Source organism: Triticum aestivum, chromosome 4B, assembly GCF_018294505.1.
Source record: "Triticum aestivum cultivar Chinese Spring chromosome 4B, IWGSC CS RefSeq v2.1, whole genome shotgun sequence".
NCBI classification, from domain to species: Eukaryota; Viridiplantae; Streptophyta; class Magnoliopsida; order Poales; family Poaceae; genus Triticum; species Triticum aestivum.
Window position 1 is genome coordinate 528,331,190 of NC_057804.1, and position 72,089 is coordinate 528,403,278.

Consider the following 72,089-nt stretch of genomic DNA (forward strand, 5'->3'; position numbering starts at 1 on the left):
GTTCCAGGTCGGCAGCCTGGGCTAGCAGGGTGGATGTCGTTTGAGTTTCTGTTTATGTTTCATCCATAGTCGGATGTTGATCTTATTTAAGATGATGTTGTATTCGTGTGGCATTGTATGCCTCTTGTATGTATCCCCATCTATTATGTAATGTTGATGTAATGATATCCACCTTGCAAAAGCGTTTCAATATGCGGGTCTATCCTTGGTGGGACCTTCGAGTTCCTTTTGGATAGGGTCGCATATTGGGCGTGACACCTGGCTCTGGTCCTTTGTTAGTGGTATGTTCCTACAAGGTGGTTAGAATGCAAATGCTCTACGTCCTCAGGTCCCGGCCCTCGAGCGAGCTCAGCCGCCGCTGGTATGACAGGTCGCGATGCCATGGGTCAAGGCCAGGTGGTGAGGGCTGGAGAGCCAGTAAGAGCTCCTGAGTCGTGATGCTTAGGCGCCCCCCTTTTAATGTGCAAGCTCTTTGCATGAGAGAGGAGAGGCCCGTGGTAGGCAGCGGACGACAATTATGAGTAGGTCAAGCATGAAGGAGCAAATCAACTTAGATAGATGCAGAGAAAGCAAACACCACTGGGTCAGGCCCAAGCGGCTTGGGGATGATGCAGCCCGAGGGGCGCCCCCAACAAGGTAAGATGAAGACATAAGCAAAAACGGATACATGCCGCAGGGACAGACCCACGCGACCTGGGAATGATGCAGCCCTGAGGGCGCTCCCAACTGAAACGAAAATTGAAAGAAGTCACCTGATACCATTGTAGAGCGAGTGTCAGAGCAGCTAACGGTGCGAGGTGAAGAAGCCAATCCTTACGAGCCCTTGGGGCTCCAAGCCTCAGGAGACTCAGGAGGTCCGAGTGGCTCGGTGAGGTCCATCTCCATCTCCTCCAGGAACGCACGGTGCTTGGCCACCTGAGCTTCCAGAATGCTTCTCATCATGCGCTGGTGAGCAGCAGCCGCGTTCGGCAAGCTGAAGGGTATGCGAACGTAGATGTGCGGGGGACCCTCGCAACGCCCCGCGTGCAAAGACGGGAAGCACTCATGAGACGCAACTCGCTTGAGCCCTAGGTAGTTGATGCAGACGCGTAGCCCGCCATCCTCGCCTGGATGGGGAGCTACACCGGGCAGGCGGCGGTTGCCGCACATGACTCTTGATTCCTGCAACTCTTGAGCGACCTTGGTGATGAACTCCTGTGGGTTGGGACCTCCTTTCCTTACGCCTTCCCGAGGGAAACGTGCCGCGAAGCACGCCTCCAAGTGGTGCCCAAGCGCCTCCCTCGTGATCTTGGAAAAGTCTGTGGCTCCCCAGGGGAGAGCCCCCGAGCCCTGCCCGAGGAAGGCGCCGGGCGCGCCTTCCTATGCGAGGGAGGGTGGAACCCCTTGGACGGGCGCAGATCCTGATGTGACGCCTCCGGAGGTGCCTGCCTCCTTAGGCCCCGAGCCAGGTGATGTATTCTTCTTCTTGGGAGCCGCTCCAGTAGGGTTTCCATTCTTGTTGTCCGGGTCCTCAACTGACGTGGCTTGGAAGGCGCGCTTGAGGGAGCACACCGCATCCTTCTCTTCACAGGGGACCGTGATGACCCCGCCACTTCCTGGCATCTTGAGGACATTGTAACCATGGTGAGTCACTGCCATGAACTTGGCCAGGGCTGGGTACCCGAGGATGGCATTGTATGGCAGGCGAATGTGGGCGACGTCGAAGTCGATGAGCTCGGTATGGTAGTTCTTGTGCTGCCCAAAGGTGACAGGGAGTCGGACCTGCCCTATCGGGACAGTGGAACCATCAATGACTCTTGAGAAGGGCTTGGTTGGTTGAAGCTGATCGTATGGCACTTGGAGATTGTTGAACGTTTCGAAGGACAGAACATTGAGTCCTGCGCCGCCATTGATGAGGGTCCTGGTGACCTGCACATTGCTGATGACTGGGGAGCAGAGCATCGGGAGGACACTAGCCGTTGTCGCGCACTTGAGCTGATCCGCTAAGCTGAATGTGATGGCGCACACTGACCACCTGAGGGGACGCGTGGCCTCAAGCTTGGGGAGGACTGCATTCACTTCGTGAGCAAACTGCTTGAAGATGCGCTGAGAGGCTGGGGCCTGGGCTCCGCCCAAGATGCAAGCGATAGCACATGGCTCCTGGAAGCCCCCAGTCCCCTTGTCCTGATGGTGGTCTTCATTCCTCCTGGGTGGTGGTGGCAGAGGAGGAAGGCCTGCGTTGCCTTGTTGGCGATCCTCGCGAGGCTGATCTCTCCAAGCCCCATCGCGAGGCTGGTCCTACCAGCGGTCCTCATGAGGCCGGTCACGCCACCCTTGGCGAGGGCCACGGTCGTCCCAGCGTCCTCCACCTCTTGCTCCGCCTCGGCCGTAGCCCCGATCGTTGCGCTCGGGACGTTGACCGAAGCGGCCTTCCCGCACGGCCCTGAGCTCTTGACATTCGTTGGTGTTATGGGTGTGGAGATCGTGGTACACACAGTACCGGCTGCCCTTGGACGACTCCGGCTGTTCCTTGTCGCGCTTCATGTCCGGCTCTGCCGCGAGCACAGCTGCTCCCTTGCGCTTCACATCCTTGGCATTGCCTTTCTTCTCTTCTGGGTCTGCTGCTAGGAGCTCGAGAAGGGAGAGGCGTCCCTCCTCAGCCCTTGCACACTTGGTCCCCAGGTTGAACAACTCTAGAGACGTACACAGATCTTCGTGGATCGCCAGCTCCTCCTTCATCTTGATGTTGCGGACGCCATCAGAAAACGCCGAGATGATGGCCTCCTCGGTCACCCTGAGAATCTTGAGGCGAGCGTTGTTGAAGCCCTGGATGTACTCCTGCAAGGTCTCCCCGGGATGCAGCTTGATGCAGCGCAGGTCACCCACGTCCGGTGGACGGTCGCGAGTGCCCTGGAAGTTGGCGATGAAGCGAGTGCGCATCTCATCCCAGGAGGAGATCGTGCCAGGAGGCAGGTCCAGGAGCCAGGTGCGGGCGCCGTCCTTGAGTGCCATAGGAAACCAGTTCGCCATGACTTTTTCGTCCCCATTGGTGGCTTCGATGCCCAGCTCATGGAGCTGCAGGAACTCTGTGGGGTCGGCAGTGCCGTCATAGCGAGGGGGCAGGTCAGGCTTGAACTTGACCGGCCAGGCGACACTGCATAGCTCGGCGGTGAAGGCGCGGCAGCCTGCGGTGGCCACCGGAGCCCTCTGCTGATGCGGAGCTTGCTCCTGGGGATTCCCGCATGCCGCTACCTGGAGCAGCGCGGGGTCTTGACGTGGTGGCGCAGGGATGCGTTCATGGCGCACCGGTGCCAAGAGCACACGGGCACCTTCTTGGGGACGAGGGATTTCTTGGCAGCTCCTTTCTTGTCGCGCGGGCGCCGGACGCGGTGGATCTCGTCCTGGGGCCGCGCACCTTGGAGCCTAGGCGCCTTCTTGGGGAGGAGGTGGCGGAGGCACCTCCTAATTTGCGCCTCCTGCGCAGGACGGAGGGCGAGGTAGCGAGAGGGACGGCATAGGGGAGCCCCCTGCGGCGCTGACGAGCTCGGTGATGCGGGCGAGCCAGTCCTCGTAGAGGTCGTCGATGGGACGGTAATGCAGGAGCTCACGTGCCAGGAGCAATGCGGCGTGCGCGTCCGGCGGGGCGCGACGGGCGTGGGACGACGAACCAGTTGGAGTCAGCGATGGGGTAGCGGTGCGACCTTCCCGCTGCACCGAAGGATGCAGCAACGAGGCCTGCTGCTCGTTCCCCGTCGGGCCAGTGGCGGCGTTGGCGGTAGGCGACGGGGAACGACGGGGACACCCACCGATGGGGGCCGTCTGGGCGACGCGGGCGGCGAGAGCAGCCTGACGCTCGGCGTGAGCCCAGCGAGCATCGGCCATGGGCACGACGGAAGGTCGAACGCGAAACAGCGGAAGAAAGATTCCAGCGCACCCCTACCTGGCACGCCAAATGTCAGATGTTGGGTTCCGGCAGACCCTTAAGGTTTGAACTCTGGGGTGCGCACGAAGATCTCTCCCCTACCTATCTGTGTCCGATCGTCTCACAAGAATCTAGGCTAAAACCATGAACGACTTGAAGGACACAAGATTTATACTGGTTCGGCCCACCGTTGTGGTGTAATACCCTACTCCAGTGTGTGGTGTGGTGGATTGCCTCAGGGGCTAATGATGAACAGTACAAAGGACGAACAGCCTCGCGAGAGGTGTTCTTGGGCTGGTGCGATGAACTGCTTGGGTGAGTTCGATCGCCTCTAGGTCTAGTGAGTACTTGTTTCGTCTCTCCCCTTCTGTGGTGGCTAGTCCTATTTATAGAGGCCCTGGACCTCTTCCCAAATATTGAGCGGGAAGGGCGCCAAAAACAGCCATTTTGAAGGGGAACATCTAGTACAAGTTATCCTGACTAAAGTTGGTCTTCGGCTGCCGAAAGCACTGGAGATGACGCCGTCTTGGGCTCCACGGTGACCTCCATCCTGCCGCTCCGGTGGCCTTGGTCTCGTTGCACTGAAATGGCAACCTTTGCCTAATGCCTCGGTACTCCATGCCTGTGATTGCCCCCTTTGCACCAAAGAGGAAACAAGGACACTACGCAGGCCGGCACCCACCTGGCGCCCGCATGGCCTCGATCGTCATGGCTTGCGTCACGAGCACCTCGCGAGGTACCCTACCTTGATCTCTCCACCTCCTCGCGAGCCTGCCTGGCGAGGCTGTTCCTGAGGAAGTTGGTTCGTCGTCTGCCCCTCGAGGCTTGGCCCCTCGCGAGTGTCTTGAGTCTTGTGCTGATGAAGATGGGTCGTACTCGGCCACCACTTGAGCCACGCCGCAGGCCACAGGCAGGGAAGTCTGGGGATCCCCGCTCCCAGAACGCCGACAGAAATGACCGAGACACTTTCATGGTCTGAGGAAGTAAAACACATGCTAACCCTCCGTGTTATAACGGATGATTTCAGATGATATGATCACAAAGTATAACAGACAAGTATTGGGTCGATTCAACATGATCGTTCTTCTAACGTCATACCCTCAATGTTGTTTTAGAACTATCATTACACTTAACGATATTCTAAGATCTGGAAAACGTGATCAACAACAACACTTGAGTCGGTCTTAGAGGCGAGACCAGGAACCTATTGTTTAACATTTATCATTCCACATGTGCATATGAGTTTTCCACTAACTCGCATATTCCAGGATCATATATAGCAGTTATAGCATGAAATATAAACTCTTAATTATGAATAACGGAAATATACTAATACAATATATTGCCTCTAGGGCATATTTCCAATAGTTTCCCACTTGCGCTAGAGTCAATACTCTAGTTTACATTGTCTCTTTAACACCTATGGCTACCCGGTGTTGCTCACATTTTGCTCGTCGTAGAGCCTTTGTCATTGGATCTGACACATTCAAATCCGTGTGAACCTTGAGAACCTTCACAAAACCCTTCCCGACATAATGTTGGATAATGTGATATTTACGCTCGATATGTCTGGTCTTCATGTGGGATCTCGGTGCCTTTGCTTGAGCAAGAACACCACAATTATCACAATATACTGCCATTGGCTTCATTGCACTTGGGACCACACCAACTTCTTCAAGAAACTTCATGATCTAGACTGCCTCCTTCGAAGCTTTTGAAGCCGCAATGTATTTTGCTTCTGTTGTAGAATCCGCAACAGTGTTTTGTTTGAAACTTTCCCAAACAACGGCACTGCCATTATGGGTGAAAACATAACATGATTGAGATTTATAGTCATCTATATCAGTCATGAAACTTGCATTGGTGTAACCATTTACAACAAGTTCTTCATCTCCTCCATATACTAGGAGCATATCCTTTGTCCTTCTGAGGTGCTTAAGAATATTTTTAACAGCTGCCCAGTAAGCCAATCCAGGATCACCTTGGTACCTACTACTAACACTTAGTTCATAAGAAACATCTGGTCTAGCACATATCATAGCATACATGATGGATCCAATTGCCGAGGCATATGGGACTCCACTCATCTGCACTCGCTCATCAACTATCTTCGGACATTGATTCTTGCTGAGTGTTGTGACATGTGACATTGGGAGAAAACCTTTCTTTGCATTCTCCATTTTAAATCTCTTTAAAACCTTGTCAATGTACGTGCTTTGGCTTAGCGCAATTAGACGTATTGATCTATCTCTATAGATCACTATGCCTAGTATATATGCAGCTTCGCCTAAATCTTTCATTGAAAACACACTCTTCAAATAATCTTTTATTGTGCTAAGAAACTCAGTATCATTTCCAATGAATAATATGTCATCTACATATAAGATTAAAAATGTTACAGAGCTCTTACTAAACTTCTTGTATACACAAGCTTCTCCATCATTTTTGATAAAGCCAAACTCTTTTACCACTTCATTAAAACGTTGATTCCAGCTCCTTGATGCTTTCTTCAAACCATAGATAGATTTTTGAAGCTCGCACACCTTTCTGGCACCCATTGGATCGACAAAACCTTCTGATTGTATCATGAATACATCCTCTTTCGAAAACCCATTTAGGAAAGCAGTTTTGACATCCATCTGCCATATCTCATAATTAAAATATGCACTAATTATCATCATAATTCGTACAGACTTTAACATTGCTACTAGTGAGAAAGTTTTGCCATAATCAACTCCCTCAACTTGCGAAAACCCTTTCGCTACTAGCCTTGCTTTATAGATGGTAGGATTACCATCTGCATCAGTTTTTCTTTTGAAGATCCATTTGCATTGTATGGGTTTCACACCCTCTGGAGGATCAACCAAGTTCCAAACTTGATTTTCATGCATGGACCCCATTTCGGATTGCATGGCTTTATGCCATTCTTTTGAGCTTGGCGTCGCCATCGCTTACTTGTAGTGCGCAGGTTCATCTTCTTCCAAGATAAATATTTCATTGTGAAACCATTCAGGAGGTTCAATAACTCTTCCTAATGTGATGATGACAACTAATGGAGATAGAGTTCATATATAATGCCTCGACAATATAGATGTGTTGTTGAGTACAGGGATGGGGACTCCACCCCCACCCACCCACCCACCCCAACTCCGGCGATCTCCTGCCCCATCCACTAATTTGTTGATCCTCTCCAATGACAAGACCAGGCGGCGCTTCTAGATCACGCCAATACCCGTCTTCCATGGGTTCTAGCGGTGGATCAACCCTGGACATGGACTTTTCCAAGGGTTTAGCTTTTGTATACGATATATATACCACTGGCCTCACGGTGCCTCCGATGGAGGACATGGGCTCTTTCACCCTAGTGGTCTCTTTCAGCCGTCATGATTTCCGTCTCTCCGAAGATTCCGTGATGGTGGCCCTAGAATCATCCCTTGGGGGCTCTGCAATTGATCTTATGGTTTCTCACGTCAAAGATAAGGTTTTTTTCATTCCATGTCTCATGCAAGCAAGTTGGGTTTTATATTGGTGATCTCCAATCTTATGCATGCATGCAATTCAAGTGTTATTTTAATCTATGGGGAAATGGGGGTCCTAACTGGATTAGAGAACTAATGATCTGGAGGAAGGAATGTGACGCAGAATGGATTTTAGTGAGTCCTTCTAAATGTCGTTTGGCCTTAGGGCTTTTGGCTATGCATAAGCCACCAGCTTGATCCGCACTCAAAACTACAAATGCTCCTAGAAAGAAACTTTCATTTGCAACCTTTCAGAGGTATGATGTTTGCCGTGGATATAGATACCCGGCGACGCAAGTGTGCATTGACACGGCTAAGGATGTGGGCTATGAGGTTTTGGCTAATGAAAGGGTTGTCATTTGCCCTCCTCCTCCGGCTGAACTACAATGGACGGTGGCTAGGCCACCCATCACCTTTGGCACGGTTCAGACCTCGTCGGTGGGTCCTCCTCCGGTGAGATGCAGTTAGCTCAATCCCATGCATCACTCTACTCCAACCGTGATTCACGCGGGAGAATCGGAATTTCCAGCTATTCGAGCTAACACTCTGGAGCATGGCCCAATTGCTGGCCCAAGTACTTCTGGCCCTATGGCTCCTATTGGCCCATTACAGAGCCCTAGCCACAGGCCCGTAGTGGAATCCCCACAAATTCCTAGCTCGCAGGAAGCGGCTAACCAGTTTGATAGTAGGCTCAATGACATGGTGGCCCGAATTATGACATGTTCAGTTTGCAATGAGTAGGACCACCTGTCATGGTCTTGTGGAAGGCGATTGGTCTGCTCGGCTTGCTCTCGGGTAGGTCACTATAGGAAAGATTGTTTTGATTACGCGCGAGCTAACAAACTGGTATGGAGGTCAATTAATTGCAAGCATAGCTCGGATTTCTCATGCTTGCATACCGGCTTGGGAAACTGTGCCCCTGCCGACGAGATGTATGCCCGGTCACCTCAGCTCTACCCAATACTCAGCAATCACAATCTTCCTCCTCTGCTCCAACTTCAGATCTTCCCTCCCTGGCCATGGCGGTTTTTGAGATTGATCCTGAGCGCTTGATTCCGACTGGCCACCACATCATCGATGGTGGTCAGTTTCATCTTCCATGCACCTACATCACGCCATCTTCAAGGCCGCCGTGCCGCCATGAGGTTTACATGGTAGCAGAGGTGATGCCCCGCCCAAAGGGGACATTGGGGCTGGTCAGAGAGGAAGTGGTCGAGTTTATGCAAAACAGAGGTATTGTGGTCCGCTCTGCTCAACCTTGGTTCCATGGAGTTGGTCTGTTTCAAGTCAGAGATCTAGTAGTTCGTTATGGTTTGATTTAGCATGATCCTTTCGATATTGGGAATGATCGCTTTGTCCGATTTATGAAGCATGACGAGGGAGAGGGTTTTAGGGGAGCACATGGGTTCAAAGATGGCTGGCTTATGTTTATTGGTATTCCTTTGGATTACTGCACCACAGAGTTCATTGCACAGGCAGTCAGTACCTTTGGCAAGTTTCAATCTTAGGACAGTGAAGATCCCTATCTGGTTTGTACTTTGGTCCTGGCCTCTTTTCCCGATACACCGTTGGTCCCGCGCAGTGTGGTCTTTGGGGATTATGCTAAATGGGGAGGGGCGAGGGCTTCTTGTACTGCGGCTTGCCACGTGCTTGGAGCATATTTTGTAGATCAGATGCCCAATGATGAGGACCCAATACCATTGGACGGCAATCCTCACCCTCTTCCTGGCCAATTCGTGCCTAACAACATTCCAATCGTCTTGCCTCCTTACCCGCAGCTCGGATGGAATGAAGCTCTGATGGAACCTAAGCCCCAAGTGCAGGCAATTGATGCTGAGGGTTGGGGTAATGCAGTCTGGGAGCAGCTGCCTGCACCACAGCAGGAACAGCCACTTCAAGACCAATAGTCCATTGTCATCGATCAACTTGAAGCTTCGGTCTCTATTGACTAGATAGTGCTGGAGGTGCAATACAATGCAGCATACCCTTTTGAGCAGCACAATGCAGCAAACCCAGTTGAGCAGCTTGCAATTGTTCCCTACCAGCCACCTATCATTCAGCCCCAGCAAGTGTTCATTGGCATGGTGCGTGGGGTGGAGGGCCCAGCGCTTCCCCCTGAGATGATTTGGAGAAGGACTTTTCTCAATCTTCTGCCAGAGTTTGATGTTTTGGAAGTACCTCATCCTATTTTCTGCAAGCCAATGGGCCCGGTGATCTACTCCAAGTGAGCATGGAGTGTTTCCTTTGATGTGGATCTATTGGTTTCTAAACTGGCCCGACCTATTGATTCCTCCTTAGTGACTCGTGAAGTGATCACACTCGCCAGGTGGCCTGTGGCACGAGCCTTATTTATTGATCAAACTCCCACTGTCGATGAAGGCGCTAAGGATAGCCCGACTATTTTCTCTAGTGAGAGAGTGAAGTCTCTGAAGAATAAGATCAGAAAGAAGGCGATTGTACCAATTGTGGAAACTTTAGTTAGACGCTGCACCATGAGCTATGCTCGACGGGATGGTTTCAAACAGGTTTTTGAAGAGTTGCCCCAGCAGCCCAGGAAGAAGAGGCCAAGTGTTAAGCCTGTTGCAGTCTCTCCCAAGGCCCAGCAAAACAGCCCAATGGACACCATGGCCCAGCGAAGCGAACAGCTCATGGTTCCACCTGAAACGCCCATCGAAGTCTTGCAGAATGCAGGGAAAGATATGGAGATGTGTTGGAAATATGCCCTAGAGGCAATAATAAAAGGGTTATTATTATATTTCCTTGTTCATGATAATTGTCTTTTATTCATGTTGTAACTGTATTATCCGGAAATCGTAATACACGTGTGAATACATAGACCATAACATGTCCCTAGTGAGCCTCTAGTTGACTAGCTCGTTGGTCGACAGATAGTCATGGTTTCCTGACTATGGACATTAGATGTCATTGACAACGGGATCACATCATTAGGAGAATGATGTGATGGACAAGACCCAATCCTAAGCATAGCACAAGATCGTGTAGTCCGTTTTGCTAGAGCTTTTCCAATGTCAAGTATCTCTTCCTTAGACTATGAGATCGTGTAACTCCCGGATACCGTAGGAGTGCTTTGGGTGTACCAAACGTCACAACGTAACTGGGTGACTATAAAGGTGCACTACAGGTATCTCCGAAAGTGTCTGTTGGGTTGACACGGATCGAGACTGGGATTTGTCACTCCGTATGACGGAGAGGTATCTCTGGGCCCACTCGGTAATGCATCATCACAACGAGCTCAAAGTGACCAAGTGTTTGGTCACGGGATCATGCATTACGATACGAGTAAAGTGACTTGCCGGTAACGAGACTGAACGAGGTATTGGGATACCGACGATCGAGTCTCGGGCATGTAACGTACCGAATGACATAGGGAATTATATACGGGGTTGTTCGAATCCTCGACATCGTGGTTCATCAGATGAGATCATCGAGGAGCATGTGGGAGCTAACATGGGTATCCAGATCCCGCTGTTGGTTATTGCCCGTGAGCCGTCTCGGTCATGTCTACGTGTCTCCCGAACCCGTAGGGTCTACACACTTAAGGTTCGGTGACGCTAGGGTTGTATGAATATGAGTATGCAGTATACCGAATGTTGTTCGGAGTCCTGGATGAGATCCCGGACGTCACGAGGAGTTTCGGAATGGTCCGAAGGTAAAGAATTATATATAGGAAGTGGTATTTCGGCCATCGGGGAAGTTTCGGGGTCACCCGGTATTGTACCGGGACCACCGGAAGGGTCCCGGGGGTCCACCAGGTGGGGCCACCCATCCCGGAGGGCCCCATGGGCTGAAGTGGGAGGGGAGCCAGCCCATAGTGGGCTGGTGCGCCCCCCTAGGCCCACCCCCTGCGCCTAGGGTTGAAACCCTAGGGTGGGGGGGCGCATCACATGCCTTGGGGGGCACACCTCCCCCCTTGGCCGCCGCCCCCTTGGGAGATTGAATCTCCCAGGGCCGCCCCCCCTGGGGGCCTATATAAAGGGAGCGGGGAGAGGGGCAGCCGCACCCTGAAGTCCTGGTGCCCCCTCCCCGTGCTACACCTCTTCCTCCTCCGTCATGTGCTTGGCGAAGCCCTACCGGAGTGCTGCTGTTCCACCACCACCACGCCGTTGTGCTGCTACTGGAGCCATCATCATCAACCTCTCCTTCCCCCTTTCTGGATCAAGAAGGAGGAGACGTCACACACACCGTACATGTGTTGAACGCGGAGGTGCCGTCCGTTCGGCGCTAGGATCTCCGGTGATCTGAATCACGGCGAGTACGACTCCATCATCACCGCTCCATCTAACGCTTCCGTACGCGATCTACAAGTGGTATGTAGATGCAAACTCACTCCCTTGACTCGTTGCTTAGATGAACTCATAGATGGATCTTGGTGAAACCGTAGGAACATTTTTTATTTTCTGCAACGTTCCCCAACAGTGGCATCATGAGCTAGGTCTATGCGTAGTTCTCTATTGCACGAGTAGAACACAATTTTGTTGTGGGCGTAGATCTTGTCAACTTGCTTGCCGCTACTAGTCTTATCTTGCTTTAGCGGTATTGTGGGATGAAGCGGCCTGGACCAACCTTACACGTACGCTTACGTGAGACCGGTTCCACCGACTAACATGCACTAGTTGCATAAGGGGGCTGGCGGGTGTCTGTCTCTCCCACTTCAGTTGGAGCGGATTCGATGAAAAGGGTCCTTATGAAGGGTAAATAGAAGTTGACAAAATCAAGTTGTGGTTATTCGTAGGTAAGAAAACGTTCTTGCTAGAATCCCATTGCAGCCACGTAAAAGATGCAACAACAATTAGAGGACGTCTAACTTGTTTTTGCAGCAATTGTCATGTGATGTGATATGGCCAGAAGTTGTGATGAATGATGAATGATATATTGTGATGTATGAGATCATGTTCTTGTAATAGGAATCACGACTTGCATGTAAATGAGTATGACAACCGGCAGGAGCCATAGGAGTTGTCTTTATTTTTTGTATGACCTGCGTGTCATTGAAGAACGCCATGTAAACTACTTTACTTTATTACTAAATGCGTTAGTCATAGAAGTAGAAGTAGTCGTTGGCGTGACAACTTCATGGAGACACGATGGAGATCATGATGATGGAGATCATGGTGTCATCCCGGTGATAAGATGATCATGGAGCCCCGAAGATGAAGATCAAAGGAGCTATATGATATTGGCCATATCATGTCACTACTTTATATAATTGCATGTGATGTTTAATATGTTTTATGCATCTTGTTTACTTAGAACGACGGTAGTAAATAAGATGATCCCTTACAAAAATTTCAAGAAGTGTTCCCCCCTAACTGTGCACCGTTGCTAAAGTTCGTCGTTTCGAAGCACCACGTGATGATCTGGTGTGATAGATCCTTACGTTCACATACAACGGGTGTAAGACAGTTTTACACATGCAAAACACTTAGGGTCAACTTGACGAGCCTAGCATGTGCAGACATGGCCTCGGAACACGCAGACCGAAAGGTCGAACACGAGTCGTATGGAAGATACGATCAACATGAGAATGTTCACCGACGATGACTAGTCCGTCTCACGTGATGATCGGACACGGCCTAGTCGACTCGGATCGTGTAACACTTAGATGACTAAGGGGATGTCAAATCTAAGTGGGAGTTCATTAAAATAATTTGATTAGATGAACTTAATTATCATGAACTTAGTCTAAAACTTTTTGCAAAATATGTCTTGTAGATCAAATGGCCAACGCTCATGTCAACATGAACTTCAACGCGTTCCTAGAGAAAACCAAGCTGAAAGATGATGGCAGCAACTATACGGACTGGGTCCGGAACCTGAGGATCATCCTCATAGCTGCCAAGAAAGCATATGTCCTCGAAGCACCGTTAGGTGACCCACCTGCTCTCCCAGCACTGCAAGACGATTTGAACGTATGGCAGACACGTGCTGATGATTACTCCCTCGTTCAGTGCGGCATGCTTTACAGCTTAGAACTGGGGCTCCAAAAGCGTTTTGAGCAACACGGAGCATATGAGATGTTTGAGGAGCTGAAACTAGTTTTCCAAGCTCATGCCCGGGTCGAGAGATATGAAGTCTCCGACAAGTTCTATAGTTGTAAGATGGAGGAAAACAGTTCTGTCAGTGAGCATATACTCAAAATGTCTGGGTTGCACAGCCGCCTGTCCCAGCTGGACATTAACCTCCCGGAGGAGGCGGTCATTGACAGAATCCTTCAGTCGCTCCCACCAAGCTACAAGAGCTTTGTGATGAACTATAATATGCAGGGGATGGTGAAGACCATTCCTGAAGTATTTTCAATGCTGAAGTCGGCAGAGGTTGAAATCAAGAAAGAACATCAAGTGTTGATGATCAATAAGACCACTAAGTTCAAGAAAGGCAAGGGTAAGAAGAACTTCAATAAGGACGGCAAAGATGTTGCCGCGCCCGGTAAGCCAGTTGCCGGGAAGAAGTCAAAGAATGAACCCAAGCCTGAGACTGAGTGCTTTTATTGCAAGGGGAAGGGTCACTGGAAGCGGAACTGCCCCAAATACTTAGGGAATAAGAAGGCCGGCAACACTAAAGGTATATTTGATATACATGTAATTGATGTGTACCTTACCAGTACTCGTAGTAACTCCTGGGTATTTGATACCGGTGCCGTTGCTCATATTTGTAACTCACAGCAGGAGCTGCGGAATAAGCGGAGACTGGCGAAGGACGAGGTGACGATGCGCGTCGGGAATGGTTCCAAGGTCGATGTGATCGCCGTCGGCACGCTACCTCTACATTTACCTACGGGATTAGTTATAAACCTTAATAATTGTTATTTGGTGCCAAGTTTGAGCATGAACATTGTATCTGGATCTCGTTTGATACAAGATGGCTACTCATTTAAATCCGAGAATAATGGTTGTTCTATTTATATGAGAGATATGTTTTATGGTCATGCCCCTATGGTCAATGGTTTATTCTTAATGAATCTCGAGCGTAATGTTACACATATTCATAGCGTGAATACCAAAAGATGTAAAGTTGATAACGATAGTCCCACATACTTGTGGCACTGCCGCCTTGGTCACATTGGTGTCAAGCGCATGAAGAAGCTCCATGCTGATGGACTTTTGGAGTCTCTCGATTATGAATCATTTGACACATGCGAACCATGCCTCATGGGCAAGATGACCAAGACTCCGTTCTCCGGAACAATGGAGCGAGCAACCAACTTGTTGGAAATCATACATACCAATGTGTGCGGTCCAATGAGCGTTGAGGCTCGCGGAGGATATCGTTATGTTCTCACTGTCACTGATGACTTGAGTAGATATGGGTATGTCTACTTGATGAAACACAAGTCTGAGACCTTTGAAAAGTTCAAGGAATTTCAGAATGAAGTAGAGAATCAACGTGACAGAAAGATAAAATTCTTACAATCGGATCGTGGAGGAGAATATTTAAGTCACGAATTTGGTACACACTTAAGAAAATGTGGAATCATTTCACAACTCACGCCGCCTGGAACACCTCAGCGAAACGGTGTGTCCGAACGTCGTAATCGCACTCTATTAAATATGGTGCGGTCTATGATGTCTCTCACCGATTTACCGCTATCATTTTGGGGATACACTCTAGAGACAGCTACATTCACTTTAAATAGGGCACCGTCTGAATTCGTTGAGACGACACCGTATGAATTATGGTTTGGAAAGAAACCTAAGCTGTCGTTTCTAAAAGTTTGGGGATGTGATGCTTATGTCAAGAAACTTCAACCTGAAAAGCTCGAACCCAAGTCGGAAAAATGCGTCTTCATAGGATACCCTAAAGAAACCATTGGGTATACCTTCTACTTAAGATCCGAGGGCAAGATCTTTGTTGCCAAGAATGGATCCTTTCTGGAAAAAGAGTTTCTCTCGAAAGAACTAAGTGGGAGGAAAGTAGAACTCGATGAAGTACTACCTCTTGAACAGGACAGCAGTGCAGCTCAGGAAAATGTTCCTGTGATGCCTACACCAACTGAAGAGGAAATTAATGATGATGATCAAGGTACTTCGGATCAAGTTGATATTGAACTTCGTAGGTCCACAAGGACACGTTCCGCACCAGAATGGTACGGCAACCCTGTCCTGGAAATCATGTTGTTAGACAACGGTGAACCTTCGAACTATGAAGAAGCAATGGCGGGCCCAGATTCCAACAAATGTCTAGAAGCCATGAAATCTGAGATAGAATCCATGTATGAAAACAAAGTATGGACTTTGACTGAGTTGCCCGATGATCGGCGAGCGATAGAAAGCAAATGGATCTTTAAGAAGAAGACGGACGCTGGATGGTAATGTCACCATCTATAAAGCTCGACTTGTCGCTAAGGGTTATCGGCAAGTTCAAGGGATTGACTACGATGAGACTTTCTCTCCCGTAGCGAAGCTTAAGTCCGTCCCTATCATGTTAGCAATTGCCGCATACTATGATTATGAGATATGGCAGATGGACGTCAAAACGGCATTCCTTAACGGGCATCTTAAGGAAGAACTGTATATGATGCAGCCGGAAGGTTTTGTCGATCCTAAGAACGCTAACAAAGTATGCAAGCTCCAGCGATCCATTTATGGGCTGGTGCAAGCATCTCGGAGTTGGAACATTCGCTTTGATGAGATGATCAAAGCGTTTGGGTTTATGCAGACTTATGGAGAAGCCTGCGTTTACAAGAAAGTGAGTGGGAGCTCTGTAGCATTTCTCATATTATATGTAGATGACATACTTTTGATGGGAAATGATATAGAATTCTTGGACAGCATTAAGGCCTACTTGAATAAGTGTTTTTCAATGAAGGACCTTGGAGAAGCTGCTTACATATTAGGCATCAAGATCTATAGGGATAGATCGAGACGCCTCATAGGTCTTTCACAAAGCACATACCTTGATAAGATTTTGAAGAAGTTCAAAATGGATCAGTCCAAGAAAGGGTTCTTGCCTGTACTGCAAGGTGTGAGATTGAGCTCGGCTCAATGCCCGACCACGGCAAAAGATAAAGAAGAGATGAGCGTCATCCCCTATGCCTCAGCCATAGGATCTATTATGTATGCCATGCTGTGTACCAGACCTGATGTAAACCTTGCCGTAAGTTTGGTAGGAAGGTACCAAAGTAATCCCGGCAAGGAACACTGGACAGCGGTCAAGAATATCCTGAAGTACCTGAAAAGGACAAAGGACATGTTTCTCGTTTATGGAGGTGACGAAGAGCTCGTCGTAAAGGGTTACGTCGACGCTAGCTTCGACACAGATCTGGATGACTCTAAGTCACAAACCGGATACGTGTATATGTTGAATGGTGGAGCAGTAAGCTGGTGCAGCTGCAAGCAGAGCGTCGTGGCGGGATCTACATGTGAAGCGGAGTACATGGCAGCCTCGGAGGCAGCGCATGAAGCAATTTGGGTGAAGGAGTTCATCACCGACCTAGGAGTCATACCCAATGCGTCGGGGCCGATCAAACTCTTCTGTGACAACACTGGAGCTATTGCCCTTGCCAAGGAGCCCAGGTTTCACAAGAAGACCAGGCACATCAAGCGTCGTTTCAACTCCATCCGCGAAAATGTTCAAGATGGAGACATAGATATTTGCAAAGTACATACGGATCTGAATGTCGCAGATCCGTTGACTAAACCTCTATCGCGAGCAAAACATGATCAACACCAGAACTCTATGGGTGTTCGATTCATCACAATGTAACTAGATTATTGACTCTAGTGCAAGTGGGAGACTGTTGGAAATATGCCCTAGAGGCAATAATAAAAGGGTTATTATTATATTTCCTTGTTCATGATAATTGTCTTTTATTCATGCTGTAACTGTATTATCCGGAAATCGTAATGCACGTGTGAATACATAGACCATAACATGTCCCTAGTGAGCCTCTAGTTGACTAGCTCGTTGGTCGACAGATAGTCATGGTTTCCTGACTATGGACATTAGATGTCATTAACAACGGGATCACATCATTAGGAGAATGATGTGATGGACAAGACCCAATCCTAAGCATAGCACAAGATCATGTAGTTCGTTTTGCTAGAGCTTTTCCAATGTCAAGTATCTCTTCCTTAGACCATGAGATCGTGTAACTCCCGGATACCGTAGGAGTGCTTTGGGTGTACCAAACGTCACAACGTAACTGGGTGACTATAAAGGTGCACTACAGGTATCTCCGAAAGTGTCTGTTGGGTTGACACGGATCGAGACTGGGATTTGTCACTCCGTATGACGGAGAGGTATCTCTGGGCCCACTCGGTAATGCATCATCACAATGAGCTCAAAGTGACCAAGTGTTTGGTCACGGGATCATGCATTACGATACGAGTAAAGTGACTTGCCGGTAACGAGACTGAACGAGGTATTGGGATACCGACGATCGAGTCTCGGGCATGTAACATACCGAATGACAAAGGGAATTATATACGGGGTTGTTCGAATCCTCGACATCGTGGTTCATCCGATGAGATCATCGAGGAGCATGTGGGAGCCAACATGGGTATCCAGATCCTGCTGTTGGTTATTGCCCGAGAGCCGTCTCGGTCATGTCTACGTGTCTCCCGAACCCGTAGGGTCTACACACTTAAGGTTCGGTGACGCTAGGGTTGTATGAATATGAGTATGCAGTATACCGAATGTTGTTCGGAGTCTCGGATGAGATCCCGGACGTCACGAGGAGTTTCGGAATGGTCCGTAGGTAAAGAATTATATATAGGAAGTGGTATTTCGGCCATCGGGAAAGTTTCGGGGTCACCCGGTATTGTAACGGGACCACCGGAAGGGTCCCGGGGGTCCACCGGGTGGGGCCACCCATCCCGGAGGGCCCCATGGGCTGAAGTGGGAGGGGAGCCAGCCCATAGTGGGCTGGTGCGCCCTCCTAGGCCCACCCCCTGCGCCTAGGGTTGAAACCCTAGGGTGGGGGGGGGCGCACCACATGCCTTGGGGGGCACTCCTCCCCCCCTTGGCCGCCGCCCCCTTGGGAGATTGAATCTCCCAGGGCCGGCGCCCCCCTGGGGGCCTATATAAAGGGAGGGGGGAGAGGGGCAGCCGCACCCTAAAGTCCTGGCGCCCCCTCCCCCTGCTACACCTCTTCCTCCTCCGTCACGTGCTTGGCGAAGCCCTGCCGGAGTGCTGCTGTTCCACCACCACCACGTCGTTGTGCTGCTGCTGGAGCCATCATCATCAACCTCTCCTTCCCCCTTGCTGGATCAAGAAGGTGGGGACGTCACACACACCGTACGTGTGTTGAGCGCGGAGGTGCCGTCCGTTCGGCGCTAGGATCTCCGGTGATCTGAATCACGGCGAGTACGACTCCATCATCACCGCTCCATCTAACGCTTCCGTACGCGATCTACAAGTGGTATGTAGATGCAAACTCACTCCCTTGACTCGTTGCTTAGATGAACTCATAGATGGATCTTGGTGAAACCGTAGGAATTTTTTTTTATTTTCTGCAACGTTCCCCAACAAGATGGACCCGGCTTTGCTCACTCAGGAGAAGCTTATGGCTGAACTTCCTGAAGAAATGACCACAGTATCTGACAAATGATGTGTTCTCTCCATGATTTTCATGGTTTTGGCAAGCCCTTTAAATTTGCTAGTTATCCCAGGTCTTATATGCTACTTTTGTTGCTCGGTTGTGGTACTGGAGAACTTTTTATTTTGTGGGGTACTATGGTTGGTTTTAATGTGCAACACTATGTGATGTGTTTTTGCTGCTCGAACTATGCTTGTTAATCATGAATTTAAATTCTAATCAAAGTTGAAGGTGCTGTGTTGGAATGTGAGAGGCCTTAATTCTGATATGCGTCAGCGAGCAGTTAGAGAGAAGATCAATGAGAGCCAATGCTCGGTTGTTTGTTTACAAGAAACAAAGTTATCTAAATGTGATCATCGGCTAATGAGAGGCATCTGCCCATCTAGATTTGACCAGTTCATTGAGTCTCGCTCAAGAGGGGCCTCGGGTGGTCTATTAATTGCTTGGAGATCAGATTGTTTCACTGGTTCCTTGGTTGAGATTAAACCTTATGGTATTGTGGTTAATTTCACCTCGGTACATAATAATGATTGCTGGATTTTGGTTAATGTTTATGGTCCTAGTCAAGGGGGAAATGAGAGATGACTTCGTGCAGTGGCTCTATAATCTAAATATTGACCCCCAAACAAACTGGCTGATTTTGGGGACTCCAACTTCATAAGGTCAAATGATAATAGAAACATGCCAGGGGGGATGTCAATGACATGTTTATCTTTAATGAAATAATAGGCCACCTTGGTTTGATTGAGTTGCCTCTAAAAGGTAGAAAATACCCCTGGTCAAACATGCAAGATTCCCGTCTGTTGGAACAGTTGGATTGGATCTTCACCTCTGCAAATTGGATTGATTCTTATCCAATGTCACAAGTTGTTCCCCTAGCCAAAACCACGTTTGATCATGTACCTTGCTTGGTTATTATCTTCACTTCTATTCCATAGGCTAACATTTTCGGGTTTGAGAACTATTGGACTGAGCAGCCTGGTTTCTTAGAATGTGTCCAACAATCCTGGTCACAACCTTCCTCAAAGCAACACATCACTGCCATCATTTCAGATAAATTAAAAGCCCTGAGGAAGGCTTTAAACTCTTGGCAAAAAGGTATTTCACATATCAAGAACCTGATTGAGAAATGTAACTGGGTTATCTGCTGGATTGACAGTTTGGAAGAATGTAGGCCCTTATTCAGACAGGAATTCAATTTTAGGAAGTTGGTGAAATTGCATCATGCACACATGGTGCACTTATAATGTGTCTACTGGAAGAAAAGATGCGCCATCAGATATATCAAGGTAGGGGAGGAAAACTCAAAGTTCTTCCAAGATATGGCATCTGAGAGACATAGGAGAAACTCAATTGCATCCTTGACTCTGGGGGATGGATCTGTCACTTCTCAACATGATGTCATTGATGATGCTTTCCATAAAGTTTTTAAGGAGAGAATGGGTCAAGCCAAGGGTATTAATATGGGCCTAGACTTTGATAATCTCCTCCAGAGGGTACCTGGGCTGGATGTGCTTGTGAAACCTTTTGGAAGATAGGAAATTGAGCCGGTGGTGAAGGAAATGCCAGAGGATAAATCACCAGGGCCTGATGGATTTAATGGGCTTTTCTTCAAGAAGTGTTGGCACATTATTTCTCATGAATTTAACACATTGTCATAGGAGTTTCATGCAGGGAGTGCCAAGCTGGAGAACATTAATGATTCTTTTATTGTGTTGGTACCCAAATCAAATACCCCTGAGGGGGTGGGTGATTATAGACGAATATCCCTTTCTAGCTTTGGGCTTAAGCTGCTGACAAAAATGGTTGCCAACATGTTTCAACAGGAGAATTTGAGGTCTATTCACAAGAATCAGTATGGGTTTATTAAAACAAGAACAGTTCAAGATTGTCTTGCCTGGAGTTTTGAGTATATACACCAATGCAAGCACTCAAGGAGGCCTATAATCCTTTTTAAGATGGATTTTGAGAAAGCCTTTGATTCTATTGAGCATGAGGCTATCCTCATAGTTTTGCAGGCCAAGGGTTTCCCACAGAAGTGGATTTCTTGGGTCAAAGAGTTGTTATCCTCTGGAACTTCTTCTGTGCTGATAAATGGAGTTCCTGGCAGGCACTTCAAATGCAAATGTGGGGTCAGGCAAGGAGACCCTTTGTCTCCTTTGTTATTTGTTTTAGCATCTGGTATTCTCTAGTCAATGTTAAATAATATGGTCCAGAGGGGTCTTCTTTCACTCCAATTCCATCACATGATCCAGACTTCCCAGTGGTGCGGTATGGTGATGACACTATTTTATTTGTCCCTGCCCAGTGAGATCAATTGGTGGTGCTAAAAGAGGCTCTTATGATTTTTTTCACAATCAACAGGCCTGAAAATCAACTTCCATGGATCCTCAATGATTCCCATCAATGTGGACAGTAACCTGGCAGAAGATCTGGCTAGTGTTCTTGGCTATAAAATTGGGACAATGCCTTTTACTTATCTTGGCCTGCCACTTGGTACAACAAGGCCCAGGATCATTGATTTCATGCCTCTGGTTGATTGCATGGAGAGCAGGCTCACTGCCAGCTCATGGTTCCTGCCACAGGGGGGAAGATTGCAACTGCTCAATTCTGTAATATCCTCAATGCCAATTTTATTCTTATGTAGCTTGCAAATTCCACCTGGTATTTTGAAGCAATTGGAAACGATACAAATACAATGCCTATGGAGGAAGTATGGACAGGAAACTGGACACTCTTTGGCTGCTTGGCCTCTAGTTTGCAGACCCAAGAACAAGGGGCCTGGGAATTCTAAACCTCAGTGTGCAAAATGATGCACTTTTGATTAAACATCTGCACGAATTCTACAACAAGGAGGATATTCCATGGGTACATCTAATCTGGAATCTATTATGTAACTAGTAGAACGCCCGTGCGTTGCTACGGGCTACAATGCATATAAATAAATTAAAAAATTATGAAGATCGTCTTTAAGGTCAAAACTCATCTATTCATCGTACGTCCAGGCGTGTTCGGATATCAAAAGGGCGCCCATCAGGATCCCAAAATTCAACCGTCTAGATAGTCCATGCTCCCCTAAATCTAGACCATATGTGGAGGACAAATATAGTTGTCCAAAGACTATCTACATTGTCATCTCCAACATGTGGGCCAAACATAAACCCTCCCCCCCCCTCCCCCGATGTAACCTTCATTTTTCCTGTCGGACACTCCCCTTCCTGCTCGATTTCCCGTTGTAACGGAACATTTCTCGCTAGAAGCCTCTCCTTTAGAACTGGATAATGTCCACCTCGCATTCACCCTGGCTCCCTCTCTCCTGTCCACCTCACATTCACCCTGGCTCCCTCTCTCCTTCACACCGTACTTTCCCACAAACATTGGAGTCCCTCACCAATCGTCAACCTCGATCCCCTCCGCATGTGTTCATGTCGATACGCCATAGCAATCCCGCAATCAGAGGGGACCCCAAAAAATAGCTTAACAAGCATATATGATGTCTCCTGAGCCATTGCCACGTTGTAAAATATAGTTGAATGTTGTGCATTACCACCAATTGCAGCAAGCACCACTAATGTTGTAGCGGCCCACTTCTAATGTCGTTGTTTATATATGAATACATTGTAAGAAAAAAAAAGTTACATACCTTTAAAAACATAAAGGAGATAACCATAATGTTCTAGCTGAGGGTTGTATAAGGGATCCTAGAGCAGCCCTAAATTACAATGTTCCATTTGAAAAAAATACATAACTATCTGATCAGACTATTGCTAGGAAATTAATCATTTGCAAGATGAGAATTAGCGCAGAGAGTAACAGATGTATGGATGTTTTTGTCGAGATTCGGCTTAAATACAAGTGAGAAGAAATATCATCAAAACACATACTGATCTTCATTGTAATTTCACATGTCATTCCATGGAGCCTATAAACAAAAGAAGAGGTCTGCAAAATAGCAGGAACCACAAAATGCACAACTATATCACATCTCACAGGCGAGCATGGGCTGGAACTAAGCAACATAGCAGAAAAAGCTTTGACAATCCATGCTCTAAACTAATCAGAAGACATGCTAGCATATTATCTGCAGAAGTGGCTGTGGCATGTTGTATGAACAATCTGATAGCAGATCACCTGTAGTGCAATTAATGAACATTTATAGTTATTCCATTGCTTGATTGGCTCACCAGTGAAAGTAACAATCTGCTCCCAGATCATATGAGCAAGTTATTTAATATATCATGATAGAAGATCTAATAAAGTTGTGAATTCCTCAACAACCAAGGCTCCTTCTTATGCTACAACAGGACTCACATATATTCAGTACCCACATTAGACAAAGAATTCAAGCACCTATTGGTCAAGAAGTAAGGATGCTACATTTATATTAATTCAACAATCCAAAAGTTTAATTTCACATGTTATTCTGCTAAAGATCAACTTGCTCCGTGTAACATAAAAGTGTAGAAAAAGCTTGCAGTAGTGATTAATTCCATACCCGAGACATCCGAAAAGCATATGTTTGGGTTCTATGCATTGGAAATAGAATGTGTGGGGACATCTAGAACAATTTGTATGTTGTTTGGAAGTAGTCCTGCATATTACAGAAGAGCCTCATGCTAATGCAACTATAGTAAGAAAACAAAGTCCTGGAGGCATGACACAAGAAAACGTAAAGCATAGAAACAAATTACAACACAGTGAAGAGACCAAGAGATTTTCCATGATTCTAAAAAAGTGTTGAGGGGCGATAGATGGCGTCGACTTCGGCAGCCAGCAATCCCAAGGTGTAGCATGGTGGAGTAGGCGATGATGTGCAGCCTCGGCCAGCGTAGGGCAGCGGCCGATCGTAGTAGCAGCAGGCGGAGCTCTTGCCTTATCTGTAAAAGAAATCGGCATCATATTGAGATCTAAACTGCACAACACTAATATATGCGAGCCTGTGAAAAATAAGTGCAAATAGAAGTATCAAGAACTTTGAAGTTTGCTGCAAGAAAATTGATAACATTAAATGGAAGTTTCCCTAGCAGGCTAAAAATGTGTTAAGTTTTGGAGTGTTAATATCGAATGTAAAAGGTCCAATAATATACACACCTGGCCACTGGCACACCAAGAAACATTGTCATTAGCTAAAACCCGAAAAGATAAACATCATAGGGAAAAGGGGATTTTTAATATCCTACTATTAGAAATATGATGAACATTGATGCAATCCTCCAAAAACCGATTGACACCAAATTTTGAACGGATGCATACTTGACACCTTCGTTCCATTATGTTGGCAAAAAAACCAAAACGGAACAGTGGGAAAAATTGATCAGGCTAAGGCACAAGGATGCAGAGGCTGCTAATGGATTCAGAAAAAAATATCCTCACTGAGGATCTTGCATAATTTTGCATACATAACTGGATTATCTCTATATACTATTAAAGGCGATAAAAAAATTGTTTCTATGACAACAAATTCAAATCTAGCTTGAGAGGATAGAGCACAAACCAGTGAAAACCAAGATTAAGAACACAAATACTAAGAAAGTGAACTAAAGCATGAGTAGGTAGTTGATGCCCTGCTCGGCTTGTTCTATCTATTCACGCAAGAAATTATGAGCATAGAAAAATTAAATTAGACCCACAAAGTAAATTTGTTTTACTTAGCTTTCAAAAAAAATGTTATACTTCCCTTGATCTTAAGTACCCAGTTTTACGATGACCATCTCCTGTAAAATTCTGTGCTCCAAGCTCACCATGACATGGTCCAATTAACGCTCCTTATTGTCATTATTCTGTTTCTTATCTGGCAAACCACCTCATCTCCCAACTGACTAATATCTGCAAACAATAGGCAGAACAAATTATCACCGCATGATATAGGCAGAAAAAAACACATAACTTGGTCCTAGTCGATGAAGATGCTAGATATTTGCACAAGTGCCCACGTACCTTGGTGTAGAGTGGACATTGTCATACTTGAAGTGTTGCGTTGGATGGCATGCTTGCAGCTATCCATGCAGCTCTCGCCACTGCTTGCGCCACGCTCGCCGACGCTGCTCTACCACTGCCGCAAGCACCAGCCACATGCTCCGCCGCGAGCAGCCAACCAAGATGTCACATCTTTGCATGAGTGCTGTATTCAGTTGTGCAGTTCATCTTGTAAATTAAACACATATAAATTATCACTCAACAACATATGGGCAAAATAAATTAGTTCGTATACTTGCAATGAAGATTCTGAATTTTGAAACTATCTTGCCACTACACACTCACGGCTGGGGAAAAAGAGAGTACCCATGCAAACTTTTAGTTCAAACCCATGATAGCAAAGAAACACCATGAAAGATAAAATAGGTTTTTTATTTACCAGTTCAGCGCACGGCCATTTGTCTGAACAAAAACAAAATTTGGCTTCAGGCCATTGTCGACCATGGTCATGTGGATGCTCTAAATCCCTTATATCACCAAAACGGAGATATTAGCACCATTCTCGGCGACCTTCCTTTCTTGCTTCGTCACCGCCTCATGGGTTATGAGTTATGACGACCATGATTCCGGCCGTCCATCCGAGCACCTGTGGTCTGTACATCGACGGCCTGCCCTTTTCTCATTTTCTTGTCCCCGAAGAGTTCGATCGATCAGAAACTTGGAAGGGCGAGAGTAGCCATGTTCCTGCCGTGTGTGTGTTTTCTTTGCACGAAAGTTCCTGTTTCAGTCAGAGAGGTAGAACTCTGTGTCAGCAGTTGTCTTGTCACTGAACTTTTAAATGACCGGCAATAAAGGTTGCTGCCTAATTTTAGAATGTCAAGTGTAAGTTTTCCACGTGTAGGTGTAGCAGCTAACAGGTTTGAACCAAACTGAATAAGAGAGTCAAAATGTAATCCTTTCTGACCTCACAATGCCTATGTATTTCAAGTAGCCATCATTTAAACACCAGACACATTGTCCATGCAAAAAGAGGTGAAAAAAATCAAATCTGAACTGAACTTGACAGAATTCAGAAGTTGTATAGCTGACAATGGACCATCATATACAACAAGATCTAGTAAGCAATGCAAGAGCACACACGTACAAAGGGGTGAACATGCCTGATTGGTACTTTAATTTAACACATCGAATCATTGAGTTAGCTAGGTCTAGTTACACATACAGAGTTTAACATCAAGTTGCTGAGTTAGCAATGTCTAGCACGAAGTTAGGCATGTGACCTTCATGGGAAGAACTGGACATACCAATTCATTTGCGAGGCCAGGCCAGACCAACCTGCTTCTTTCCCCCTCTGCGCTAGCTCCAAGATGCATGTCTCGTCCTGGTCGATTAACCGCGACCTCGACCACTTCGATCCGCCGATGCTCGGCATCGCTACCAAGACCCACCAATCAGTCCTTGCTTGTGTCCATGGTGAAGATGAAGTCGCAGAATGCAGATATTGGCCAACCCACCGACCACGCGCACATGTGTTGGCGCGGCGCCCCGGGCGTGGCCTGACTGGTGCAGCGCGCTGAACCTTCCTCGCGCGGTTCCTACACCTGCCAAGGTCAGCAACGCGTGCCTGCACTTCCTCGGCCTCTGCTTGTTCCTGCGCCTCGCTGTAAACATCATCAGGTGTGTAACCTGCATACAGAAGAAAGATTGATATGTGCATGTAAAACTGAGAACCAGCAAGTCTGATTCAAACACAAAAGAACAAGGGAAAGCTTATGCTATCCTGCTGAGCCACGACCGGCACTACCCCTCGCCGTTTTAGGAGGAACAGGAGAGCACGAGCAGACCACCTCGGGACGAAGACCACCTTGTCAGCCACGCATGGAGTCGAGGAAGGCCGAGCCTAGAATTGTGGGGGGTCGCGACGACGTAAGCAATGTCGCCACACCGAAGATGGGGGTTGCTAGACGAGAGACGAGAGGGGGATAACCGGATAAGAAACCAGGGGATCGGATCGTGGGCATCTTTCGGTCAGATCGTGGGTGGGATGAAGGAGGATACAGATTCAGGGGATGAGAGGGATGGGGTGGGGATCATGAGAGCTTGTCCATGTCTTGGGGCGGCCATCCATGCCGAGCGGCGGCGGCGAGGTGCCATCGTGGTGATGACGGGCGACGTATTCGAGGCGCCGGCAGCGCCGGCGTTCTCGTGATCCACGATGGCCGCATCTGCCCGGATAGGCAGATCAGCGGCGGCGGCTGCGCTGCCCGGATCGGCAGATCGGCTGCGGCGGCTGCGCTGCCCGGATTGGCAGATCGGCGGCGGCGGCGTATCCACGGGAGAGGGGGAGGAACGGATCGGGACCTCGTTCGGGGGAGGAGCGTTGTGTCTCGAGGGGATCGATGGGAGTTGTTTTTTTTTGCCGGGTGTTTTTTTTTGGCTGCGTGCGTGGGTGGGGTGGGGAGGGGACGAAAAAAAACCAGCGAAAGTGGTGGGACGATAAAAAACCAGCGAAAAAAAACCGAAAGACTATTCACCAACTGCTATATTAGGAGTAGAGATTAAAACAAGAGACAAATAAGCCACTATGTTCATCCACATAGGTTAAATTATTTTGACCATTAATTATAGATATAAACGGCTGAGATTTAAAGATGCAACGTTACATAGAGATATTATATATATGCATTGTTTTGGACATATGAAGTCTGTCACGTACATATATCTTTTTTTTAGACAGCCATCTACATAGATCTATGATGGAAAGTTCAAGTACAATCACGTGTTAGAAGAAACCATTACGTACGTACGCGGAAACTGGGAGCAATCAAATCCGATTCATAATCTAACAGTAGGCAAAAAATACACACCCTACAAAAAGGCCAACCGCTAGGCCGAGATCAATCACGTGTTAGAAGGAACCTACAGGTTTTTTACTAAGTCATCATTACATACGTACGTGGAAACTGGGGACAATCAAATCCGATTCATATTCTAACAGTAGGAAAAAAATAGACACCCTACAGAAAGGACAACCGCTAGGCCCAGATCAAAGACGCTCCATCTGATCGGTGATCCTATCTCCACAGAAGTGCGGCAGAAAAAAAAAAGACAGGTGATAAATAAAGATTAAAAGGTTAATATATGCACATCCTAACTCCTATGAGATGAATATATAAATAATCAAACTATGGTTTATATATGAAATTCAAAATAAAAAATACTAGAATTTTTATTTCAGTATGGGCTCAGTGTAACATTTGTAAAATATCCAAATTTGAATTGAGTTTTAATATTTGAAACACTTACTGTATGGAAAAATAATGCAAATACGCAATAATAGATATAAAAATTTGAATAGGAATAAGATAGTGATTTTATTCCCATACTCAAAATTCATATGTAATATTTAATGAAATATAGAAAATCTTACAATGAAAGGAACTAAAATAATAATAAAAGAAAATAGAAATATAATTTTTGTTTAAACTCCAGTGACATCCTTAATGGTTATGATTTGAAATAAAAGTAATGTAAAACATTAGATATGTACAAGTGAGTCGTGACACATGCTATTTGCACGACCAACAATTTGTGTTGCACAGGAGAATGAAGCCGATCCAAAGTAAGGCAAGTAGTGCCCTCTGGACTTGGATTGCTCCGGCATTACCAAGTCCATCATTGATTGTTCCTGTTAAAAACAAAAGAATTATATTTAGGAACAGAAGGAGTATCTTATTAGGCGGTGAATAAACAAACTAGCAAATCGTTTTTCATCATATAAATTCAGCGATGGGAAAAATATGAAGTTTATCCCATAAAGATAACTGTGAAATGAATGTCTAAATACAGAACCAACATCATTACCATTGGATCAAAGTGTAAGTTGATGCAATAGAACATAAAAACATACCAAAAAAACTAAGAAAGTTTTTAGGCATTGACTATTTATCGATCGACATAAAAATAGTTATCTACCGGTCGATATTCATAGCAATTCAATGATGGAGTTCTTATGCCTTTGTATTTACACCGGTCTCAATGGAAGCATCGAATCATTCTTAAGATCAATTATAAGCAAGTATTTCATAGTTCCCCGAGAAATAGTAAAACTAAGATGCTTAAAAGAAATTTTATATGAATAGAATTGTTTCATAGAGGAAAAGGGCCATAATACATCACGTGCGTACATGCAAGAAGGATATATACTACCAGTCTGCACGCAACCCGCACGACTTACTCATGCTCTGGGGGAGGCCAGGCACTCAAGCGGCCGGTTGGGAAAGAAATGTTCATGATGTTTCACGCATAAGAAGATGCACCTGAACGCTGCTTTAGGAAACATTATGTACTGCCATAAAGGTTATAGATGACGCTTAAAAAGTAGGTGCAAACTTACGAAACATGTATGCCCTGTGAGAAAAAAGGTACCTCTACACCTTTGGATTTTTTTTTCCTTTTTTCCTAAAAGCAATCAGCAAAAACACACAAAAGTATATGCTCTGCATGTAAGAAACATACAATTATATACTCCCTCCGTCCCAAAATTCTTGTCTTAGATTAGTCTAGATACGGATGTATCTAATACTAAAACGTGACTTGATACATCCGTATTTAGACAAATTCAAGACAAGAATTTTGGGACGGAGGGAATACTTCCTTATAATGAGAAAAAAAAGATCATATAAAAATTGAATCTCATCCTAAAATGGCCATTTTTGATATGGAGAATTAGACAATTTAGCAATATGTACTTGGCAAAATTGATGTCATCTACTGTGAATTCCAGTAGGATTTTATAATGCATAGGCTCTGTAAGGGATGAGTTTAGACAATGCGTGAAATAAACACATGAATTTTTAGAAGGACTGTGTGGAGAGAGAGAGGGGGAGAGAAAGTGCGCATGTGCCTTTGTAGAAAAAAAATAGCCATTTATTTTTGGACCAATATTTTACGCGTAAAAGTAGAATGGTACTAAATAAGTTCTTACAAGAATTTAAATAAGAAGAAAAGATGACAGAGCACAGCCAACCCTCGTAAAAGGTTTGGCGAGGAGTACACAAAGATATACACACCAGTACTTCAGAAACAAAAGGAAATAAGAAACATAATAAATTGCATGACAAGGCACTATTTTGAAGGATGAAAATATTGGTTACAATCTTTAAATATATTTGAAAGATACACAAGTGTTACATATTAAACAAGTTTATGAAATTGAATAAAATATTCAAGGGAACAATATGTTATAGCATTTTTATAATTTTACTAAAAGTTTGCCTATGAATTTTATCATGCCGACCTTACAAAAATAAAAATAAGTATCGGTTCTAGCCGCGCAAATGCGCGGGTAACACTTCTAGTTCTTATTATTACGGTAGGGTTCCCCATGACACCATCTTGTGTGGATCCTTTTGGTGGAGAGATGTATCCAAACTTATGGACAAATTCAGAGCTGTTTCTGTAGTTCAAGTTAACAGTGGGGATATTGTTCTGTTTTGGAGGGACAGTTGGGCTGATTATAGCAGTTTGCTACTCCAAGATAAATTTAAAAGGCTCTTCTCCTACTGTTTAGACCAGAACATATCAGTGTAGCAAGTTATTAGCACTAACAACCTTATGGGTCTTTTTCAGTTGCCTTTATCTGAACATGCACATGTGGAGCTTCAATGCCTGTCACAATGCCTGGATAACATTGCTGGAGATAGATTGTTGTCTGATTGCTGGTCTTGGAATGCTAGCAAAAAGTCACAATATACTACCAAGAAGTATTATGATCTAGTTCATAGGCCCATTGTGGCAAACCCCATCCTGAATTGGATATGGAAGAGTTGTTGTACTATGTCCATTAAAATGTTTGCATGGCTAGTGATTATGGATAGAGTCAACACCAAAGACATGATTCAGAGAAGGCACTGGAGAATTGAGGATGGCCTGAATGTGTGTTATGCAGATCTGGCTCTCTGGAGGACAGAAATCATCTGTTCTTCCAATGTAATTTCAATACGAGAGTTTGGAATTACTTGCAGATATATTGGTCTTCCAGCTCTGATATGGTAGATATTGCAGTCCTAGCCAGAAAGGGGTTTGCTAAGCCTTTCTTTGCGGAAGTGGTCTTTTTAACCTAGTGGAATATCTGGATGGTTATAAATGATAAGATCTTCAGAAAGATAAGGCCATCTTTTGGTAGATGGAAGGCTGAATTCATACATGATATTTCCCTGATGGCACACAGGATGAAATCAAAACATGAGGAGGAACTTCTTCATTGGATTGCTTTCCTGCCACCATGAGGATTCATTTCTTTATGCTTTCCCCTGTAGCTTAGTTTAGTTTAGCTTTTTATTCTTTTGTTTCCACTGCTTGTGGATTTGTACATATGACTTTGTGTGCTCTATTTTTAATAAAATGTTGTGGGGCCAAGCCCTGCAGTTTCCATGGTCAAAAAATATATATGTGTTGTTCACGTACTATGAAATTTAGGTACACATAATTGTATTTAAGTAGAATGAATACTTTGTCCTATTTACCCAACAATGCCTCGAGAATTAATTCTAGATGGTGTTACTTTCATAGCCGATTTGTTGACCGAAGACCAAATGTGGTTCAACAAATCAACCAACTATTTTAGGCTGTTGCACTCAGTCATCAAGTACTTAAGCATATGAAAGTGAATAATTATCATGTACCCCTCTGTTCCAAAATACTTAACGTGAGTTTAGTTCAAACACAACAAGTATTTTGGAACAGAGGGAGTACAAAACAAAAGAGAACCACTTGAATGTTGAAATCATTTGCAAAATACTTGAAATGAGAAGACAAGGTTGAAGAGGAGGTGCAAGTCCTTGAAGTTAACACTTCAACACATACTACTCGACTTATGGAGGGAATGCTCTTTCTAGAAGTACAATTCTTGTATCACCGACACTAGCTTATCTATAGGTCGTTCACATGCAATATTTTGCAATCATGAGCACGTCATATTGGGATAAATAGGGAGTAGTAATGTATTTCCTTTATTATACTTCAGTGCCAACTCCACTGTGGGGTATTTTTTGTGAATTATTCATTAGTTTACTCATTATCATTGAGTTTTCCTTAGCCGAGCATCTTGCTTTTAATCTTGATCTTCATCGATGGGGCAGAGGTAGTAATTCAAGCTTGGAGGGGAACTCGGTACAACCTTTGGATCATCCTATTGTGTATTGAGAATCTTGAGTGGGTAGGTTGGAATGAAACTGAGACGACACCTCCAGATGGAGATGGGGTGAGGAGAGCGGCTTAGATGCTAGGATTCATAATGGATTCCTTTATTGGTATGAATACTATATCTATAAAATATAGTATGATGTATCTACATGCAAGTACAGTTTCTTCTAAAGTTTTAACCCAGGTCGTGCGAGGAAGGGACTCGAGCGCTTATAAGGATGGTATTGTATGGACTCTGAGTTGCAAACTGGCTAAGAGATATGTTTCCTTAGTTCAGTAAGATTTGGATGACATACTGGATTGATCCTGACTGGGAGGCCAAGCAATGACACGTATATAAAAACCTTGGAAGCTAGAACAACCTATTCTAGAGCCACAAACAACACGCTCTAGCCAATCTAAGATTTAGTCTTTTGGCCACAAACACATTGGCAAATCATGTCCACATTATAAGAAAAACATATCAACGCAAGTCATAGGATTTATAGGCATAGGGGGTCTGAACCTGTGTATATCGTCCTAGTCATCACATTAGTCTCGTCCGAGCTTGGCAGTGAGATGCTCGCATTGCCTCATCCCCTTATTTTTTACTATTAATGTATTTTGTAAATCGCCAGGTCGCACTAGTCGTTGGGTGATACCATGTTCTCATCAAGACAACATGACCACAAAACTTTGACAGTTCCTCCGAAACAAATCTCCCTCTTGGAGATGTGTCGTGGAATTGTCACGTCAGATGTCCTAGTGAAATGACTTAGTTGTGGAGCCATCGCAACTAGGAAACTTAAAGGGGTTAATCGAGACAAAGGACACGGGGTTTATACTGGTTCGGCCCCTTACGGTGAACATAAAAGCCTACGATCTAGTTTTGAGTGGAATTACTTATGTCTCGATTACCAGGTAGCGAATCCGCTCGACCTAGTTCTCAATCTGATGTTACTTGCCCTGAACTGCCGCCGGGTCGTCCCTTTATATATAGAGGTCGATGCCCAGTGGCTCATAGAGTCCCGGCCGGCTCATAAACAGTGTCCGGCTCGGTCTCCAAGTATTCTTGCCTTATAATACAAGTCATGTACATATGGCGGTTTATCTCTATAAGCCTTAAGCCGCCCTTGGGCTTTGGGCCCTTAGCTGAACCGCCAACTTCAAGTGTCGTCTTGGGCTTCAGAAGTCCTCCTAGGTATAACCCGGCCCTCCTGGGCGGGTCATACCCAATAGTTATATCCCCAACATTAGGCCCCAGATTGATTTGAACTGGTTCATGTCAATCTTCAAAACTTAAGAAAAATCATCTGCTCTTTACTTGTATAAAAAATTTGTAATTCGCCGTGGCGTCATCCTTTGGATTTGTGGTAACCCGCCATGACGTCATACTTTGGATTTGTGGTAACCCGCCATGACGTCATCTGCCATTAATGCGCGTTTTGCCCAACATATCTCAACGGATCCTTATCTTAATGACCATCCCGAGAATCGAGGCGTCCTTGTAGCTGGATAACCATGTTTTCGGCCTCCTTGTTTTTCGCGCCCACTTATCAGTCTTCCCATATAAATAGACACGACTAGGTCTTTCCTCATTCTCCCCTTTCCTCATCTTCTTCCTCTCACAACCCTACTGCCGCTCGAGCTCCGCCGCCGCCGCAGAGCACCTCGTCTTCCTCCACCTCGGCCGCTGCATCAACCTGAGTCAATCCAAAGAACAGCGGCGACCCTCCGCAGTATATCTGTAGCAGTAAGTCTTCTCCTTCCCGCACCTCAGATCCGCATTAGAGTTTGCAAGTTCCTCTGTGTTCTTCGTGGTTCATCACGGTTTCTTCGTAGTTCTTCCACCGCAGCCTCTTTTGATCCAAAAGTAATATGGAACTCATGCGGGAGTTGTTTTGCGTCCATTTTTGATACTAGCAGATCCCTTTTTCCTGTAAAGAGGCTTCTTTAGAACTCACGAACTCACCTGTACTAGTTTTTTAGGTCTAGAATATTTTCTTTTCTCAACAGCCGTTGATCCAAAATAATAGTTGCAACCTGTGAAACTTGTTTGTGTAACACTTAGGCAAAAACTGTATTTTATTAAATCCACCTAGTCATGGCGACTCTTATCACCGGCTTACAATTACAATGCTCAATTGATAACCTTAACCACTCATGGCGGTTTAAATAACCTGACTGCTCATGGTGCTCATGGCAGCTTAAATAACTTGACATAATTGGTCATATACCATTAGGCCCCTTTATAAGCCGCCATATTGAATATGTACTGTAATGTTTCCCTATGGCTTAAACTTGAACCGGAAATTTAACTCTTTCTTAGGCTTCTGTCACAATGCCGCCCAAACAACCCACTTCATGCAATTGGGTCAAATCCATCGTCACAGACAGTACGCTTGATGACTTTGTGAAGACCGGCTATCTGCCGAAGAAGGAAGTTATGTCATGTCGTGCTCCTGATCCGACGGAGGAAATTCCTCAGCCCAAAGAGGGGGAGGTCATCGTCTTCATTGACCATATGAACCGTGGTTTTTCACCACCTGGCTCAAAATTCTTCAGGGACGTCCTGCACTTCTTTGACCTCCGTCCTCAAGACATCGGACCCGATTTAGTGTCTAATATTTGCAATTTTTAAGTGTTCAGTGAGGTATATCTTGGAGAAGAACCCAGCTTACTACTCTTCAGAGAGTTATTCTACTTGAACCGCCAGAACGAATGTGCTAATGGACCTAGCTTGGAACTTGGCGGAGTCTCAATCCAACATCGGAGGGGCGTCATTTTTCCTTGTGCCAATCCACCAAGTCATCCCAAAGACTGGAACCAGACATGGTTCTATTGCCAAGACACTTCTCCGGATAATGAGAATCCTCTGCCTGGCTTTCGTGCTCTGCGTCTTGAGTCCAATCACCCGTTTCCTGACAAGATTACAGCCGCCGAACGCCAGACGCTCGCCCTCACCATGGCTAAAATCAAGGCTCTTTTGGGGAATGGGCTAAATGGTATCGACTTAGCCCGGGTTTGGCTCGCCTGGCGGATCATTCCATTGAGCCACCGCCCTGGCCTGATGTGCACCTATACGGGCAAAAAAATGACCCTATGTGGCACAGTTCTGACGACTTACCTGACCATGTCATTGATGACATGACAAAGTCACTATTGAATGAAAGCCTAGCAGATTGTGGTCAACTGGGCTTAAGCCCCTTCTGCGAAGCTAACCCGGCTCCAGCGGTAAGCCGCCAACCTAAGTAAATTACCTTTAACCTTGATGTTTGTCTGTACTCAACCTTTGCTGATTGTCACAGGCTGATGATAAATTTTGGAAAGTAGAATATGATCAGGAGGCTGCAAAGAGAGTCGGGAAGGCCAAGAGAGCCGCCAAGAAAGAAGCCGCCAAGAAGAAGGGAAAGAAGGTCAGCGCCTCTGACTTGCTTCGACTAGAAGATACTTCTAAGTCGGAGGTAGCCCTTGACTCTCTTGGCTCCTTTTTTAACCACCTTATTGACACTGATTATCATCAGGAGGACACGGGAACAAATCATGGAAAGTATGAAGAGGTAACTATCATTTCCTCTAACTCCGAGCCTTTGCCAAGACAGAAAATCCGAAGAGTGACCCGGAAAGTAAGATTTTCACATCCCTTAGCTTATCAAGATCCTCAATTTCTTTTGAAGCGACAGATTCATGAGAGCCGGAGGCAGACCCGGACCAGCAAGGATGCAGAACTCTCCTCCGTCTTACCGAATACACCAAGGAAGCGCCGGAACGAGGTCGGCTCCGATTTAAATCCCTTTTATCCTTTGGCGGGTCTCGCTCGTCAACCACTCAACTCTTCTGACTCGAATTATCAGGAAACTTCACCTTCCTCCGGCGACTCAATGCAGTCCAATTTGCCGACTTTCAAGACCGGTCCAGGATAATGATGACTTGCTCATCCTGTATTCATTTCAATTTGTTATATTTGTACTGACATTTTGATCTTATGCAGTGGAAAAGAAAAGCCTAGCAAAAAGTCGAAGAAAACTAAGCCGGCCGAAGAACTGATCTTCAAAGAACCGGAATTTGGGACGGCCGCGCCTGAGGCCTCTGCTCATGAGCCGCCACCTGAACCAGCTCATGACACGCCAATGCCAACTGCTGACCCACCTGTCGAACAAGCCGCCGATGGCTCTGAAAACCCGGAAGTCTCTAGCCCGACCAAGACAGACAATCCTCAAGACACTGATGTCGAGATCACCAAGACCGGCTACATTGAGCCGGGGAGACCTACTGTGCTAGCAAAATGTTCTGCCAAATAAGAGCACCTGGAACGCTGCAAGGTCAGGTTTGATGTTGCTGGTTATACTCACATGAGTATTGGAGAAGTCTTTTCTGGATATCTGAGCCAAGTACACAGCAGCTGTGACATTGAAATTCATATGGTGAAGCAGATGTACCAGAAGTTTGAGGTACAATCTTTTCCCTTGAATTATCCTTACTATGCTAGCCCCCAAGTCTATTTCTTATGATGAATATGCTGTAGACTTAGAACAAAATATGTAAGCATTAGTGATATCCTTTGATCAAACCTGAAAAAATCCGGCTTAATCCGTAGTCCCAAAGGGTCGTCTTAATCCACCTGAATGAGCCGGTCCTTCACATGCTTGTTTAGAATATAATACTTGTATGGACTTAACAACAATATGCATTAGCCCCCAAGTGCCAAGTGCTCTTGCTTGCAAAGTACTTGGGACATACTCTCATGAACCGCCACCTAGATAAAATTCTTTCGTAGACATTAGACCCCAAGTGCCAAGTGTTGTTGCTTGCAAGGGGCTTGGGACTTGAATATTATATGCTAACAGTCATGATTTTGACCCGGTTTTTGTATAGGCCACCACCACTCAACTTCAATCAGAAGTGTCTGACTTGAAGAACCGCCTTGAAGCACAGGAGACTGAGTCCCAAAGAGCCAACTCCAAATTTGAATTCAGCACTGAATAAGAGAAACTAAAAAAGGACTTTGAAATGGAGAAAAAGGCCTGGGCTGAAGAAAAGCTCACTTTAACCAGTCGAGCTGATAAAGAAGAGGCGGCTCTTGAAGGGGCGACCATCAAATTATCCGGCTTAAAACGACATGTCTCTCATATGGTCTCAGCTATCTTTGGTAAGTCTCCCTGCAAGTGTCAAATATTTGAGTCTTTAGTGATCATATAAATTGTCATTAACTCACCTGACATTGTTATGCAGGCCCCAGGAGTTCAAATCTTAACCAAGACATGCTGATAAAGCTGAAGGCAGTGTAAACGCTGGTGGAACAACTCTACACCGGATCTCAGCGTGCCTTAGCCACAGTGGCCCTGTCAAATGAAGTTCCCACACTCCTGGTGGATGTGCTGAGGAAGCTTTCTTTGCTGCCCCAGCGATTCAATGAATTAAGGCGGTCGTCTGTAAGAGCCGGAGCCGTGGCCGCCTTAAGCCGAGCGAAAGCTTGGCTTCCAGAATTAGACCCGGCCGACATCGCCATTGGGTATCCAAGCCTTAAGGAAGATGGCATGCCATTTGAACAGGAGGACTTCACCGCTTGTGTGAAGGAAATACGCCCTGTGGCCACACTGATTGCTGATGAGGCGGATCTCACTAGGTACCAGCCGGGTTATGACGCGGAGAACCGGAGAATTCCAACACCACATTATGAAGTGACCAGCCTGATCCCACCAATCCTTAAGCATACCTTCGCCCCTGAAGTTGACCTGCCTGGACTAATTGATGATGAAGCTGAATTTGAAGCTTTGAATGGCATTGACTGGTCATCATCAACCTTCCAGGACAGGGAACAGGGCGAAGAAGCTGAGAGGGCTGACCCGGAAGCTTCAGGTCAACAAGGGAATTGATCCACCAGGCGGCTCATATTTGTAGCCTGCTGAAAAAACAATTGAATCATTTGGACTCGAGGAGTCATTTAATAGGGTAGAAATGACTTTGCTTTGTCGTGTCGTCGTGCACATTTTTTGGTGCTCAACACTGTTACGTAGCCATCTTATATTTGCCCCTTTTTATTCATAGCATTTGTTTTCCTTATGTGTAAGCAAGTCTTTGACCTGTCCTGCACTCAGAAATAGATCACAAGAAACCCTTGGCGGCTTACCGTAGGGCGGGTCATAATATCTTTACATATAACCTCTAATATAGAATAGAGAGTTACAGATAAACCTGTTATGAAATATAGCTTTAAAAACACAACTATAATATTATATCTGTGATCTTTGAATTGTACTGCCAGTTTATGTGACCCGACTGTAAGGGTGATAACCCAATCTTTATAAATCAACACTTCCAAATATATGATGATTGTCATATGTTGGCGACTTATCGTCCAAAACCAAGCCGAGTTAAATTTGAACCACGCTTATACTTAAACCTTTGAACCAAAAGATCTCAAGACAAAACAAAGATTGCTTTCAAACAAAACTTAAGCCAAATAGAAAGAAAAAAAATCAAGGCTTCTGATTCAAATACGATTAGTAAACCATTCCAAAGGGGTTAAGCTAGGATTCGAATACGATAATGTAGCCCCCAGTGTCTTTGGCGTTGCGCCGGTCAAGAGGGTACAGACAGCTATGTTCTCTTTGGTTCGAATACGACCTATGTTTGAACAGGAAGCCCCCAAATGACCTTGAGAGTTTTTTAACGACTCTAATTCGAATACGATCAAAGCCGGACCCAAAAGGGGTTAAGCTATGATTTGAACATGATCGAGAAGCCCCCTAGTGAATTTGGCAGTGTGTTGATCAAAAGGGTACCGACAGGTATGTGCTCTTTGGTTCGAATATGACCTATGTTTGAACAGGAAGCCCCCTAGTGATCATGAGTTTGAAAGGCTAGATTCGAATACGATCATGAGCCGGACCAAGAGGGTTAAGCTAGATTCGAATATGACCAGCCCCCAGTTGGTCATTTGAAAAGATGATGATGAAGACATATGATCATTGAGGATGAGAAGGACAGAGGTCCTGCTTTATTACTTATCATAATATATACATCGTCAAAATATGTACATCATGAGAGCCGGTGGCTCAAGTGTAGTAAGGCTGAAGATGAACGATACTCCATGGCCGACAGGTCTCTTCCTCTGACTTACGTGAGTCTTTGTGCTCTCAAACATTGATAAAGTAGTATGACCCATTGTTCAAGTTCGTGCTGGCCACAAAGGGCCCTTCCCAAGATGAGGATAACTTGTGTGCATCAGTTTGATCTTGGATGAGCCGGATCACCAAGTCACCTTCTGTCGGTGTCAAAACCGGCGGATCTTGGGTAGGGGGTCCCGAACTGTGCGTCTAGGCGGATGGTAGCAGGAGACGAGGGACACGATGTTTTACCTAGGTTCGGGCCCTCTTGATGGAGGTAAAACCCTACGTCCTGCTTGATTAATATTGATGATGTGTATTACAAGAGTGGATCTACCACGAGATCAAGGAGGCTAAACCCTAGAAGCTAGCCTATGGTATGATTGTTGTAATGGATGTTGTGTCCTACGGACTAAAGCCCTCCGGTTTATATAGACACCGGAGAGGGCTAGGGTTACACAGAGTCGGTTACAATGGTAGGAGATCTACATATCCGTATTGCCAAGCTTGCCTTCCACGCCAAGGAAAGTCCCATCCGGACATGGGACGAAGTCTTCAATCTTGTATCTTCATAGTCTTGGAGTCCGGCGGACGATGATAGTCCGGCTGTCCGGACACCCCCTAGTCCAGGACTCCCTCAGTAGCCCCTGAACCTGGCTTCAATGACGATGAGTCCGGCGCGCATAATGTTCGGCATTGCAAGGCGGGTTCCTCCTCCAAATAATCCATAGAAGATTGTGAACACCAGGATAGTGTCCGGCTCTGCAAAATAAATTCCACATTCCTCCGTAGAGAGAATAAAATGTACACAAGTTCGATCTGCTGACGTATTTCGCGGCATGACGTCACGCCACTACCAAGCCTTTACTTGAATCGTTTTTTATTATACCACCTCAGCGCGTTTAGCGAAGCGGTTTCCTTGGCACGTCTTGTCGAAGCAGAGATCGTGTTCCCCTTATTCCGGGATTCTCATCAATACGGACGTGGGTAACCCAACCGCGCCCGTCGCCATGCCTCCTCTATCGAAGGCGAGTCTCGAACAGTCACGGAGACGGCTCTTGGTATTCTCCCTCTTTATAATAGGACCAAGGCTCGTTTCTTTTCTTCAATCTTCCACCGAATCTTCTCCTTGCTCCAAGTTCCAACACCCAGAGCCCCAGATTCGAGCGCTTCGGACCTTCAACAATGTCCGGCTCCGACCTTCAGGGCCGGTGGATGCCCTCCTCCGTCACGGAGGAGGACGTGCTAAAGCTGCGAGAAGCCAAGTACCTGTCCTACGAGATTTCGCATAGGTTGCCCGCCGAAGGGCAGGCCATCCCCACCCCCGAGCCCGGCGAGTATGTCGTCTTTGTATCCCACCTCCGTCGTGGTTTAGGCTTCCCGACGGATCCTTTTGTGAGAGGGCTCATGTTTTACTACTGGTTGGAATTCCACGACTTGGCTCCGGAGTCCATCCTCCATATTTCCGCGTTTATTATTGTCTGCGAAGCCTTCCTCCACGTCACCCCCCACTTCGGCCTGTGGCTGAAGACCTTCAATGTGGAGCCGAAGATGATCGAGGGGCGTCAAGCAGAGTGCGGCGGGGCGGCCGTAAGCAGGAGGGCCGATGCCCCATGGCCCGAGGGCTCCTTCCAAGAGGAGCTCGGCTTGTGGCAGCAGGAGTGGTTCTATATCACCGCTCCAAAGGGCAGCAAGCAGAAGCCGCCGCCTCCATTCCGCTCGGGACCTCCACGACGGATGATGTCGTGGGTCAACCAAGGGCTCAATTGGGGGCCGTCAAAAGACGTGCCCCTATTGCAGGGCCGGATTCGAGACCTTTGAGTGAGGGAGATCGATCTGGTCGTGGTGATGCAGGTTATGCTAATTAGGCGTCTCCTGCCCTACAAACGCCGTCCTCTCCGGCTATGGGATTTCAATCCGGAGGGACCACGGATTCTCCAACACTTCATGGGTACGACATCCGTGGAGATGTACAAGTTGTTCTTCGGATCACAGGCGGTGTGTCAAGAATTGACCGAGGATGCCGTCCTAAGCTGCAATCGCCCGAATACTCAAGTAAGTAGCTCAGTGTTCGGACGTACCGTTTGTTTGCCTTTCTACAATTCGCCTTTTAACCCGTTATCCTTCAACAGGAGTGGATAGCGCAAGCAAAGCTGATACGGTGTCCGGCCCCCCTCCCAGAGACCGCGCCAGAGCCCGTGCTGGTCAGAATGTTGGAGGTTGCGCCTTCAGAAGAAGGCGAAGGGGAAAATGGAGGAGCTACCGCTTCGCCCAAGGGGGCGCTTGAAGAAGGGGGGATCGAGAATCCCTCCCTCCAGGGGGAGAAGAGGACCGCCTCCGAAAATCCGGAGGCGAAAGCCCCTAAGCAGGGGAAGAAATCTTCGCCAGAGGGTCCTGTGTCCGGGGAGGTCCCGGCCGCACAGTCTTCTCTAAAGAATCAGCCCTCCAGCGAGCCGTGAGTAGAAAAAGGGGGAGTTCATTAATAAGAAACATCCCTATTTGTGCTTCTGAGGATAACCGAAATTTTTACCTTGTAGTTCGGATCTGCGACCTTCTCAGATGAGCTCGTCTTCGGGGGATCTTCGTCCGCAGATGATGGAGAGTGAGACGCCTTTGTCTGCTGGGCCGTCAGATAGGGCGGACGAGCCTGAAGTGTCGTCACGGAGGGTATCCCCGAGCCCGGCAGAGTCGAAGAGTTCGGCGCCGACTAGTGTTCGGCCGGGGGAGCTGAAGGATCTGCTTGAGAGGGCGTCCATCTCAGAAGATCACCATGCATTGATGAATATGGTGATTGGAAGGATCTCGTCCGCCGAAAGCGGATTGCATAATGCCGTCAGGAGTTTGCTGGCGGGTTTTGAGGTACGTAAAAACGACGCACCTTTTTGACAGTTTTGCACATGAAAGTGCGCCATGTATAGATAGTAGCCCCTGAGACTCGGTAGGTTGTCGAAAGCGATAGCGTGCCAAGGATCAAAATCGCAGGTATTGAGTGTCACCTTTCCTATGCAGGTGGCGGATAGTCCGGGGGCTAGCCGGACTGATGGAGTTGCTGAATTAATGCGGCAACTCGATGTTGCGGATGCAGACATCGCGCTAGTCAACAAGCGACTTGACGAGTCGCAAGGTAAGTTTTCTCTCCGCAGTCACCTATTAAGGGAGCCAGAGCCCACCTCTTACAATATTTGTGCTTAACGCAGATGGTGCTGCTGCTGTGGAGAGCCTTCAGGCAGAACTTGCTCAAGCCAAGGAGCAAGCCAGAAGGAGTAATGCGGCTGCCTCGAGGGCGGCCGAGGAGTTAGAAGCCGAAAGGGCTGCACACTGCCGAAGCAGGGAAGAGATGGCCGAACTGGCCGTTAAATTAAAGGATGCTACCGACCGCAATGAGGCTCTTGAAAAGGAGCGCCTATCGGAGCGAGAAGACCTGGGGAAGGCCACCGCCGAAGCCAAGGATGCCCGTTCTGCAATGCGGGCTATGAAGGAGGAGCTGCGCCAAGCCGGAGACATTGTGGCTGGCAAGCCCTTTCTGCTGCGCCGAAGGTTCACGGATCCTAAGTATGCTCAACTTGGCCAGCTGTGGGGTCCGGACGGTCCTTATATGGACTTAGCGGCAAGTGCGGCGGATGCCGTTGTGCACTTCCGGGGCCAGAAGGATCACAAGACGGAAGAGCTGTTTTGGTCTCAATTCCATAGTCCGGATCGTTCACTTCCACTGACTGACCGGTTGGCCGAATGGGCTGAGCTGAATAGGTTGTCCGGGCTTGCCATGACAGATATCGTGACTCATGTCTTGCCGGATAGGCCCAAGCCGAAGAGCTATTTTGGCTTGTTGCAGCAATTTCTTGGGGTGGTGCCGCATATTAAGGCGATGAAGCGGTCGGCCTGCATAGAGGGTGCGCGGATGGCACTTGCCCGTGTGAAGACACACTGGACAGAGATGGATGTCGCCGCTGTTGCGACCCAGGGTTCGGACGAAAGCCGGTTACCCGCCGAGCACTATTTTGGGGAAGTTATGCGTGGTGCTCATGTAATAGAGTCGCAGTGCTCCAAAAATGTCACGTTCAAATGAACGTTTTATTTTGTAAAACAATGGTTATGATGTAATCACTTTTTATACTTGTGCGTTCAAGTATTGAAATATCTCCTATGCGGCCGTTTATGTATATGTGTGTATAACCTGAAAGATGGCAGTCTTCGGCTTCAGCCCCCACGCACAAGGTGCGGGGGTGTTCGCGAAAATAGCGCATTTTCACACTTAATCCGACGTCTCGGTCCTGTTGAGGAGGTGGTAGCGTAGCAAACAAGGCAACCGGACTATAACGCTTTATCACTTTCACTTAGCCATTGGAGTTCGAGGGTGGGGCTACGATATAGCCCCTGGGGGCACCGCGCTCTCCGAATTCGGGGCGTGTATGTGCCTGACTGGGAAACGGTCCTTCGTCAAAGCGGAGGAATTCTAAACATTTCGGTGGTCGATCGAGTGGTTGACCAGTCTCTCGCTGTATCATGACAGTCAGTTTTCGGCTTTCTCTACTGAGGTGCTCGCCCAGCCGAACTGGGGCACAATCGCAGTAGTTCTCCTGGTGCCGCGTTAGCCGATGATACGGAACGTAAGGCAGCAAAACACAGGAGCCGGGCAAACCCAACATTTGACCAAAGACATGATTCGGAGCTGATGCATATAAGGCCTAACTCGAGACGCCGAACACTCCCTAAGGTGTTCGGTCTTTATAATAACGGGCGAAACAATGCCCTAAGCCCCTTGTGTCCAGGTACGGGCGAGGTCCTCTGACGCGGTCGATGCCAAAACGTCAGTATCCTCTCTGGTTATCATGAAAAAACCAGGGGATTATAGCAACAAGAGACAGTAAAAAAGGTTTACGCAGGGTCTTAATCTGAAAAGAATCCTAGCACCGGGTCCCTACTGCACGTCTGCGCCTGTGTCTCCGTTGTGCCGTTATCCTGGACGGGTGTGCATGGTGTTCATCTGTAAAAAGAGAGGAACTTAGTTTGAAAAGAAATCGTGCGAAAAGTGCATAAAGAAAAATATTAATAAATTAATAAATCTGAGCCTATATTAGCCCATTGTTGCTTATATGCGCAGCCCCCTGTGAAGGGGTGTGCGGCTAGGGAGCCCCTAGCTTATTTATGCCGGACTCGTCTAGCCGTGTCCGGGGTCTTTGAATGACCCTCTTAATGAAATGATGCCACGTGGACCGGGCATTTTGAGTGTAAGAGACGCGTAATGTGGTATGGCGTTGAAGCGAACAAAAGCTTCACGCCCCAATAGTGCTTGATAGCTACTTTTGAATGGGGCGACATGGAAGATTAGCTTTTCGCGTCGGAAGTTGTCCGGTGACCCGAACACAACTTCTAGTAATAAGGAGCCTGTGCACTTGGCGTAAGGGCATGGCGTCACTCCTTTGAAGGAAGTGCGGCTATGTCGAATTTTAGTAAGGTCTATCCCCAACTTGCGGATTGTGTTCGGATATAGCAGGTTTAAATCGCTGCCGCCGTCCATCAGGACTTGTGTAAATTGTAGTCCGTTGATTATAGGATCCAATATCAGAGCAGTCCATCCTGCGTTTCGAATGCTTCTGGAATAATCCAGGTTGTCGAAAGTGATTGGTTTTGACATCCAACTTCGAGGTTCCGTTGGGGTGGACCGTGCGGCACTTATTTTAGCGGGTGCCGCATTGTTTTTTCGTAATATAACATGAAGTGAGTTAACTGTTTTGACTTCTTGTGGGAAAGTCTTTTGTTTTCCAGTGCTCTGTTGGTGGGGTTTATCATCGTCGCTTGATGCGTCGAGCCCCTTGTGTTCGGTGTTTAGTCGGCCGGACTATTTGAAAACCCAGCAATCTCGGTGGGTGTGGTTTGCAGGCCTTCCGGGGGTACTGTGGATTTGACATATCCCATCCAAAATTTTGTTTAAGTTGGATAGCTCATCACTGTTATCCTTAAGAGCCAGTGTTTTGTTGTTTGGCTGCAAGCTTTTGAATCCGGCGTTGACCGCCGTATTCTTTGGGCTTTTTTCTTTATTCCGGCGCTGATCCTTTCTGCGCCGTGATTTTCCATTTCCATCTCTAGTCTCCGATGTACTCGGGTCGCTGGTGTTGCATCTTGCTAGCCAGCTGTCCTCCCCCGCGCAAAATCGGGTCATGAGGCTTGTTAGCGCGGCCATTGTCCTCGGCTTCTCTTGACCGAGATGTCTGGCGAGCCATTCGTCACGGACGTTGTGTTTGAAAGCTGCTAAGGCTTCCGCGTCCGGACAGTCGACTATTTGGTTCTTTTTGATAAGGAACCTGTTCCAGAATTTGCACGCTGACTCTCCGGGCTATTGAGTTATATGACTTAGATCGTCTGCATCCGGAGGGCGGACATAAGTCCCTTGAAAATTTGCTCTAAACGCGTCCTCGAGATCTTCCCAACTTCCAATAGTGTTTTCTGGGAGGCTTTTGAGCCAGTGCCGAGCTGGCCCTTTGAGCTTGAGGGGTAGATATTTTATGGCGTGGAGATCATCTCCTCTAGCCATATGTATGTGTAGTATGTAATCCTCTATCCAGACTCCAGGGTCTGTTGTTCCGTCGTATGCCTCTATGTTTATGGGTTTGAACCCTGCTGGAAATTCATGATCCAGCACCTCATCGGTGAAACATAGTGGGTGTGCGGCGCCCCTGTATTTGGGTGTGCCGCTGTCTTCGAACACTTGGCGTGTTGTGATCCTTCCAGGGGCCCTCTTTTTTGGCCTGTAAATGGACCTGGCTAGGCCATCTGTTTTCCTAGGATCATGAGTCGGCTTGAGTGCGGCGCCGCTTGTCGCTTTTGGCCTGTCATCTGGTCGTCTATCCGGCCAGGTGGCTTCTTTAATTTTTGACTGTGGTGGCTCTATGGCTTCCTCGTCAAATTCTGGCAGCAGCTTGCGCTTCGGGTAGCTCTTTGATTGGTGTCCATTGCCATATTTGTCTGCGGTCTTGAGTACTTTGCTCCACCTCATTCTGAGTATGTCTTCCGCTGTTTTGAGCTTCCGTTTTTCCTTCTTCAAGCTTCTTGCGGTGGCGACGAGTCTTCCGTGAAGGTTCTTATGCTCCGGTGGTGTGTCCGGTGTGAGGTCGTCCGGACTGTTGGTTTCGCCGGGATTGGAGTGATTATCTGATTCGTCCTGTTCGGACGGTTGCTTGGTTGCATGTTCGTCGTCCACTGGTTTGCCCTGCTCTAACGCTGGGTCATTAGGACTGCTGTCTTTGCCGAGGCGGGGCTTAGGGCGGCGCTTGCATCGCCGTTTTGGTTGTTTATCAGCGGGATTATCCTTTGTCGCGCCCCGTTGTTCCTCATCGTCGCTTCCTTTTGGGGTATCCACCATATATACGTCGTATGACGAGGTGGTCTTCCAGTGCCCTGTAGCCGCTGGTTCTTGATCGTCTCCGGCATCGTTGTCCATACCGTCGATGTCTTCGGAGTCATAGTCTAGCATGTCGGTTAGATCGTCGACAGTGGCTACAAAGTGGGTGGTGGGTGGGGTTTGAATTTCTTCGTCGTCCGCATCCCAACCCTCCTGGCCGTAGTCCGGCCAGGGCTCTCCGGATAGTGAGAGATGCTTTAGTGAATTTAGGATATCGCCAAAGGGTGACTATTGGAAAATGTCCGCGGCGGTGAACTCCATGACCGGCGCCCAATCAGATTCGATTGGCAGGGGCGCGGGAGGTTCGGAGTCCGGCAGGGAGTCCGGCACCTCGGAGTCACGAGCTTTGTAAGGGACAAGGTTAGTGTTCGGCTCCATCGCCGTGGAAGTTGCAGCCCCCGAGGCGGTGTCCAGCCACCGGTCCTCGATCTGCGCGATCGGCTCCGGACTAAGGGTCGGAGCGGATTCATGTGCGGCCACCAAGGCACTGTCCGGTGGCGGATTTAGATCATGCCCATCGTGACAGTGCGGCATGCTCGGCTATGGCTCGAGTCCGTCGAAGATCAAGTCCCCGCGGATGTCGGCCGTGAAGTTTAGGCTTCCGAACCTGACCCGATGGCCAGGGGCGTAGCTTTCGATCTGCTCCAGATGGCCAAGTGAATTGGCCCGCAGTGCGGAGCCGCTGAATACGAAGATCTGTCCGGGGAGAAAAGTCTCACCCTGGACGGCGTTGTTGTTGATTGGAGGAGCCATCAACCCTATCGGTGACGACACAGAGGAACCCTCAATGAAAGCACCAATGTCGGTGTCAAAACCGGCGGATCTCGGGTAGGGGGTCCCAAACTGTGCGTCTAGGCGGATGGTAACAGGAGACGAGGGACACGATGTTTTACCCAGGTTCGGGCCCTCTTGATGGAGGTAAAACCCTACGTCCTGCTTGACTAATATTGGTGATGTGTATTACAAGAGTGGATCTACCACGAGATCAAGGAGGCTAAACCCTAGAAGCTAGCCTATGGTATGATTGTTGTAATGGATGTTGTGTCCTACAGACTAAAGCCCTCCGGTTTATATAGAGACCGGAGAGGGCTAGGGTTACACAGAGTCGGTTACAATGGTAGGAGATCTACATATCCATATTGCCAAGCTTGCCTTCCACGCCAAGGAAAGTCCCATCCGGACACGGGACGAAGTCTTCAATCTTGTATCTTCATAGTCTTGGAGTCCGGCGGACGATGATAGTCCAGCTTTCCGGACACCCCCTAGTCCAGGACTCCCTCACCTTCCTAAAAGGTTCTGGACATAACCCGGCGGCTGTGATAACGGCACAGGTCCTGTTGGTAAATCGCCGAGCGGGTTGCTGGCATGTCACGCTTTTCATCTAACAGGTCAAGTGCATCCTGACGAGCTTGTTCGTTATCAGTTTCAACGTAAGCCGCCACACGGGGCGAGTCATGCCGGATGTCACTGGGTAAAACCGCCTCTGCTCCGTAGACCATGAAGAAAGGTGTGTAACCCGTAGACCTGTTGGGGGTAGTATTGATGCTCCATATCACAAAAGGTAACTCCTCAACCCAACAACCCGGCTTCTATTGCAAAGGAACCAAAAGTTTGGGCTTGATGCCTTTCAAGATTTCCTAATTGGCACATTAAGCTTGACCATTGGATTGGGGGTGAGCTACTGATGAAACATCAAGCCAGATATGCTCACGTTGACAGAATTCCTCCATGGCGCCTTTGGACAGATTAGTACTAGTATCAGTTATAATGCTGTGTGGAAAGCCAAAACAAAAAATCACCTTTTTCATGAATTGAACCGTCGTGGCTGCATCACTCTTACTAACTGGCTCTACGTCAACCCACTTTGTAAATTTGTCAACCGCTACCAAAAGATGTGTCTTTTTATCTTTGGACCTTTTGAAAGGCCCAACCATGTCGAGCCCCCAGACTGCAAATGGCCAAGTAATTGGAATCATCCTCAACTCTTGGGCCGCCACGTGAGCACGTCTTGAGAACTTCTGACAACCATCACATTTACTGACCAGATACTCCGCATCAGCGTGAGCTGTCAGCCAATAAAATCCATGACTAAAAGCTTTGGCCACAAGGGACTTTGACCCAGCATGATGGCCACAATCTCCTTCATGAATCTCACGAAGAATTTCTTGACCTTACTCAAGAGAAACACAATGCTGAAACGTCCCAGTGACACTGCGATGATGTAACTCTCCATTGGCAATTGTCATTGACTTAGACCGCTGGGTTATCTGTCTAGGTTTCATCCTCAGGCAACTCGCCCCGGGTCATGTAAGCCAAGTATGGCACTGTCCAATCTGGGATGACGTGAAGAGCCGCCACCAATTGTGCTTCCGGGTCAGGAACAACTAAGTCTTCCTCTGTAGGCAACTTGACAGAAGGGTTATGCAGAATATCCAAGAAGGTATTAGGTGGCACCGGCTTACGTTGAGATCCCAATCGGCTTAAAGCATCAGCCGCCTCCTTCTTTGTGCGATCAATGTGCTCCACTTGGTAACCCTTGAAGTCTCCAGCAATGGCGTCAACCTCACGGCAATAAGCCTCCATAAGGGGATCCTTGGAATCCCACTTGCCTGATACTTGTTGAGCCACCAAGTCTGAATCGCCAAAGCACCTTACCCGGCTTAAGCTCATCTCCTTAGCCATCCAAAGACCATGGAGCAAGGCCTCATATTCAGCTGCATTGTTAGTACAGGGAAACAACAACCTTAGTACATAACAAAATTTGTCACCTCAAGGGGAAGCTAAAACAACTCCAGCCCCTGAGCCCTCCAATTGCCTGGACCCATCAAAGTGAATAGTCCAATATGTGTTGTCCGGCTTCTCTTCAGGCATGTGCAGCTCTGTCCAATCGTTGATGAAGTCTACCAATGCTTGAGACTTGATAGCAGTGCATGGCACATACTATAAACCATGAGGCCTAAGTTCAATGGCCCACTTGGCGACTCATCCTGTGGCTTCTCTGTTTTGAATGATATCTCCTAAAGGAGCAAAACTGACCACAGTGATGGGATGACCCAGTGCTTAAGCTTCCGGCTTGCCATGAACACCCCATAAACAAGCTTCTACCAATGTGGATACCTTTGCTTGGACTCAATAAGCACCTCACTGATGTAATAAACCGGCCATTGAACCGGATGCTCCTTGCCAGCCTCCTTGCACTACACTGACGGCACGTGTGTTAGTAGCCACATATAAGAATAATGGCTCCTTATCAATGGGAGCAACAAGGACTGGTGGCTCAGCTAGTTGTCTCTTCAAATCTTCAAAAGCAGCGTTAGCAGCGTCACTCCAGACGAAGTCGGCTGTCTTCTTCATCATCTGATACAGCGGTATGGCCTTGTCACCTAACCGGCTTATGAATCGGCTTAAAGCGGCAATACGACCCGCCAAACGATGAACATCATTGATACACGCCGGTTTAGCCAAAGAAGTGATTGCATTGATCTTCTCCGGGTTAGCCTCAATGCCTCTGTTAGAAACCAGAAAACCCAAAAGCTTGCCTGCAGGCAGACCAAAAACGCACTTGGTCGGGTTAAGCATCATCTTGTAGACCTAGAGATTATTCAAGGTTTCCTTCAAATCGTCTATCGAGGTCTCCTTCTCTATGGACATTATCACAATGTCGTCCACATAAGCATGAACATTATGCCCAATCTTATTGTGAAGACAGTTCTGCACACATCGCTGATAAGTCGCCTGGGCACTCTTAAGCCCAAAAGGCATAGACACATAGGAAAAGGCTCCAAATGGAGTAATAAAAGTCGTCTTCTCCTGGTCCTTAACTGCCATCTTGATCTGATGATAACCAGAATAAGCATCCAAAAAGCTCAAATGCTCACAACCCGCCGTAGCATCAATGATTTGATCAATACGAGGGAGAGCGAAGGGATCAGCCGGACAAGCATTGTTTAAATCCGTGTAATCCACACACATACGCCAAGTGTTGTTCTTCTTAAGCACCAGCACTGGGTTAGCCAACCACTCTGGATGAAAAACTTCAATAATGAACCCGGCCGCCAAGAGCCGGGCCACTTCCTCAAATATGGCCTTACGCATCTCTTCATTGAACCGCCAAACAAAAGCTTGACCGGCTTAAATTTTGGATCAATATTGAGAGTGTGCTCAGTGAGTTCTCTCGGTAAACCTGGCATGTCAAAAGGCTTCCATGCAAAGATGTCCCGGTTCTCACGGATGAACTCGATGAGCGCGCTTTCCTATTTGGGATCCAGATTGGCACTGATACTAAACTGCTTAGATGAGTCGCCTGCAACAAAATCAACAAGCTTGGTATCATCAGCCGACTTAAACTTCATTACCGGCTCATGCTCTGTGGTTGGCTTCTTCAAAGATGTCATGTCCGCCGGGTCTACATTGTCCTTGTAGAACTTCAACTCCTCTGTTGCACAAACAGATTCAGCGTAAGCAGCATCGCCTTCCTCACATTCCAAGGTTATCTTACGACTCCCATGCACTGTGATGGTGCCCTTATGACCCGGCATCTTGAGCTGCAAATAAACATAACACGGTCGTGCCATGAACTTGGCATAAGCCGGCCGTCCAAACAGGGCGTGATACGGGCTCCTGATTTTGACCACCTCAAAGGTTAACTTCTCAGCCCTAGAATCATGCTCATCTCCAAAGGCTACCTCTAGCTCAATCTTACCCACTGGGTACGCCGACTTACCAGGGACCACTCCATGAAAAACAGTGTTGGAAGTCTTGAGATTTTTATCAGTCAAACCCATGCGACGAAAAGTCTCATAATAGAGGATATTGATGCTACTGCCTCCATCCATGAGCACCTTAGTGAATTTATATCCACCAACCTAAGGTGCCACCACCAAGGTCAAGTGACCCGGATTGTCAACCCGGGGAGGGTGATCTTCCCTACTTCATAGAATAGGCTGCTTCGACCATCTCAAATAACGAGGAACTGCCGGCTCAACAATGTTCACAACCCTCTTATGAAGCTTCTGATCCCGTTTGCACAAACTGGTGGTAAACACATGATATTGTCCACTATTCGGCTACTTTGGATTACTCTGATATCCACCCTGCCGCTGCTACTGACCTCCCTGGCCAGACTGCTGATTATAACCACCTTGATTACCCTGAGAGCTTTGAAAATTGGAATTTGAACCGCCGCCCGGGCCATGAAAACTGCTGCCACCTGAGCCGCCGCCCGTCCCATGATTACCGTCGAACATGTTGGAATTCTTGAACGCTTTCATGATCGTACAGTCCTTCCATAGGTGAGTGCCCGGCTTCTGTGGAGTATCGTGCCTTGGACAGGGCTCATTCAGTAACTGCTTAAGCGTGGGGCTTGACCCGCCGGACCGAGGAGGTGGTCTCCCCTTACGTCATTGATTATTGCCCTGCGCATTGGTGTTAGCCACAAACTCCAAGCTACCATCAGCCTTACATTTATTATTACCTCCTTGATTTGCTGGGTTATGCTGAGGACCCTTGGCATTGCCGTTCTTCTTTCCCTTCCCTGTCTTTTCATCATCAGACTCGGGATCCTTGGTACTATCAGAGTCGTCGTATTTGACTACAACCGCCATCAGCTGGCCCATGTCATTACAATCACGCTTGAGCCTCCCCAGCTTCATCTTCAAAGGCGTGAAACGGCAATTTTTCTCCAACATTAAGACTGCAGAGCCGACATCCATCTTATCAGACGAATGTATTATGGCTTTGACCCGGCGCACCCAATGGGTCATTGACTCACCCTCCTCTTACTTGAAATTAGTCAAATCCACAATCGACATGGGCTGCTTGCATGTATCTTTGAAGTTCTGAATGAACCGGGCTTTTAACTCTGCCCATGAACCGATGGAATTAGGCGGCAGCCCCTTCAACCAAGTGCGAGCCGTCCCATCCAACATCATAGTGAAGTACTTGGCCATCGCAGCGTCACTAACTTCCAGTAGCTCCATAGACATCTCATAGCTTTCAATCCACGCCCCAGGCTGTAAGTCGGCCGTGTAATTAGGCACCTTTCAGGGCCCCTTGAAATCCTTGGGCAAACGCTTGTTACGCAGAGCCGGCCCTAGACAAGGGACACCTCCGGTCCTAGTGGTCATGCCTGCCTCAATAGAAGTCATCGGATAAACCGGAAAAGACTGGTAAGCTGCCCGCTCAGCCGCCTGCTGAGCCGCCCGCTCAGCCTCTTGACGTATTCTGTCATGATCAACCAAGTTAAGAGCTCCATCCCGCGCCGGGTCATGCCCGCATGGCTAGTCACGGTGTCGGGCATTGCTTGAAACAGCCACTGAATCCATGTGCCTGCTATAACTCGGGCTCCGGCTTGGACGAGGGGTCGAATGAATCCTGTCTCGGCTATACGAGTATGCCTCCTGTTGTGCTAAAGCCGTCTGAACAAGCTCTCTGACCCTGCGAGTTTCAACCGCCGTCGGAGAGTCGCCCTCCACCGGGAGAGTCGCCAATCGTGCCGCCGCAGCAATCATGTTCTCCAAAGGGTTAGAATAATGACCCGGTGGTGTGATACGTCTCCAACATATCTGTAATTTTTGATTGCTCCATGCTAATTTACATACTGCTTTTGACTATATTGGGCTTTATTTTCCACTTTTATATTACTTTTAGGACTAACCTATTAACCAGAGGCCCAGCCCAGAATTGCTGTTTTTGCCTATTTCAGTGTTTCGAAGAAACGGAATATCAAACGAAGTCCAAACGGAATGAAACCTTTGGGATCGTGATTTTCCAACCGAACGTGATCCAGGAGACTTGGACCCTACTCCAAGCAGTGCCAGAGGCGGTCACGAGGGTGGAGGGCGCCCCCCCCCCCTTGGGTGCGCCCCCTACATCGTGGGCCCCCTGACGCTCCACCGACGTACTCCTTCCTCCTATATATACCTACGTATCCCCGAACGATCAGAACAGGAGCCAAAAACCTAATTCCACCGCCGCAACCTTCTGTATCCACGAGATCCCATCTTGGGGCCTGTTCCGGAGCTCCACCGGAGGGTGCATCCACCACGGAGGGCTTCTACATCATCACCATATCCCCTCCGATGAAGTGTGAGTAGTTTACTTCAGACCTTCGGGTCCATACCTAGTAGCTATATGGCTTCTTCTCTCTTTTTGGATCTCTATACAATGTTCTCCCCCTCTCTTGTGGAGATCTATTCGATGTAATCTTCTTTTTGCCGTGTGTTTGTTGAGACCAATGAATTGTGGGTTTATGATCCAGTATTATCTATGGAAAATATTTGATTCTTCTCTGAATTCTTTTATGTATGATTGAGTTATCTTTGCAAGTCTCTTCGAATTATCCTTTTTGGTTTGGCCAGCTAGATTGGTAGTTCTTGCAATGGGAGAAGTGCTTAGCTTTCGGTTCAATCTTGCGGTGTCCTTACTCAGTGACAGAAAGATTTGCAAGGCACGTATTGTATTGTTGCCATCGAGGATAACAAGATGGGGTTTTTATCATATTGCATGAATTTATCCCTCTACATCATGTCATCTTGCTTAAGGAGTTACTCTGTTTTTAACTTAATACTCTAGATGCATGTTGGATAGAGGTCGATGAGTGGAGTAATAGTAGTAGATGCAGAATCGTTTCGATCTACTTGTTTTGGACGTGATGCCTATATACATGATCATTGCCTAGATATACTCATAACTATGCTCAATTCTGTCAATTGCTCAACTGTAATTTGTTCACCCACCGTAGAATACTTATGCTCTTGAGAGAAGCCACTAGTGAAACCTATGGCCCCCGGGTCTATTCTCATCATATCAATCTCTATCACTTTATTTACTTGCTTTGTTTTACTTTGCCTTTACTTTTTACTTTGCATCTATCTATCAAAAATACCAAAAATATTATCTCTATCAGATCTCACTCTCGTAAGTGACCTGAAGGGATTGACAACCCCTAAGCGTTGGTTGCGAGTTGCTATCGTTTTTTGTAGGTACGAGGGACTTGTGCGTGGTGTCCTACTGGATTGATACCTTGGTTCTCAAAAACTGAGGGAAATACTTACGCTACTTTGCTGCATCATCCTCTCCACTTCGGGGAAATCCAACGCAGTGCTCAAGAGGTAGCATGGTGTTGGTACATAATGAGGCGGAGCAGTATTCATCCGGGGAGGTTCCATCGTACACGGCTGAACTGGCGTCCCAACCCCGGGCGTTATAACCCGGTTTACCTCCGACGGGTTACTAGGCCCGCCCCGGGTGTACGGAAGAGGTTTCGAGGATCATAAACCGGAGGCAGGCGGGACTGACTCTTCTGGTACCTTCTCCTCATGACCTCGTTTGACGCGTTCTGATCCATCGTGAGTTGGAAAGCCTGCGACTGAATCCGCTAAGCCTGAGCGTCCAGAGCCACCCGCTCTGCGGTCATCCTGACATCTTCCGCCGCCAGGTCTTCCTTAGCCTGCACTACATCCTGTTTTAACTGCGCCACTTCCGCATCATGTTGAGCTTGATCCGCCGTGATGACTGTCGGTGTCAAAACCGGTGGATCTCGGGTAGGGGGTCCCGAACTGTGCGTCTAGGCGGATGGTTACAGGAGACAAGGGACACAATTTTTTACCCAGGTTCGGGCCCTCTCGATGGAGGTAAAACCCTACTCCTGCTTGATTAATATTGATGATATGGGTAGTACAAGAGTAGATCTACCACGAGATCAAAGAGGCTAAACCCTAGAAGCTAGCCTATGGTATGATTGTTGTTCGTCCTACGGACTAAAACCCTCCGGTTTATATAGACACCGGAGAGGGTTAGGGTTACACAGAGTCGGTTACAATGGTAGGAGATCTACATATCCGTATTGCCAAGCTTGCCTTCCACGCCATGGAAAGTCCCATCCGGACACGGGACGAAGTCTTCAATCTTGTATCTTCATAGTCCAGGAGTCCGGCCAACGGTGATAGTTCGGCTATCCGGACACCCCCTAATCCAGGACTCCCTCAGTAGCCCCTGAACCAGGCTTCAATGACGACGAGTCTGGCGCGCATATTGTCTTCGGCATTGCAAGGCGGCTTCCTCCTCCGAATACTTCATAGAAGATTTTGAACACAAGGATAGTGTCCGGCTCTGCAAAATAAGATCCACATACCACCGTAGAGAGAATAATCTTTACACAAATTCAATCTACTGACGTATTCTACGGTGTGACGTCACACCACGGCCAAGCCTTTATTGGAATCATTTTTACTGTCCTGCCTCAGCGTGTTTAGCGAGGCGGTTTCTTTGGCACGTCTTGTCAAAGCAGAGATCGTGTCCCCTTATTCCAGGATTCTCATTAATACGGGTGTGGGTAACCCAGTCGTGCCCGTTGGCGCGCCTCCTCTATCGAAGGTGAGTTCCGAACAGTCACGGGGAGGGCTCTTGGTATTCAACCTCTTTATAACGAGACCAAGGCCTGCTCCTTTCTTTCAATCTTAAACAAATCCGCCCCTCGCCTCGAGTTCCAACACCCAAAGCTCTAGATTCAGGCGCTTCGGACCTCCGAGGATGTCCGGCTCCGACCTGCAAGGCCGGTGGATGCCTTCCTCCGTCACGTAAGAAGACGTGCTAAAGCTGAGAGACGCCCGGTATCTAACCGGCAAAATTTCGCACAGGCTACCTGCCCAAGGGCAGGTTATTCCCACTCCCAAGCATGGTGAGAGCGTGGTGTTCGTGCCTCACTTCCTTCGGGGTTTAGGCTTCCCGACGGACCCCTTCGTGAGGGGGCTCATGTTTTATTATGGGCTAGAATTTCATGACTTGAATCCGGAGTCCATCCTCCACATCTCATCGTTCATTGTCGTATGTGAAGCCTTCCTCCACGTTACCCCTCACTTTGGGTTGTGGCTCAAAACCTTCAAAGTGGAACCGAAGATGATCAAGGGGCAGCAGGCAGAGTGCGGAGGGGCTGTTATAAGCAAGAATGTTGGCGCTCCATGGCCCAAGGGCTCTTTTCAAGAGGGGCTCAGTCTGTGGCAACAAGAGTGGTTTTATATCACAGCTCCCAGGGGCACCAAATGGGTGGCGCCACCTGCCTTTCGCTCGGGTCCTCCAGCGCGGCTGGCGTCATGGGTCAATAAAGGGCTCGACTGGGGGCCATCCAAGGACGTGCCCTTGTTGCAGGGCCGTATTTGAGACCTCCTAGAGAGAGATCGATCTGGTCATAGTAGCGCAGGTCATGCTGATTCGTCGCACCCTGCCCTGCAAACATCGCCCCCTCCGCCTGTGGGAGTTCAATCCGGAGGGACCACGAGCTCTCCAACATTTTATGGGTGTAACACCCGTGGAGATGTGTCACACCCTAATTTTCATGGCACAACACTTAAGATGATAAATCATGATAAAATGCGGTTTGACAAAAACTTTTGAGTGTTTTGGACTTTGCCTTGATTGGATTTTGTCTGTTGTTTGCAAGTGATCTAAAAATAAAATAAATCCTCCAACTCTTATATTCCTTCTACTTGATCCAAAAACCTTTCCCAATGATCATGCCATGTGTATAGGACATAAAAATAATCTCTTGCAAAAATAATTTGGCCAAAAAGTATTTTCTAAAATTAGTTTTTCCAAAAAACCCTAAATTGAGGTTTGCACTGCAAGTACTTAATTAAGGGTAGTAAAAATCTTTACAAAAATATATTTGACTCCTATTAGATATAGGATACCCAGAAACCAAAAAATATATAATTTTAAAGGTTATTTTACTATTTTATTTAAAAGCTTTTTCTTAAGGCCAGAAATGGTCTTTAATAGGGAAAAATTATTTTATTGTTTTAAAAATATTTGACAAAAATCAGGGAAACTCAGTGGACATATATTGTCCATATATAAGAGTTTCAACACATGGTCATGTTCAAAATATTGGTCAAATCCCTCAAAAACCCTTTCTGGATATTTCAAGCTTTTGAAATATTTACAAAGGAAATATTCCCCAAAAATTCAAAGAAAATTCTAGCATGTCACATATGACATGTTTGATGATCTTAACAAGTATCATGTCATGGAGAATAGTATAACTCCATGAAATCCCCTCAAAACCATTTCTGTCCATTTTGAAGTTTGAGCAACTTTACATTGCCAAACATGTCCAAATATTCTTAAACCTTGTGAACATGCTCCAATGGTCTAATAATTCATCTAGACCAAATGGCACAAGTTGGAGAACAAGTTAACTTGATCAAAGTGCCCCAAAACCCTTCCTGTCCAGAACCAAATTTGAACAACTCTACATTGGCAACTTTCCCCTTTTGATCTCAACTTTTGTGGGAATGTTCAGAACCTCAAATGATGACTATACACCAAGTGGTGCATCAAGGAGAATTGATTTGCATGACTAAATCTTGGTAAAGCCATTTCTGCTAATTTCTAGGGTTTACCAAAGTTGCATTGTCAACTTTGCCCAAATGGACTCAATATTGGTGGAACCCATTAATTTATCATACCATATGACCCTGTCAAGCCTCATGACAAGATGAGTTCATCTTCTTTCCCAAACCACTATCAAACACCTTCTGCCATTTTACAAGAATCCCATTTTTGGCCTCTTCCACTAATCTCCATGAGCTTAACTTCTTCCCACAACCTCTCCTAGTCCCACTCTACCTGTGGTGTGCTTCCCTGCCCGAGAGGCAATGATGAAGGGGGGCATGGATCCACTTTCCTTCTCTGGACAACAACATTTTCACTCTCTCTCCACCCCTCCTCTCCTCTACTGGCTCCCCTGGGCATCCAATGCCCTTGCCACATTGTTTACTCCCCCTGCAGCCACTAGACACAAGTGGACGCGCGAGTGCGCGCGGAAAAGCCGCGCATGCCGGCCAAAGACGCGCTCTGAAGCACGCTACCGTGCTCCCGACCATTGACACGGCACTCCCGTCCACCTCGAGCCTCCCCCTCACGCCAGTCGAGGTGCCTCGATGTTCGCAACACGCCAACGTGCAGGCCCCCTCGTCTCTCCCTCTCTCTCACCTCCTGCGGCGCGTGCCCAGAGCCGCCCGGCTCGGCCAATGCCCGGCCTCGCACGCGCGAGCACCAGAGCCTCTCCCCGCTCCCTCTCTCTCTTCCTGGCGCCCTACTCCACCCCCACGAACGCTGTAGACAACCCCACTCCCTCCCTCCTGGCCGCCCGAGCCGTTGTCGTGGCCACCCGGGCGCCACGTCCACGGTGAGCCACGGGTCGGCTACATAAGGCCACCCCCGAGCCCTCCCTCTGCTCCTTTGGCTCTCTCTCCTTCCCGTGCACCCCCTGGACCGACCCACTCCCCTCCTCGCGCCCTCCTTGCACCTCCATGGCCGAAGCCGAGCCGCCGACCGCCGCCAAAATTCCGGCGACTTAACCCCTCTCTCTTCCCCCTAGCTACTCCAGAACCCTCTCACAACCACCACTAATCCACCCCGGGCTCCATTTCGTCCTATCCCTCGCCGCATCGCCGTGCCGAACCCCACCATCGCCTGTTCCCGCCGCGGCCGAGGCCTCGCTCGCTCTGGCGCTCCCCGGCGGAAACTGGGTCCGTAGGTGGACGTGGACCATCCTCCCGAGCTCGACGGAGTCCGGGCGGTCGCCGGAGGTGGCCGGAGCCACCGGAACGGGCGCCGGCAAGCGCTCGGCCCCGCCTCCTCTGCCTCCTCTGTCGCGGGTGGGAGGAGGGCGACGACCCTGCGGGTGGACCCCGCAGGTCAGTGACCGGCCAGCGGGCCCCTCCCGTTTAAGTGGAAGCGTACCAACCTCGCCACCGCTTCCCCGCGGCGAAGACGCGCTGGCGCGAGTACGCCTCCGACGTGGCCCCTGCGCGCGTGCGGGCGAGCCGCTGGGCCAGCACAGTGGCATCCTGCTGCTAAACCTGGCCATGTGCGCCTCTTAAGGGTAAAGCCCTTGTCTGTTTCATTCTTTTTCTTTTTCCAGATATCTTGTAAAATCCCTAGAGAAGTCAAACAGTGTCCAAATTTGATGATTCAAATTTCTGGTAGTTTCTAAATTCATTCCCTATCAGATGCTGCTACTTGCACATTTTTAAAGAAATATTTCTTTCATGAATAATTAGCAAATTCTATTTTTCCATTTCTGTGATAAACTTTAGAAAATCACAGAGAGCCCATTTTTGATCCAAATGCCATGATTCAAGATCCTAGATACTTATAAGTTCATAACTTAGTTTTTCAACATTTTTCCTAATACTTTCTGTGCCACACAATATAATGAGCCATTTCTTCATATTTGTCAACTTTGCCAATTCATAGGGAATTCATTTGAACTCCAAATCCAGTGAAACCAACTCCTAGATGCTTCTAAAATCATGGTTTGTTAAATGGGTGCCTTTGCTCATTTTTTCAAAAATATATTTCTGTACACTTCATGCAAATCCACAAATCCCTTGATTCCCTCATATTGAAATATTCAGAGATATCCATTGATCAAATCCCATTGAAACCACTTTGGTCATGCCTCATATGACCAAAGGTATCCTAGAAAAGTCCAACTTGCAATTTTAGAGCACTTTTATTTTTGCCTTGTTGTGTTGCTTATTGTGATTGTTTCCGACGTTAGTTGATGAAGTAGACAGAGTACTTGGAGAAGGACCCGAAGACTTGAAGACTCTGATGAACCAGGGAAGCAGCCCTTTGACCATGTATATGAAACCCTTTTTATGCATATCATATAGCACCATATTGTTGTTGCAACGGGATCATGATGAGGTAGTAACCACTTTGATGGTTTGCCACCGTACTTCCTCGTTGATACTTGCATTGTGCATGACCCTACCTTCTTATGAGGGTTATGCCGGTGGGAGTCGATAGGATGCTAAAGTAGATGCTATGTAAAAAGGGACGGGAATATGCATGGTGAAGGAGACTAAGTATTTTCAAAGGACTTTTCGAAAACCCTATCGGGTGCCACTTATGCCCGAGGGAGATGATGAGTTGGGTAGCCACTTGATGACGAAGTGGTGTACCGAGGCAAGTGTGTGGGTTATTTTCAAAAACGGATTGGTTTAATTGCGACCATTATTCCAACCTTACATGCGCAACCACTCTACCCTTATATGGGAAAGGGCATTATTGAGTACCTAGGTCAATACTAGCTTGGAGCCCGCATTACTAGTGACGGGGGAGAGTTGATGCTCTCTCTCGGGACGGGGTCATGCCAGGTAGGGCGGCCATGACTGTCTTCACAGGGCACCGGACACACCGTTGGTACCCCATGCCAGTGGTATGTGATAAATATGGGAGCAAGGCTCCATGAAAATGTTATGTGAAATGTCGGGCACGGGGGTTACTGCCAATCGAGTGGACTCCATGTTAGTGTCGTCTAGGGAAAGGTAGTGATCGGGTGCTTACCACGGGTACTTGAGGTATTGCGGGTCGTGGCTGACACGGAAGTTCCCCGGATCTTGTGGGTACAGTGTGCAACCTCTGCAGAGTGTAAAACTATTCAAATAGCCGTGTCCACGGTCAAGGACAGTTGGGTAACCGCTCTTGGGCTACATCCATGTGTTTACGAAACCTGGTGAGTATGTATGGATGAGTGGAAAGAACTACTTGGGTCAAGTCAAGGGACTTGACATGATTGAGTTGGGTTGGTGCCCACTCTATTTATGTTGATATCCGTAACCTGTCCTCATGGTTACTTGAATCCTCTTGATGCATGCTATGCAAGTTGTTGAACATGTCATTGCACTCAAAACTAGCTTTCTGCAAAAATTTACCTATATCATGCTTTGTTATATCTTGAACCAAAACATGGGTTGCTTGCGAGTACATTCAAAGTACTCATTGGCTTGCCACTGGTTATTTTATTGGCCAGGCATGAAAGATCATGATATGAAGAAGAATACTTCGGTGACGAACATGCGAGCTAGGACGCTTCCCAGTCAGAATGCCTGTAGGGTTAAGGCAGATGGCATGGGTCCAAGTTATCGATGAAGATTTCCGCTGCGATGATATACTCAAGACTTGACCATAAGGGTCCTACTTGTGTGAAACGGTATGTATGGATGTAAAACTCTTGTTATTCAGCTTCTGTGTGTTCAGTGAGCATTGATCTCTGGGATCACTGTACACGTGCATTCGGTGATCACGACTTATGAGTCGGGGTCCCCACAAGATGTACCAACTGTTCTTCGGATCACGAGCAATGTGTCCGGATTTGACCGAGGACGCAGGTCTGAGCTGCAATCGCCCGGACATGCTATCCGTATATCTATCATAAACTTGCCTTTAAAAGAGCTGTCCCTTGAACAGGAGTGGATAGCGAAAGCAAAACTGATCCTGCGTCCGGCCCCCCTCCCTGAGACCACTCTGGATCCTGTGTTAACCAGGATGCTAGAGGTTGCGCCTTTTGAAGAAGGCGAAGGGGGGAGCAAGGGAGCTACTACCTCCGCGAAGGAGTTTATCAAGAAAGGAGGGATCGAGAATCCCTCCCTCCAAGGGGAGAAGAGGACCGCTTCTGAAGATCCGGAGACCAAGGCCTCAAAGCGGGGGAAGAAATCCTCGCCAGAGGGTCCTGCGCCGGGAGATGCCCTGGCCCCACTATTTCCCCAAGGAGATCAGCCCTCCAGCGAGCCGTAAGTAAAGAGGGGCGTTTCTTAAAATGAGAGACATCCCTGTTTTATTTCTGAAGATAACCGAAATTTTTCCTTGTAGTTCGGATCTCAACCCTTCTCAGCAGAGCTCATCTTCAGGGGATCTTGATCCGGAGATGATGGAGAGTGAAACGCCTCCGCCTGCCGTACCGTCATGCGAGGCGGACGACCCTGAGGTGTCGTCGCGGAGGGTTTCTCCGAATCCGGCGGGGCCGGAAGGCAATCGTATGTCCCCTCAAAGCCCTCCGCGTCCGTCCTTTGAAAAAGGCCATCGGACGAGTCCGGCACCGACTAGTGTACGGTCGGAGGAGCTGAAAGATCTGCTCGGGTGAGCATCTATCTCGGAAGATCATCGTGCGCTGATGGGTACGGTGATTAAAAGGATTTCATCCGCTGAAAGCGGATTGCACGACGCCGTCATAAGTTTACTGACGGGTTTTGAGGTACGCAAAATGATGTACCTTCTGACAGTTTTGCATATAGAATGCGCCCTGTATAGATAGTAGCCCCTGAGACTCGGTGCGTTGTCAAAAATGACAGCGCACCGAGGATCATAATCCCAGGTATAATATGCGCTCTTCCTACGTAGGTGGCGAAGCGTCCGGTGGCAAGCCGGACTGATGAATTTGCCGAACTAAAGCGGCAACTTGACGTGGCGGATTTTGACATCGCGCTTGTCAATAAGCGGCTTGACGAGTCACAAGGTATGCAGCTTCTCCGCGGACACCCGGTAAGGTAGCTTAATGTCTGTGCCTTACAACATGTATGCTTGATGCAGATGGTGCCGCTGCCATGGAGAACCTTCGGGCGGAACTCGCCCGAGCCAAGGAGCAAGCCCGAAAAAGTGATGCGGCTGCCTTAAAAGCGGCCGAAGAGCTGAGAGCCGAACAGGCTGCTCACTGCCAAAGCAAGAAAGAAATGGCCGAGATGGCCGTAAAGTTGAAGAATGCTACCGACCGTTGCGAGCTTCTTGAAAAAGAAGGTCGAGCGGAACAAGAGGACCTGAAAAAGGCCGCTACTGAGGCCAAGGATGCTCGCTCTGCGATGAGAGCTATGAAAGAGGAGCTACGTCAGGCCGAAGATATTGCGGCTGGAAAGCCTTTTCTGCTGCGGAGGAAATTCACGGATCCCAAGTATGCTCAGTTGGGCCAGCTGTGGGGTGCGGAGGATGCTTATCTGGACTTGGCGGCGAGTGCCGCAGACGCGGCTGAACACTTCCGAGGCCAAAAGGATCACGGAATGGAAGAGCTTTTTTGGTCGCAGTTCCATAGTCCAGAGCGTCTGCTTCCATTGACCGATCGTTTGGCCGAATGGGCTGAGCTGAATAGGTTGTCCGGACTTGCCATGAAGGATGTCATGACTCATTTGTGGCCGAACAGGCCCGAGCCAAAGAGTTATTTTGGCTTGGTGCAGCAGTTCCTTGGTGCGGTGCCGCATATTGGTGCAATGAAGCGGTCAGCATGCATAGAGAGTTCGCGGATGGCCGAACAGGTCTTCATGTGTATGAAAGTGCATTATATCGACTAGAGGGGGGGTGAATAGGCGATTTTTATGAATTCTTCACTGAGGAATTTGCTGGTGAGGAAATTCCTTAGCGAAGAACTACTTGCAGCGGAATACGTACTCAGAAGTATGCATAATAGAATACAGGCATGGTCATCATGATGAAATGAAGACTAGCACAGAGTACAGAAAGCGTAATCACAGGATAACACAAGATGAGGACAAACAGACTAAAGAAATAGAACTGAGGAAATTGAGAAAGTCTTCAGTCAAAGTCTTCAAACACAAATATGAACAAACATTCAACACAGTAATGAGGAAATGAAGGAGTTGAGGAAATAGAGCCAGTTAGGTTGGTGAAGACAATGATTTGGTAAACCAGTTCCAAATGTTGTCTCAGTTGTACGTCTGGTTGGAGCGGCTGAGTATTTAAACTCGAGGACACGCAGTCCCGGACACCCAGTCACTGAGCACGCAGCCCAGGACACCCAGTCCTCACCGTATTCTCCTTGAACTAACGCCACGCAGACCTCGTCCAATCACTCGTGGTAAGTCTTCACGTGACTTCCAAACCTTCACAGACTTGGTCACTCGGCGATCCACAATTCCTCTTGGATGCTCTAGACCTTGACGCCTAACCGTCTGGAAGAAGCACAGTCTTCAAAGGTAACAAGCGTCGGATCCACGCAGGATCAATTTCTTCAGTGATGCTCAATCACTTTGGGTTTGTGGGGGGTTTGGTTTTGGTTTTCCTCACTTGATGATTTTCGCTCAAAGTCCTCGGAGGATGGGTTGCTCTCAAATGACAAGTGTCAAGTTCTCTCGGAGCAGCCAACCAACTAGTGGTTGTAGGGGGCGGCTATTTATAGCCTAGGGAGTAGCCCGACATGATAAGACATAAATGCCCTTCAATGATATGACCGTTAGGTGGATAAGATATTTTGGGACAGCCGGCGCGCAGCACAGCAATGGTCAGAAATTTGACTCTCAAATTCCTCAGGGCTACAATGTTCCTCACTGTGTAGGCAATTCACACTGGCGAATTCCTAACTCCTCAGTCAGAGCAAAGTCCTCAGTGACCAGAAGAACTGCGTCTCTGTCACTGAAGAAATTGACTGAACTGTATGAGGTTTCCAATGGCTTCACTCGAAGGGATTGGTAGGTGTAGGATTTTGAGTTGAGCATCACATGGAAATATTTCCTTAGTATTTCCTCGACCCCCTTTAACAGTACGGTGTTTCCTATGACTCAAGAAAGAGAAAATGAAACTACGAAAACAAAAGTCTTCACGCTTCATGTTCCTCAAGTGAATACCAAGTCTTCAAGGTCACACCAATTTCTTCACTTTCAAAGTCTTCAGAAAGTCTTTAGAATATCAAAGTCTTCAGTTGAAGAACTTCATTTTTGGGGGCCGACTTTCTCTTTAAATATCAAACTCCTCATAGACTTATAGACCTGTGTACACTCACAAACGCATTAGTCCCTTAACCTATAAGTCTTCAATACACCAAAATTACTAAGGGGCACTAGATGCACTTACAATCTCCCCCTTTTTGGTGATTGATGACAACATAGGTTAAGTTTTCTACGGGGATAAATATATGAAGTGTAAATGCTAATATTGAGGAATTTGATTGCAAGATATAGAAGAACTCCCCCTGAAGATGTGCATAGTGAGGAATTTGCGTTTGCGCAATGCACATTTGAGAAGTTGAATCATGGAGATCTCCCCCTATATCTTGTAATTCATACACGCATTTGATATATAACATGAAGAATTTGAAATGCATGATGAAATATGGTGCCTGATGTAATTCAGCATGCGTGCAATAATATTAACGAGGAATAAGCATGCAGAATAGTACATCAAAAGTATCAGAGCACAGTGCATCAAAGTATCAGAGCACCATCCAAAAGTATGAGAGCACCATCGAGTTTAAGATTACAACTCGATCCAATAAAAGTTTCGGAAGAACGAGAGTTGTAACTTAGAAAAAAACGCCCTTAATATACACCCGCTTGAAGACTAACTCAGATTTCTCCCCCTTTGTCATCAAATGACCAAAAGGATCGAAACTGAGGACTAACGCCCCTGAAGAATTTCAAGTTGATGGAGGAGCGCCAGCGTTGTCGGGGTTGTTTGTTGTAGCAGGGCCTGTCGCAGTGTCGTCCAAATCTTCATATTCATCAGTGTCGCGCGATGAAGAATAAGAGCTGGCCACTAGTGGAGGAACTTTGACTCTCTTGAATTTCTTCGGAGAAGGTGCAGACCAGTCAAATTCTTCCTTAAGACCCATAGTCTTCAGTTCTTCAGCGCTATAAACATGAGTGAGAACAACCCAGGTGCGGTTGAGGGTTTCATGAAGGTAGTAGTGGTTCTTCTTCACTGCATTATGTGTTGAGGTCATGTTGTGAAGAATTGCACCAAACTGACGCTTTACCCATTTGTGATGGCGATCAACCTTCTGATGAAGACTGAGGAGTAACTCACGATCAGTCATCACCCTGGGTGCTGTGGCTTGAGGATTTTGCTTGGCTGAGGTATTTGTGGCAGTGTCATGTGTAGCAGAGTCGTCATTGGTAGAGTAAGATGTTGCCAGACAAAATTGACCATCCAATGGATGAATGCCTTCATCGATTACAGTAGCTGCCTTGCCTTTATCATCAGATGAATAAACTGGCCTTTTGAGGACTTCAATGGGAGGCAAGTAGCTACCGTGGTTCAGAGTGTCAGCTTTGTAATTCAGTGAAGATCTTGCCCTTATGAATCTCATAATCCAAGGCGCATAGGGCTTCAGCTCGAATGGTGACATAGCAACATTTGCCAGAGTCCTCATGAATAAATCATGGAAGTTGACGGGAACGCCATGAATGATGTTGAAAAGCATATTCTTCATGATGCCAACGACTTCTTCATCATTTGAGTCGTGGCCTTTGATAGGACTCATTGTCTTCGTCAGAATGCGATAGACAGTCCGGGGCACATAAAGTAATTCCTTGACGAGGAATTTGGTTCGTGGGGCCTGCCCTGGCTTCAAAGGCTTCATGAGCACTTGCATATAGTGATTTGTCAGTTCAGGGTCATTGTAGATGCAGCGTGCACTGTCATGGGGAGGATCAAGAGGAAGGACACGAAGCAATTCAGTTGCCGGTGCCTTATAATGAGTGTTTTCAGTCATCCAATCCAGTACCCATGAATTGACATCTTCAGCGTCTCCAGTGATATGCAGTGTAGCGTAGAATTGAAGAATGAGTTCTTCATTCCAATCACAGATGTCAGTGCTGAAATTGAGTAATCCTGCATCGTGAATAACACTGAGGACTGGCTCGAAGCATGGCAGAGATTCCATATCCACATGAGGAATATGTTCATGATCGAAGATTTTGTCCTTGTCAAACAGCACTGAGGAATAGAAGTTGGCTTGACTAGCAGTCCAGAAACGCCTCTTCCTTATGCGAGCAGAGTCATAGGGGTTGTAATCAGTGAAGAATACATGCTCGGAAAAGAAGTCTCCAGCCTTGAACTTCTGTTTGCTTGAGAACGGATTCTTCGGCTTTGGCAGAGGGGTGTCAGTGATTTGCAGTACCACCTCAGGAATCGCGAGCTCAGGTTCTTCAGGCTGAGGAATTTCTGGTTCCTCTTCTGGTGCAACTTGAGGATCAGTAGCAGCAGGTTCTTCAGCACTAGTGGCTGGAATTTCTTCATGAACAGAGGGAGTGGGATGAGTTTCTTCAGAGCCCATCTGAACTGTTGTTGCCGGGGATTGAGGAATCTGTTGGATAGGTGTGAATGGAGGAGTATCGGGATGCTGACTTTCCCAAAAGTCATCATTCATCACGGGTGTGGTGCATCCAATATCCACATCTTCATCTTCAATTTCCTCAACACCAGCCTCTTCAGTTGTGAACTGAGGCATAGGTGAGGAAATGACTGGCGTTGAAGGGATTGTTTCCACTTCAATTTCTTCATCAAGCTGCTCTGACGTAGCAGCAGAATGATTTTCTTCATCAGATCCACTTGGGATCTTATAGTCTTCTCCATAAGGAACAATTTCCTTTGAAGACATGGAGGAAATTGGAACAACATCAATAGGGTTTTCAAAAGAGCTGGTCATTTGCTTCATTTTCTTCACAGCCGAAGAATTTGACACAGCTGATGCCTTCCTTTTCTTCACTGCAGCTCGCTCTGCAGCCTTGGTCTTCTTCACCTCATAAGTAGATGGAAGAATTGGAGTTGGTGTAGGCGCGGGAGGAGCTGAGGAATCAGGTTGATTTTCTTCAGGCGCAACTGATGCAGTTGCCCTGATCTCTTCAGTTTCTTCAGGCGCACCACTAGTGGATGCCCTAGCAATTTCTTCAGCGGCTGGAATGGAGTCATCAGCCCTGGAACTTACATTTTCTTCAGCAGGCTAAAAGTCATCAGCGGTGCTGGCATGTTCTTCAGCAGGCTGAGCAGAGTCTGCAGCCTAAAGATTTTCTTGTTGCGATGGGGCTGCAACATTCGTGAATTTCTTCGTCAGATCGACGAATCTCACTTTGGCTCCTTGCCAATCAGCATAGCATGCATCGAAGTCTTTGCTGAGGGCTTGAATTTCATACTAAGCCTTGAGAAGTTCCTCAGGTGTCATTCTGACAACATTTTTCTTTAGGAGCTTCTCCTTTATGTATTGAGCTTTCTTTATCTCTCTTGCCTTCTCAAATTTCCATTTCTCTTGAGTGATGAAATGGGTCATCATGTGACTTTGACCAGGAGTCAGAGGAAGATCAGGCATTGGGGTGTTTGGATCCTTGTGCCAGAGATCAATGTAGTCGAGGATTTTCCTCGAGTCCAAAAGCAGTGGCACAGATGTGCCCTTGGCTCTAGCGGCCTTCACCTGTCTGTCTCTGATGATTTCTGCAAGTTCATCATCAGAAGCTTCATCATCAGAGGGCACATGGAATGCGACCTGCTTCTTCCTTGGACTTGGCCGAGGACCGCGTCCAGCTGTTGCTTTAGTCTTCAACAGTGTGGGGCCTGATGAGGACATTGGTGCAGCTGAGGAACTTGCTGAGACACCAGAGGCAATTGAAAAACCAGTAGTCCTTTGGCATGTAGCCAGATGCACAGGAGCTGAGGACTTTGATGGAGCTGTAGCAGTCTGAGGAATTTGCCGTGAGGGCATAGCTGAGGAACTTGGCCATGAGGGCGCTGTCGGTGAAGCACTTGGCTTGCGAGCAGGCTTCTTTGGCATTGATTTCCTCGGTCTGACCGAGGTCTCAGCAGCAGCAGCAGCGGCAGAATCCTCATTAAATTTCTTCACAGCCTCCCTGGCTTGTCTTGCCAATTTGGCTTGGCGCTTAGCCCATTCTTCAGGAAAGTCCTCACCACTTTTGATACTAGTGGGATCAGCTACTTGGCCAGGTGCCAATGGAGCTCTTGGGCATGGAGGATTGAGGGCGAATTTCTTCATGTACTTTGGAGTAACATATCGATATTCCCTCCATTCCCTTGCCCATCTCCGTTCAATCCTCTGAATGCGCACTTTACGCTGATTTTTGTTCTCTTTGCCAAACTTGGCTTCATCAGGTGTGCAATAGTCCTTGTATATGTCATCAGGGATCTCGAAAGCAGTCATGACCTCAGGCTTCTTTCCTCCTTTCTACGGTCTCTTTCCTTCAGCCATATTCTTCAGATGAGGAATTTGAACAATTGAACACTGTGAAGAAGTATGCAATTTTTCTTCGAGGAACGCTGCAAATGAGTTAAGTTGATGAGAACCTAGCGATTCAGCAGCAGACATGAGTACCTGTGAACAGAGTGTAGGTGCGAGGAATTTGGAGAGGTCATATGCGTTCTCAGAAGATTTTTTGAAAAGACAAGTTTTGAGGAATTTGACCAGATGAGCCTTGAGGAATTTCACCAAGCGTTTTGTCTCAGGTTCCAGAGTTGTATAGATCGAAGATCCACACAATTGAGGAATCTTGAAGAAAATGATTGCTTAGAGAAATAGTTCAAGATCATACGATCCGTGAGGTGTTCATATGTGTGAGGATTTGAAGAAAAACACGTTTGAAGATTTTTAGGAAAGCTTGAGAATCAAAGTGAGTAATAAAAGTAACTTTTAATTACCCGAAGTGAAGAACATGACGAACTAAGAAGAACGGATGTGAAGTTCGTCAGGTTAGATCTCCCACGCCCTAACTTGGCATAGGGAGAGAGCTACGGCGGCGGCGGAGTTAAGATTTCTGCAACCGGCGCGAGTACGACGGCGACGAGGTCGAGGCAGCGAAGCTCTTCCTCACCGGCGACGATGGAGTAGCGGCGGCGCTAGGGTTTGAGGATCTCGAGCGAGAGACAGCGGTCGAGCGGAGTAAATGAAGTGAGGAAGGGGAGAGGGGTATTTATAGCCACGGTGAAAAACTGTTCGCCCGAACATGCCCCTGCCCTTTCTCCTTCACGCGACATGTGTCACCCACGTACTGTGTAGATGAGATCGTGTAATATCGTGGGTGAATATAATAATGCATCGTGGGATGCGGAACGGTTTGAGCGGTAAAACCGAAAATCTGGATAAGATATGTTTTAAAGTTTCGTTCGCAATTTCTTCAGCTGACAAGGACGCAGGGAAGACTTTGAACGAGTTTCAAATAGAATGCACATGAAGAATTTGTGAATAGATTGGGTTGAGTATAGCATAGAGGGGGAAGGGTCCGATCACATTCACTTAGCAGAAAAAGCAACTTGAAGAAATAGCTATAAGTGAATGCTGTAGAGGACATAAATCCATATATATATATAGCCAATGAAGAAAAACGACGGAAACAGTGAAGATTTTGCAAAGTTGAAGAATTTGAAGAATTGAAGAATTTCAAAAACTGAGGAAATACTCAAATTGAAGATTCTCAACTTTTTGTGGTGGCGTGACCCACCGTATAAGAATGATGATTTCAGACACCGCGTACAATTGTCGTAGGGTTCTGGGAATCAAATTCTTCATTAATTTCTTCACACTTAGAGTGTTATTCTTCATTGATTGAAGAAAAACATTTCTTCATGTGTTGCACATCTAAGTCATCAATTTTGCATAAGTGTTAGGATTTGTGTCCTTTTTAAAGAACATTCGAAGATTCTAAGATATTTAGCTCACACCGCAACTTGCTAAATCTCTTCTCATCCAAGGGCTTGGTGAAGATATCAGCTAGCTGTTCTTCAGTCTTCACGTGCTCGATGGAGATATCGCCCTTCAACACATGATCACGAAGAAAATGATGACGAATTTGAATGTGCTTTGTCTTCGAGTGATGAACTGGGTTGTGAGCAATCTTGATGGCACTCTCATTGTCGCAGAGGAGAGGCACATTCTTCACGTTGACGCCATAGTCCTTGAGGGTTTGCTTCATCCAAAGCAGTTGAGCACAGCAAGAGCCAGCAGCAATGTATTCAGCTTTAGCAGTAGACAATGATACGCAGTTCTGTTTCTTCGAGGACCAACAGACCAAAGATCGTCCGAGGAAATGACAAGTGCCAGATGTTGACTTGCGGTCCACACGATCACCAGCATAGTCAGAGTCAGAATATCCAATGAGATCAAAAGCAGAGCCCTTGGGGTACCATAATCCTAGTGTTGGTGTGTGAGCTAGATATCGAAGAATATGCTTCACAGCCTTATGGTGTGATTCCTTCGGTGCAGCTTGAAATCGGGCACACATGCAAACACTAAGCATTATATCTGGCCTAGATGCACATAAGTACAATAAAGAACCAATCATGGAGCGGTATACCTTGTGATCGAAGTCAATACCATTTTCATCAGTGCATAGATGGCCATTTGTGGGCATAGGAATTTTGACGCCTTTGCAATCTTGCATGCCGAATTTCCTCAGTACATCTTTGAGGTATTTCTCCTGAGATATGAATATGCCATTGCGCTGCTGACGAATTTGAAGACCTAAGAAGAATTTCAACTCTCCCATCATAGACATTTGATATTCTTCACTCATCATATAGGCAAATTCATCACTATAACGTTGGTCAGTACAGCCAAAGATAATATCATCAACATATATTTGGCACACAAACAGTTCACCATCATAAGATTTAGTAAAGAGAGTAGGGTCGAGTGAACCGGGTGTGAAGCCATTCTTCACGAAGAATTCCTTCAATGTATCATACCACGCCCGAGGGGCTTGCTTGAGGCCATAGAGGGCCTTATTGAGTCTGAAGACTTTGTCAGGATTCTTTGGATCTTCAAAACCTGGGGGTTGAGCAACATATACTTCTTCCTCAAGCTTACCATTGAGGAATGCACTTTTCACATCCATTTGATATAAGATGATATCATGATGGTTAGCGTAAGCAAGTAATATGTGAATAGCCTCAAGTCTAGCAACAGGTGCAAAAGTTTCATCGAAATCAATTC

At 47.1% G+C, this 72,089-nt stretch overlaps 1 protein-coding gene across 1 annotated transcript; it reads right to left on the minus strand.

The window, feature by feature from the left end:
- Positions 1–25,337: 25,337 nt before the first annotated feature.
- On the minus strand, positions 25,338–37,586 carry LOC123090189 (uncharacterized). The gene is made up of 4 exons (XM_044511601.1): positions 37,442–37,586; positions 26,740–26,913; positions 26,197–26,578; positions 25,338–25,670 (listed from the first exon to the last, which is right to left on the minus strand). The coding sequence occupies exons 1-4, from the start codon at positions 37,584–37,586 to the stop codon at positions 25,502–25,504; spliced, it is 870 nt and encodes a 289-aa protein (XP_044367536.1). The 3' UTR covers positions 25,338–25,501.
- Positions 37,587–72,089: the final 34,503 nt, after the last annotated feature.

What these genes read in the sequence shown, in the direction of transcription:
- LOC123090189 (XM_044511601.1), bottom strand. Translation starts at nt 37,586, where the DNA reads ATGGCGATGTCGGCCGGGTCTAATTCTGGAAGCCAAGCTTTCGCTCGG. An exon ending in CCTCAGCACATCCACCAGGA is followed by an intron (nt 26,914 to 37,441) that starts GTGTGGGAACTT and finishes TCTGACCGAAAG; the next exon opens with ATGCCCACGATCCGATCCCC. An exon ending in CTGGCCTCGCAAATGAATTG is followed by an intron (nt 25,671 to 26,196) that starts GTATGTCCAGTT and finishes TGACTGAAACAG; the next exon opens with GAACTTTCGTGCAAAGAAAA.